Source organism: Pinus tabuliformis, chromosome 7 (assembly GCF_031772625.1).
Source record: "Pinus tabuliformis cultivar Carrire ecotype Pingquan chromosome 7, CPIR1, whole genome shotgun sequence".
Taxonomy (NCBI): Eukaryota; Viridiplantae; Streptophyta; class Pinopsida; order Pinales; family Pinaceae; genus Pinus; species Pinus tabuliformis.
Window position 1 is genome coordinate 1,893,323,184 of NC_142293.1, and position 72,089 is coordinate 1,893,395,272.

The following is a 72,089-nucleotide window of genomic DNA, read 5'->3' on the forward strand; positions in this document are numbered from 1 at the left end:
TAGTCACAGAAAGAGGACAGACTGTAGTTTGTTGAGTAGCATTTTCAGGGCCGAAGGTCGCAACAGTGACATGTGGCACTTCGTACAAGTTCGCTCTACTGAACTAGTCTATAATCAAGTCATCATGGGAGATTGGGCATAAATATTTTTTGAAGAATCCAACCTTGAGCAGACCTATGGGGTTGGAAAGAGCACTCAGTGGGCTACTACAGGACGAAATTTCAGACCTTGGAGATTTGAAATTCCATAGATACAACAGATTCAATATTAAGCTCCTAGAAGGCAAGAAAAGTAGGCATTCAAGGATCACTGCAGTAAGGACCACACATCAACAGTCAAGGGTAAGTCTCCTACAGCAAGGTATGCATGATTAGTGTTTACATTTGAATTTTGAGTATCATCTCTGAGATATGTTTTTGCAGGACAACGTAAGTATATACAGCGTCTCGATTATATCTCTATGTCTCTCTATGTCACAATTAGTTTTGCGGATGTCCTATTCTTGATACTACACATTTTATGCTACATATTCTCGATACTACACCAAGTTTGCTAAATCTATATGATGTTGTAAGTTCATGTTACTTGTCTTGTCATAGTTGGTAGAATGGTCTCTGTTGTTGTACTTAGAACATGGTCCATCACAAGTCTAGGGTCTGTCATCAACTTTTATTGTATATATCTTTAGGTCACTTTTGGATATAGTATTGCATAGAGTCCAGGCCTATATCAAGAGTGGGATTCTTTGTCTACTACTAAAAAATGTCAACAACAAAAGTGACAAGCACACTTCAGGTACACATTGTAATTTTAATTTTAATTTGTTCATTTTTATGCACTTACATGTGTTTTGCAGGAAGAGGTAAGTTGAAGGGTATTTTGTTTTGTTTTGGGATTGGTTTTTCCAGGAAAATTTTGTATGCAGGTAGAAGAAGATTCAAGTACAACTTCAAGCAAGAATTCAAGAGCAGAAGTATCAAAGCAAAGGAAGCATTACAGCGGGACATCCTTTGAATACATGACAACCATATGTATATTGTGAAAAAGTGTCAAGGCCAAGGGTCATCTTTGTAAAGTTGTAAAAGATTCATTTGTAAAGGTGTCATCATCGTAAAATTGTAAAAGAGTCATTTGTAAAAGTGTCATCATTGGAAGAGTCATTATTGTAAAAGAGTCAATATGCCTAGAGTCGAAAGGGCATTATTGGGAGGTACAGGAGTCTCTGTTGGGATGATTTCATGGTTGGGTTGCAGGTTATAGTGTGATTGGTGTTTGGTCAAAATCATTGTAAATCATATTGTATCGTGGATCGTTGTCCCTGGTACGAGAATCCATACTCTTGTCTCATTTCGTTCATTATAGGGTGGTAGGGAGGTGCTAGGTTGGTGCATGAAGTTGCCTACAGGTTGGAGCCTGTGAACACTTCAACATGGTAGGTTGGTCTAGGATGTTGGGGAATCCATTCAGTTGACTACTGAAGGAACCATGGCGTTGGGGTGTCCTTCCAGTGGGAGATGCAGAAGAATGCTTTTCTAGAATTCTAGGAAGTTGTTGTTTTCATTTCAGTTGGGGCTAAAGATTAAAGAATTTATTAGAAAAGTGTTCGGTGGTTTTTGAACCGGAGGGGGTTTTCCACCTAAAATTCTTGTGTCTACTATGTTCTTTTATTTACATTAATAATAATTGAATATTAATTTATGCTTTGAAAATATTTAAAAGTGCTAATTGCTAAGGAATACTAATTCACCACCCTCTCAATATTTCCAACAATTTGTATCAGAGCTTGGTTCCTTCAATAATAGTCTAAGAATTGGAAGGATATCATGGAGTATACTGAAAATAGAGCTCCTTTTTTCAATGGAAATAAGTATGCACTTTGGAGTGGAAGAATGCAGGTTCATTTTTTGGTGCAAGGATACGAAGTATGGGAAATCGTTGACAAAGGCATCACACCGACCCAGGATGAACAAGGTAAGAAAAATATGGTATATGATGTAAAGGCTAAAGATCTTATTATCAGTGGGCTTATCGAATCTGTTTATCTTAAGGTATTGAGTTTCAAAATTGATAAAGAGTTATGGGGCAAGCTTGAAAATATATATGTAGGTGACTCAAAGGTGAAATAAGAAAACCTTCAAATTTTCAGGGAAAAAATTGATCAACTCAAAATGAGGGAAGATGAAGATATTTTTGCATACTTTCAGCGTGTTGATGAAACAACAAATACTGGTTTGGGGGAACCTGTTGAAACAAAAATTATTTTCTGAAAGATCCTCAGAACCTTGCAATGGTCGGATTCTTCCTATCTTCTTGGACGAACATCTGGTTTTAACCTATGGCAAAATATGATACGAGATGTAGAATCTTTTCACATTGATGAAACAGAACTCATCATACTTATTAGACGAAAAAGATATCCAGGTGGATTCATTATGTGCGCGAGAATTTCCAATATTCTGACTCATGATCGCATTCACTAAAAAAAAAAGTGACCTTATCCACATACCTAATCGGATTGAAATATTTGTATTTCAATGGATCTGGGAATCAAGATTTAACCCTAAGGTATCTGTCTTGGAAGATAGATCGAATTTGACCAATCTCAGCATAGATGAATTGCATGGAATTCTTATGGCATATGAAATGAGGATTGAAGAAGAGGATGGCACATCTCACTTAGAAACAACATTTTCCACATCCAAGAAGAATAGTAAGGACAAGCAGACTCAGAAAGAAAAAACTTGCAGTTGTAAGGATGAAGAAAAGGAAGAAGAGGAAGAAGAACTCTCAAATAAATAATTCTCCTACTTCACATAGAAAATGAGAACAGGTACGGGAAAATTCAAAGGTAAACTTCCATTAATATGTTTTGATTGTGGTGAGGTTGGGCATTTTGCAGCCAAATGTCCTCACAAAAATGAGGTTGTTATGAATGGAAAGAAAGGTCCTGAGAAGTTCAACAAGCAAGGAAAGAAGAAATGGTTTAAGAAAAGTTTCTTCACCAAAGAAGATAGTTCCTCATCCGAAGAATACAGTGATAACAAAGAAGAATTCAACACAAGAGTATTGTTTATGGCCAAGCACAATAAGCAAGAGACACCTGACGAAGAAGGAGATGAAGAAGAAGAAATGACTGAGGTTGAATTTCAAAACAAAGTGATCGGGGTTATCAAAGAGCTCAAGGCTGAGAAGAAGCATTTCAACACTCTTGAATATGATTTGAATATAGAAAGAGAACAAGTCCTCAACCTTAAAATCAAGGTTGAAGAATACAAGCGAATTGAAGAATCTCTCAAGAAAGAATTAAAGGAAAACAACAAGGAAAGAGAAGCATTGGAAGCTGAAATAGTTGCTCTAAAAAAGGAAGTAAAAATGGAAAAAAAATTGAAATCTACACCAATAGTTCAAAGAATTTGGATGAACTCATTAGAAACCAACAATCATACACCGACAAGACTGTTCTTGGTTACAAAGAAAAGTTCGAAAAGGAGTTGAGTCCTTCTATAACAATTAAAGAAGATGAATATGAAAAATCTACCAAGTAGATAGATCTCTCAGATAAATCAATATATCAAGACTTGCAGGAAGAAACTTGGAAGATAATTCCTCGAAGAAGATTTCCTCCCAGGTACCAACCTATCTTTTATGGTCATTGTTATTCATGTGGAATGTTTGGACATAAAGTTGCAGAATGTCGCATGTATGTTTGGAATGAATATAATTCCAAGAGATCCTTCAGAAATGGATATTCCAGAACTTAGCATAATATCAAAAAAATTGATCATTTGAGAGATGATGTCGAATGTTACAAATGTAACAATTTTGGACATATGGCTAGGGATTGTGAAGTTCGAGACAGGTACAACTATTATCGGCAAAACCCTAGAAGGAAATTTGTAGGATCACAAGATAGACACCAAATAGAATCTTCTATGAATAACATTGAATGTTACAAATGTCATAACTATGGACACATAGCTCATAAATACAGGTGCAAGATGGAATCAACCACGAATGAAAATATTGACGACAAGAATAAGATGGCTTGGAAAGGAAAACAAGCTCAGGATGAACAAGTACAAGATGAGAAAGAAAAGAAAGAAGGCAATAAGGTCCCAACAATTATGCTTTCGCGATTCATAACAGATTGTGAGGAATCAGCAGCTTCTTCGGTTAATGACTCGGGTCAAGAAATTTCGTTAAATGACACAATATTCTGAACAATTCAGCTTATTAACTCCTATAAATTTGAAGATGAGGAGTCTATGCAACATTATATGACACAATTCTAATATAGATAGACAAGTAGTTTGAACAAGAAGGTAGTTTCATTACATGTTTAGGGGGAGAAGAATAGTTGAAGTATTATAGATTCAAGAAGGGAAGTTCTGACAAATATCTATGTGAAAGTGGATTAAGAAAATCTAACGATTATCGAGATATCTCATCATGATAAAGGAATATTCATATTTGAAATCAAGTACATCAAGGAAATGCTCAAGAAATTGAAGATGGAAGATTGCAAGCCTATCCTTACACCCATAGCAATAGGTTACAAGAAGATTCGTCAACGGATTATGGACCAAAGGTTGTATAGATCCATGATTGGTAGTCTCCTATATGTGACAACCTACCAACCTTATGTGATGCAGGCAGTTGGACAAGTAGCAAGATTCCAAACACCACCAAAAGAATCTCATATTATTGTCGTCAAAAGAATTCTTCGATATCTTAAGGGCACAGTGGAATATGGTGTATGGTGTCCCAAAGGAAATGATCTGGTCATCCGAGCTTATATAAATGCAGATTGGGTATAAAGTGTTGATGATCATAAGAGTACCAGTGGAGCAGCATTCTATCTAGGTGGTTGTCTTGTTTCATGGTTAAGTAAAAAGCAGTCTTCAATTTCGTTATTCATAGCAGAAGCAGAATATGTCGCGGAAGCAACTTGTTGTAATCAAGTTCTCTAGATGAAGCAAACTTTGCAAGATCTTCAACTCAAGTTTTATGAGCCTATTCCCATATTTTTGATAACACCAATGCCATCAGTGTCTCCAATTAGAATCCTGTGATGCATTCCAAAATGAATCAAATTCCGATTAAATATCATTTCATTAGAGAGCATGTCGCCAAAAAGAATATCAAGCTTGAATATGTTGGCACAAAGGAAAAAATTGCTGACATCTTTACCAAACTATTACCTTGTGAAGCATTTGAGTATCTTCACCAAAATCTTGGGATTCTCCCAAGTTTTCATTAGAATCTTTCTCTTATATACTCGAGTAGAAAGGGGGAGTGGAGGTGTGTACAAGTCCGTAGGATGACAGTTTTTCAGGGGGAGTTACCCTTTACCATTGATGACAAAGGGGGAAGAAGGCAGTAGGAAGATGTGTCATGATCACATGGGGAGTACTTGTGTTGCCATCAATGCTAAAGGGGGAGATTGTTGATCAGTGGTTGTCATTGATGTCAACCCAAGCAACACCAGGGGCTATCCAATGTTGCAAGGGAATTTTGACTTAACAACTCATATTATTTTGAGTCAAAGATCTTCTTATTGGATTTTACTCGTCGATATGTTTCCATTGATATATCGTACGCCTCCCAGTTCTTCACGGTTTGAGAGTTATTTGCGTTTGAAGTTAGTAACCCCAGTTAGTGGGATAAAACCCTATGGGGTTGTGGCATGACACTAATAAATGGTTGTGGCCATTGAATAATAAATAATTAATAATAATAATAATAACAAAAATCTCCTAAAATCCCTCCAAATTTCACTTGTTTAGGACCCTCCCAACTCAAGACATTCATATAAATAATGACCCTCATATCCTCCTCTTGTAGGGATTTTGTGGCTTCAAACAGGTCATCATGGAATTTTTGCTATAACTTTTTTTCTGTAAAGCGTCAGAAGCTGAAATTAAAACCCATTTGAGCTGAAATTTTGATGATCCTCATGACCGAATTTCAGATCTTGGTTCGCTAAATTTTTGGAGATATTATCTGAGGAAGTTATGGTTTTTGCAGGATCCCAAATTTCATGTCAAACAGGTGACATTGGTAAAATAGTTATAACTTTCTCTCTGAGAATTGGATTCAAATTTCATAAATAGTCACATAAATAGGACGGACTATATTTTGTTGAGTATTATTTTCAGGGCTGAAGGTTGCAACAGTGACATGTGGTACTTCGTACAAGTTCGCTCTGTTGAACCAGTCTATAATTAGGTCATCGTGGGAGATTGGGCATAAATCTTTCTTGAAGAATCCAATCTTGTTTAGACCTGTGGGGTTGGAAAGAGGACTCATAGGGCTACCACAAGACGAAATTTTAGACCCCGAAGATCTGAAATTACATAGATACAATAGATTCAATATCGAGCTCCTAGAAGGCAAGAAAAATCATGCATTCAAGGATCATTGCACTAAGGACCACACATCAACAGTCAAGGGTAAGTCTCCTACAACAAGGCATGTATTATTAGTGTTTACATTTGAATTTTGAGTATCATCTCTGACATATGTTTTTATAGGACACCGTAAGTATATACAGTGTCTCGGTTATATCTCTATGTCTCTATATGTCACAATTAGTTTTACGGATGTCCTATTCTTGATACTACACATTTTATGCTACATATTATTGATGCTACACCAAGTTTTCTAAATATATATGATGCTGTAAGTTCATGTTACTTGTCTTGTCATAGTTAATAGAATGGTCTATGTTCTTGTACTTAGGACTTGGTCCATCACAAGTCTAGGGTCTATCATCAGTTTTTATTGTATATATCTTTACGTCAGTTTTGGAAATAGTCTTGCATAGATTCCAGGCCTATATCAAGAGCGGGAGTCTTTGTCTACTACTGCAACAAGTCAACAACAAAAGTGAAAATCACACTTCAGGTACACATTGTAATTTTAATTTGTATTTGTTCATTATTATGCACTTACATGTGTTTTGCGGGCAGAGGTAAGTTGAAAGGTATTTTGTTTTGTTTTGGGATTGGTTTCGCTTGGAAAATTTTGCATGTAGGTAAAAGAAGATTCAAGTAAAACTTCAAGAAAGAATTCAATAGCATAAGTATCAAATCAAAGGAAGCATTATAGCAAGACATCCTTTGAAGACATGACAACCATATGTATATTGTGAAGAAGTGTCAAGGCCAAGAGTCATCACTGTAAAAGAGTCAATATGCCTAGAGTCGAAAAGGCATTATTGGGAGGTATAGGAGTCTCTATTGAGATGATGTCATGGTTGGGTTGCAGGTCATAGTGTGATTAGGTGTTTGATCAAAGTCATTGTAAATCATATTGTATCGTGGATCGTTGTCCCTGATACGGGAATCCACACTCTTGTCTCATTTCAGTCATTATAGGGTAGCAGGCAGGTGCTAGGTTGGTGCAAGAAGTCGCCTACAAGTTGGAGCCTGTGAACACTTCAAGGTGGTAGGTTGGTCTAGGATGTTGGGGCATCCATTCAATTGACTATTGAAGAAACTAGGGCGTTGGTGCGTCCTTCGAGTGGGAGCCAAAGAAAAATTATTTTTCTATAATTCTAGGATGTTATTGCTTTCATTTCAGTTCGGGCTGAAGATTTAAAAAATTATTAGAAAAGCGTTCGGTGGTTTTTGACCCGGAGGGGGTTTTCCACCTAAAATTCTTGTGTCTACTGTGTTATTTTATTTACTTTTATTACTGCATAAAAATTAATCATAATTGAAGATTAGCTAATGCTCTGAAAATATTTAAAAGTGCTAATTGCTAAGGAATATTGATTCACCTTCCCTCTCAGTATTTCCAATAGAAATGAAGTACTTGGATAATCTGAAAATGTACGAACTTCATGGGATTCTCATTGCATATGAAATGAGAAAAGGAATCCCTAACTCCAAGGAAGCTACATTCAAAGCTTCAATATCATCAAAGAAAGGGAAAAATTATAATTATAGCAGTGATGATTCAGATACTTAATCTTAATTAGCTCATTAATTTATGAAGATTTTCGGAAAAAATCACATTTTCAATATTTAGTCGATGTGTTTCGAACGAGCCAGTGTGGTTCATCTTCAGGACAAGATGAAGAGATAGATCTTAGAAGAAGGTTAAATAGGAAGATAGGTGATCCTAACGACTAGAGGAAAATGACTAGATTTGACCAGGGAGGGAAAATTATATTGTTTATTAATTAATTAATTTAATTTATTTATATATTATTATAATTTAACCAAACAGATACATCTAACTAGGGAAGGGAATTATTTAATTCATTTAAATAGTTAATAATTATTTATTTATTCATTCCCTTATTTAATGATCTGAAAATGAGATCTTAAATCAATATAAATGTATTACAGACTCACGTGCAGGAATGCCTATATTACTTAGTGCAACAGATCGAAAAGATTGAGAATAATATAGACAATGAGCTGTTAGAAAACATAACAGTCACACACATTAACACAGTAAATAATTAAGGAGTTCACTAGACTTCCTGGCTACATCTCCTGGTCCAGATTTCAGTGTCGACCTCTATATTATGTCTTCAAGAGCAGATTATTACAAGTGTGAGCTCAAACCGAGTCTTGACACAACAGTGACAAAACAACAGGGATTTACTTGAAATCCTCAAGTCTACAAGAGTACACAGACTCTCCCTCTTGCTCTCTGTCTTCTGCTTTCTCTCTGTCTCAGCAACTGCCTCCTTTGTCTCTGCCATTGAATGGCTTTTAAGCCTATCGGTGCTTGTCTGTTCGTCTCCCCTTTCGGGCTCTCTGGCTTTCGACTGCTATCCCTTCCTCTCCTTATGGAGTGTTTAACAATCATTTTTAAACTCCCTAAGGTATGGTGGCCACCTATTCGTAATGGAAAGGACCACTGGTGCAAGTGAAATCCCAAAAAGTCATTTCTCTGTTTACACAGAGAAATACACAGAAAACACTGAAAAATCCGACAAAACACTTTCTATCAGACTTCAAATAATATTGAATCCACCCTATAATCCTATCGGGTTCGCCTTTGGTCGCTATCGCAAGCCCACTATTGATCTGCATGATCTCTGATCCAACGACTAATATCCATTTTAGGCAGTTTATGTGCACGGAGATTACCCGCTCGAAAAGACAGTTTTCTCTCTCCTGCACCAAGCCACGTGTTGGCCAGTGGATGGGTTTGGGCAGAGCCTATCCAATACCACTTACCGCCTGAGGCCCACCCGAAATCCCGCTTACCACAGAGCTCAAATAATATAAAGCTGCATTTACAAACCTTCGGGTACGGTTTTATTGCTTAGGGCGCATTTCCTTTGTATTTCGATTTTTTAATGAAAATACATAAATACATAGAAAAACCTGACAAATCCCTTTTTATCGGAACTCAAAATTTATCAAGTCGCATTTATAAATCCCGTTGGGTTCGGTTATCGCAAGTCGCATGTTTGTATCAACCCCACTCCTTTGTATTGCTACGATGCGATATATCGCAATCGCATATCGCATGGTCTTCGAGCCTCCGATAAGTCTTCGCTTGTGTTTTAGCGATGCAATATTGCGAGTTAATCTGAGCCATTGATCTGCACAATCGATCAATGGTCCTCGTAAAATAGCGCTGATCGCGATTTCCATAGGGATGCCTCCGATGTACTCCACTGACTTCTCCCGATTGCGATATTCCGATTAGATCTAGACCATTGATCGGTCTGATCTAACGGCTCCTGTGCAGTGTTGCTTCCACCTTTGCTTAGCTCTATTTTTCACCATTATTTCAATGTTTTCCCTTCCGATAGTGTTTCCGATATTTAATCTATATGAAGACTTAGAGGTTTTTGGATCCATTTTGGATCACACCTTCCCACTAAAAATATTTTGGACCACCACAAGTTGGTTTTTAGGCATCGATCAAGTGAGGATACAACTCCTTCACTTGTTTAACTTCTATCCATCGTGCTTTGCTTGGATTTGAACCTTTGAGCCCTATTCTCAGGTACTCAACATCCCCTCCATGCATAGTTCTCACCTTCCTGTCCAGAACTGTATCTTCCTATAACTCATTGAGATATTCAGGCAACAAATCCTCAATAGAAGGCAACTGACTTTTCTCTTCAAGATCTTCAATCAATGAAGGTTCATACAATCTCAAGTTTTCTGCATTAACGACTGAATAGATCTGCATATAAGCTGGAAAATCAAGGCAAAAAGCATTTTCACCAATTTTATCAAGTATCTTGAAAGGTCCATACCTTATTGGTTTTAGCTTCTTACCTTCACCTTGCATTCTGTCTTTTTTGATGTATAGCCAAATTTCATCACCAACTTGGAAACTATGCCCAACCCGATGCTTGTCATGTCTTGCCTTATACTTGGCTTGACTTCTTTCCAGCTGTTCCTATACTGCCTAGTGAATTTCCTGGATTTTTTCAATGAACTTGGTTTCTTTGTCCACATCAATGTGCCCATCAACTACTATGTCTTTACCAAAGACAAAATCCAAGGGAGACTTTGGTATAAAACCAAAACATGTCTCAAAAGGAGATCTCTGAGTAGAAGAGTGCTTTTCACGGTTGTAAGCATGCTGCACATAACACAAATGCTCATCCCAAAGCTTGGGATGCTTGCTACAATAGCCTCTGAGCAAGTGGATCACTGTCCTGTTGACCACCTCTATTTGACCATCTGTTTGTGGATGAAATGTTGTGCTCTTCTTTAACCTAGTGTCCATCAACTCCCATAGATTTGACCAAAACTTCCCAACAAATTGAGAATCTCAATCAGATACAATAGAAGTGGGTAAACCAAAATGAACCCATAAATTTTGAAAGAACAACTTGGCTGTTTGTTCAGCTGTAACCTGTTTGTTACATGGTATTAAAATACACATTTTACTGAACCTATCCACAACAACAAACAAATAATCATGAACCTTCCTATATTTTGGCAGTCCCCCAACAAAGTCCATGGAAACATTTTCCCAAGGACGAGAAGGAATTGGAAGTGGAGTGTACAAGCCTAATTTTCTATTACTTGGCTTGCTTGTAGCACACATAGTACACCCTTTGATATATCTATAAATTGTCTCATGCATTCTTGGCCAATAACAGAACCTTTGCAATTGTGCAACTGTTTTACTTACACCAAAATGACTTGATATTAGAGAAGTATGTGCTTCTCGAATCACGCTAACTCTTTCAGTTTGTGGAATGCATAACTTTCCCAAATGATATAAGAGTTGGTCCTTTACATAATAATTCAATTCTTCTACCTATTTTCCATGACTTAAAGTTGCATATACATCTTTAAAATCTACATATTGAGCATATTGTTCAATGTAACTTTCATGCATTACTGAATTGTGCGTAAGTATAGTAGATGCATTTATGATTGGTCTTGATAACACGTCTGCAACCTTATTGTGTATGCCCTTCTTATATCTGATGACAAGATGAAATTGCTGTAGAAAACCCATCTACCTATAATGTCTTGATTGTTGCAATTTAGTTTGTGAGTGAAAATATTGAAGTGGTTGATGATCTGTGTGTATGATTGTTTCCTTACCCATTAGGTAATGTTTCCACTTTTTCACACTTTGTACTAGTGCATAGAATTCTTTATCATATGTGGGATAATTAACTACTGCAGAAGTAAATGTCTCATAATGATAACATATGGGTTTACCGTGTTGCATCAACACTGCTCCCATGGCATAGTCACTGGCATCTATCTCAATCTCAAATTGAAGTTGAAGATCTGGTAGTGCTAGTACTGGTGTTGTACTAATTTTTCTTTTAAGGTGTCGAAGGCTTTTTGTTGTTTGAATCCCCACTTAAACACTTGTTTCAATCCTGTTAAAGCATGTAATGGAGTTGCAATCAATGAGAAGTTAGCAATAAACTTTCTCCAGTATTGTGTTGCCCCTAGAAAACTCCTAACCTCTGTAGTAGATTTGGGTTTAGGCCAGTTCACAATGAATTCAACCTTAGAGGGATCTATCTTCAATTCACCACCCCCTACAATATGACCCAAATAATTTAAAGATATTTTTCCAAATTCACATTTTGATAGTTTTACATAGAGATTTTCTCTTTTTAAAACATCTAAAGTCTGATTTACATGATTTACATGGTCTTCCCATGTCTTACTAAAAACAAGAATTTCATCTAAATAAACAATTACAAAATCATCAATAAAAGGTCTTAGTACATCATTCATAACTCTCATAAACATAGCAAGAGCATTAGTTAAGGCAAAAGGCATAACCAACCATTCATATAGTCCTTGCTTTGTCTTGAAAGCAGTCTTCCATGTATCTTGTTCTGCAATTCTGACCTGATGATAGCCACTTCTCAAGTCTAACTTAGAAAAGTAAACTGCTTCTTTCAATTGATCTAATAGATCATCAATACGAGGAAGAGGATAACGATTCTTGATCGTTATTTTATTCAATTCTCTATAATCAACGCACATTCTCCACGAACCATCTTTCTTTCTCACCAACACGATTGGAGATCCACATGGTGATGCGTTTGGTCTTATAAACCCTTTATCGAGCAACTCCTGTACCTGCTTATTTATCTCCGCATTCTCTAAAGTTGATAACCTGTACATTCCAATGTTAGGTAATGGAGCATCTTGCTGCAAACAAATATCATGTACTATTTCTTGCTTGGGGGGCATACCTTTTGGTTCTTGAAATAGAACATCATAATCTAAAACAACTTTAACTAAATCATCTTTCTGTTTAGCATCACAGCCTTCAAATGCATTGGATTTTTCAGGATCCTTTGCCTTTACAACCATAAGTAAAAACTGCTTACTTGAATTCACAATTCTTTTCATCTTTCCTAAGTTTATGAGATAATAGTTATTTTTGAGTTTATGAGCTCTCACAATATATTATATTCCATCTTTAGTGATTTGATACTTATTTTCAGCTCTATAGAAGATAGCTTTCCTATCATACAAGTATGGACTTCCCAAAACAATACCACATATATCCAAGGGGACTATGTCTAACTCAACCTCATCTACAAATGTTGATCCAATAGCAAACCTAAGTTTACATTGTCTCGTTACTTGTAGCTTTGTTTTATCACATACCCAACCTAATGGATATGGTTAATCATTAGGTTTTGTTTGTAATCCCAACTTCTTTACAATTGTTTCAGAAATCAAATTTACTTGTGATCCAATATCAAACAAAGTATCAACCTTATTATGCTTGGAAATTACTCTAATACGTAAAAGCTCATTTCTTTTTCTCTCATTACTTTCATTATTAACAGATTGTACAGAATTACTAGTGGATGATTCAGAATCTTTACCTTTAATACTCGTGGCTGTAAATGTTGTTTCATCACCTGAATCTGACCCCAAGTATTTCTGAATAGTAACAACATTCTTCTTCTCCTTACCAGCGAACTTCTTGGGTTTCAGTTCTGGATGCAAAGACCAGCAGTGTGCCTCATCGTGTCCTTCTTTCTTGCAATGAGTGCATGAAGGTTTATCCTTCTTTATAGTGTTTTCTTTCCTCTCCTTCCATTTCAGTTTCTTCTTTTCTTTGCTCTTGCTTACAGAATATTTAGATGTTCCCCCAATCTCTGGGTTTACATTCTTACCTCTAGCTTCTAGATGTGTGGCTTGAATTGATACATCATCTAAGCTAGTGGTATTAAACATGAGTATAGTATGCTTTAAATAACCATGCAGACCACCTATATACTTCAATAAAGTCTCAGGTGAGTCCAAGGATATACCTAGAGTTAAAACTTTTTTCCCGAATTCCTGAGTATAACTTTTTACACTCTAATCCTTCGACTGGCAAAGAGTTTGCCAACTCATCATTGCCTGCTGCATGTAAGCTAAAGGATAGAATTTCTTTTTGATAGAAGAAACAAAGTCTTTCCAAGTAGAAAGGATTTTACCATGTTTTTTCAAATTAGCTTGTGTCTTGCCTTCCCACCATACTAGTGCAGTTCCTCCAAGTCGAAGGCTAGCCAGCTGAATCTTTCTCCTTTTTTAATCAATGTTCTGCACCCTGCAATATACATCAATCTGTCTTATCCAATTATCTAGATTTTTTGCATTTATTTCTCCATCATAAATTGGCAAATCAAACTTCACATCTAATTTAATCAAAGAAGTTTTCTTCTTTTTCTTATAAGAGCTAGCTTTATGCGAAGAAGATGATGAGGTAGGTGATGATGGAGGAGTTGGTGGAGAAGGAATTTCTTCTTTTCCTTTGCCTTCTGGATGGGCAACTAGAAAAGGTTCCTCTATTGCTTTGTCTGGTTTAGGTGTTGAGGTGCTTTCACCTCGACCCTTCTTAAACTCCAGATACAACTCTTCCACCATGGCTTGCATGGCCTTAAGACCTTCCATAAATTGAGATTCGGATCCCAATGGAGTTTCTTCTGCCATTCTCCTCTGAGAATAGACTCTTCCAATCTCTGGATTAGCCTCAACAAGTTATCCTTCTCCTAATCTGAGCTTTAATCAAGTTAGCATTCAAAATCCAACACAAGCTTGTCTAACCTTAGCAAAACCCTAAGCTCTGATACCACTTGATCTAAAAATGAGATCTTAAATGAATATAAAGGTATTACAGACTCATGTGCAGGAATGCCTATATTACTTAGTTCAATGGATACCCTTCTTAAACTCTAGATACATCTCTTCCACCATGGCTTGCATGGCCTTAAGACCTTCCATAAATTGAGATTCTGATCCCAATGGAGTTTCTTCTACCATTCTCCTCTGAGAATAGACTCTTCCAATCTCTGGATTAGCCTCAACAAGTTCTCCTTCTCCTAATCCGAGCTTTAATCAAGTTAGCATTCAAAATCCAGCACAAGCTTGTCTAACCTTAGCAAAACCCTAAGCTCTGATACCACTTGATCTAAAAATGAGATCTTAAATCAATATAAAGGTATTACAGACTCATGTGCAGGAATGCCTATATTACTTAGTTCAATGGATCGAAAATATTGCGAATAATATAGACAATGAGCAGTTAGAAAACATAACAGTCACACACATTAACACAGCAAATAATCAAGGAGTTCACCAGACTTCCTGGCTACGTCTCTTGGTCCAGCTTTCAGTGTCAACTGCTATATTATGTCTTCAAGAGTAGATTATTACAAGCGTGAGCTCAAACTGAGTCTTGACACAACAGTGACAAAACAACAGGGATTTACTTGAAATCCTCAAGTCTACAAGAGTACACAGACTCTCCCTCTTGCTCTTTGTCTTCTACTTTCTCTCTATCTCAGCAACTGCCTCCTCTGTCTCTGCCATTGAATGGCTTTTAAGCCTATCGATGCTTGTTTGTTCATCTCCCCTTTCGGGCTCTCTGGCTTCTGGCCACTGTCCCTTCCTCTCCTTCTGGAGCGTTTAACAATCATTGCTAAACTCCCTAAGGTATGGTGGCCACCTGTTCGTAACGGAAAGGACCATTGGCACGGGTGAAATCCCAAAAAGTCGTTTCTCTGTTTACATAGAGAAATACACAAAAAACACTGAAAAATCCGACAAAACACTTTCTATCGGACTTCAAATAATATTGAATCCACCCTATAATCCTATTGGGTCCGCCTTTGGTCGCTATCGCAAGCCCACCATTGATTTGTGTGATCTTTGATCCAACGGCTAATATCCATTTCCGGCGGCTTATGTGCACAGAGATTACCTGCTCGAAAAGGTGGTTTTCTCTCTCCTACACCAAGCCACATGTCGGCCAGTGGATGGGTTCGGGCGGAGCCTGTCCAATACCACTTACCGCCTGAGGCCCGCCTGAAATCCCACTTACCATGGAACTAAAATAATATAAAGCTACATTTACAAACCTTTCGAGTTTGGTTTTATTGCTTCGGGCACATTTCCTTTGTATTTCAGTTTTTTAACGGAAATACGTAAATACATAGAAAAACCTGACAAATCCCTTTTTATCAAAACTCAAAATTTATCAAGCCACATTATCGCAAGTTGCATGTTTGTATCGGCCCCGCTCCTTTGTATCACTGCGATGCGATATTGTGATGCGATATATCGCAATCACATGTCGCATGGTCTTTGGGCCTCTAGTGAGTCTTCCCTTGTGTTTTAGCGATGCGATATTGCGAGTTAGCCTGGGTCGTTGATCTGCGCGCTCGATCAACGGTCCTCGTTAAATCACGTTGATCGCAATCGCAATTTCCATAGGGATGCCTCCGATGTACTCCACTGACTTCTCCCGATTGCGATATTCCGATTAGATCTGGACCGTTGATCGGTCCGATCCGACGGCTCCTGTGCAGCGTCGCTTCCACCTTTGCTTAGCTCTGTTTTCCGCCATTCTTTCACTATTTTCCCTTCCGATAGTGTTTCCGATAGTTAATATATATGAAGACTTAGAGGTTTTTGGATCATTTAATTACTTATTATTCTTATTTAATTATTTATTTGGTATTTGATTTGGAAAAAATAATAAGGATTAAAAATTGTTAAAAAATATATATAATAAATTAAAAAAAAATGATAAGGAATAAATAAATAATAATACTAATAAAAATGAAATGGTGAAGGTACAAAATAAATAAATATTAAGAGTGAACCAAAAAAAAAATTAACAAGGGAATAAAAATAAAAAGAGAAGGTGTTCTTCTTAAAAAATATAATAATAATAATAATAATAATAATAATAATGCTAGCGATAAATAAACAAATACTAATAATGAATACATAAATAATATTACTAATAAAAATTAATAAATAAATAAACAGAGAGGCTAATCCTCTCTAATTAATAAAAGGAAGAATAAAAAAGGGGGAATAGAACATAAAAATGAAAAAGCCCAGACAAAGAGGAGAAAAACTAGGAGGAGAGGGCGGGAATCCAACAGCTACTAATTTTCCAGTCGTCATCCCTATTAATATTATTAAAGACCTCTCAATTTCAATGGCTTCCCTAAACTTACGGTGATGAAAATGAGAGATCTTTGCGATGAACTTAGCCTCCTCAATGCATATATGATGCTTGGTCTTCGCTGCATGTTCTGCCAAAGCAGAAGATTTGGTCCTCCCATGCTTGATATCAACAACGTGTTCCTTAATCCTTTGGTTAATAGACCAACCTATTTCGCCAATGTATGAGGTCCCACATGAACACGGGATAACATAAACACCTTTCAAATCCATAGGGTTCACTTGGTCTTTAACAGACCTTAGGGAGCTCTTAATGGTGTTGAGGGGTCTAAAGGTTGAGGGAACATTATGCTTCTTCAGGATTCTCGCAATCTTGTCAGTCGTCCCTTGGATGAAGGGGAGGTGAACTCCTGCATGATGATTAGTAGTGTCAGTCTTAACCTTAGGACCCTTACTAGCTTTGAGGAAAGCTTTAACACCTTGCTGCCTATTATAACCATTCTGGACAAAGACATTAAGGAGATGGGACTTTTCATCAGAAAGGTAGTCTTAATTAGCTCAATTCATAAGGAAACTAAGGAAAGGGTCCAAGCTTAAAGGTAAGTATCCTATTATTTGTTTTAAATGTGGAAGAATAGGACATTATGTTGTTAAATTTTCTCGTAAACATGATAGTGGTGATGAAGACGAATATAAAAATAAGATTTTCAAGAAGAAAGGGTTTAACAAGAAGAATTTCTTCTCAAAACAATATGACTCTGATGAAGAAGAATTTGTGATTACTAAGAATAAATCAACTAAAAATACCTTTCTACACAAAAGAGATGATGATGAGTTCGATGAAGAAGATAACTATGCTAGAAGCAGTGAAGTATTATTTATGGCATTTGCAAATGAAGATGATTATGAACAAGAAGAAGAAGGAAATGTGGATGATTTTCTAATGAGTTCCATTGAAGAAAATGATAAATTACGAAAGAAGGCCATTTCTCTCAAAGTGGAAAAAGAGGAAGCAAAAAGGAAGGAAGAATTCTTGAATAAGAAACTAAAAGAAAGAGAAGAAATTTGCAAAAAACATGCAGTTGAAATTGTTTCCCTAAGACAAGAGTTGGATCAAGTTAAAAAGAGATGTCAAATCTATCAAACTCTTGATAACATCATTAGTACTCAAAGACCTCAACATGAAAAGTCTGGAATTAGTTTCAAAGGAGAATCATAAGTTACAAAGGAGAATGTAAATGAAAAAATCTAAAGAAGTTATGTTGACATCCTTTGAATTCATCCAAAAGAAAAGAAGCCATCCCACCAAGAGCAAAGTTCCATCTTTAACAACCCAAGGAATGAAGGAAGGTTACCTCCAAGGAAGAATACTACATCAAGTCAAGGCTATCCTAACAGGTATCAAATAATATTTCTTGATTATTTCTTTCATTGTAAAAACTTTGGTCATCAAGCTAAGCATTGTAAGGCTCCTAAGGATAATATTTCAAGATCTAAGATCAATCATCAAAGTAAGCCACGTAGCCTAAAATAATAAGGACAAATTAAGACTTATAATTCATTTGATCCTTTGGCTAAGTATGATCTTTTTTGCTCAAAATGAAATGATTATGGCGATGATAAACAAAAGTGTCCATTCAAAAGAGAAGAATCGAAGGAGGAACCCACTAATGATAAATGTGGTCTAGCTTTATATGCACATAGTGATGAAAATCAATGGTTTGTGGATAATGGATGTTCAAGAAATATGGCGAGTGACCAAAAGAAGTTTATCTCATTAAACAAGAAGGATGAAAATGTATCTTTTGGAAGTGGATCTGCTAAAATTACTGGAAAAGGGACTATTGCTCTTATTAATGGAAAGGGAAAAGCTCAAAATGCGCTACTCGTGGAAGGGCTCAAACACAATCTCTTAAGTGTTAGCCAGATTTGTTACTAAAGACATAAGGTTGTATTTGGTACTAAATATTGTGAATTGAGGAAATACTCCTTAGGATAACTTTCGGAAAAAGGAGTAAGAACACCAAACAACATATATATTTTGAGTAAAATTCAAGAAGATAAATGCTATATGAGTCGAGCATATGACAGTTGATTATGGCACAAATGATTGGGTCATCTAAACTTTGATAAATTGGTTAATAACAACAAAACAAATGTAGTAAGAGACATTCCAAAAATTGTCAAGCCAGAGCAAGTTGTGTGTGGCCCATTTCAACATGGAAAGAAAACTAGAACCTACTTCAAGACTAAGGAGCTCTCAACATCAAAACCTTTGGAGATAATACATGCAAATTTATGTGGACCAATTGGACCTCCAGCTCTACAAGGTGAAAGGTACTTTGCTCTATTTTTTGATGAATATACTAGAATGAAGTGGGTATTCTTTATAAAGTTTAAATCCAAAGCATTTGAATGTTTTAATAATTTCAAAGTTCTTATGGAAAATGAAAAAGAATAAAAAAAATCAAGTGTCTTAGAATAGATAAAGGAGGATAATTTACTTCAAGGTAATTCAATGATTTCGGTGATCTACATGGAATCAAAAGATAACTTTCCGTAGCTAGAACTCCTAAACAAAATGGAGTAGTGGAAAGAAGAAACAGAATCGTGTAAGAAAATGGCAAGAATAATGTTACTAGCAGCTGATTTACAATCCATGTTTTGGAGAGAAGCAGTTGGGGCGGGAGTGTATACCTTGAATAGAGCCCAGCTAAGGCCAAATAATTACAAGACTCCGTATGAATTATGGAAAGAAAGACCTGCTTCGGTAAAATACTTCAGAATTTTTGGAAGTAAATGATTTATGAAGATCAATGATGACTCACCAGGTAAGTTCGATTCTTGGGTTGATGAAGGAATATTTCTTGGATATTGTACAAGGAGAAAAGCATACAAATGCTACAATAATCGACTACGAACGATAGTAGAAAACATTGATGTGAAGATTGATGAGGCAGTCCGAGAAAAGGAGATTGAAGTTTGTGAAGAAGATTCTATTCTTTAAGATTTTGAATAAGATACAACAAAGGAAGAAAAAGATAAAGAAAATCAAAAGGAGCCATCTCAGACTCCATCAAAATTATAAAAATAAAAAATAAATAAATAAATAATTTCAAAAAAACCATCTGGAAGAATAGATTATTGGGAATATAGATGATGGAATACAAACCTGAAAAAGGATGACTAATACACCAAGAAAAGCTAGTGTTGCCTTACCATCCATGGTAGAACCAGAAATTTTTTCTCAAGCTAGTAAGGACCCTCATTGGGTGGAAGAAATGGAAGAAGAAATGTTCCAAATCAAAAATAATGAAACATTGGAACTTGTACCTCATCCAAAAGATAAAAATATAATTGGAACCAAGTGGGTGTTCAAAAACAAAATCAAAGAAGATGGACAAATCATTAGAAATAAGGCAAGGCTTATTTGTAAAGCTTATTCACAAATTGGAGGAATCTACTTTGAAGAAACCTTTGCACCAGTAGCTCGTATGGAGGCTATAAGGATGTTTTTGGCATTTTCTTGTTCAAAAGGATTCAAATTTTATCAAATAGACATGAAATCAACATTTCTAAATGGTTATCTACAAGAAGACGTTTAGATGGAGCAATCGGAAGGGTTTGACCTATCAGAAGGAAAAGACTCTGTATGCAAGTTGAAAAATATGTTATATGGATTGAAACAAGCTCCTAGAGATTGGTATGCAAGATTGGATCATTATCTACACAACAAGGCTTTAAAAAGGGAGTGGCAGGAAGAAATTTCTACATGAAGATGGACAAAGACAAATTGTTAGTCACTCTTGTATATGTTGATGATCTAATTTTTGCCAGCAATAATGATGAGAAGAGTCAAGAATTTGCTTAAAATATGTCGACAGATTTTGAAATGCCTATAATTGGTGGGCTATCTTACTTCCTTGGTCTACAAGTAACTCAAACCAATGCAGGTATGTTTATATCCCAAGCTAAATATCTTAAAGACATGCTTAAGAGAAATGGGATGGAAGAATGTGCTCCTATGAGCACACCGATGACTACAGATTGCAAATTAAGAAAAGATGATGAATCTCCTTCAGTGGATGCAACACTTTACAGGTCAATAATTGGAGCTCTCCTATACATAACTGCTTCAAGACCTGATATTATGCAAGCAGTATGAATGGTGAAAGATCTCAATCAGCTCCTAAGCAATCCCATTTGTTAGTTGTGAAAAGAATTTTTAGATACTTGAAAGGTACTCCTAATTTTGGTCTATGGTATCCAAAAAGCACAACTCTTACCATGAAATATTACACCGATGTTGACTGGGTTGGAAGCATAGATGATTGAAGAAGTACTAGCGGAAATTCATTCTCCATAGCTGAAGTCGAATATATAGTTGTTGTAGATTGTTGTACACAAATTTTTTGGATGAAGGAAGCATTGAAATGTGTCAACATAAATAATAATCAGCCAATCACCATCTATTGTGACAACACCAGCCTCATCATTCTCTCAAACAATCCGGTAATGCACCAAAGACCAAACATATTCCAACCAAATACCACTTTCTTCGTGGGCAAGTTTCCGAACAGATTATCAAGTTGGAATACGTCAATACAAAGGAGATAATTGTATATATCTTTACAAAACCCCTACCACGAGAAGTATTTGAATATCTTTGCCAAAAAATGGGGGCCATTGCTCTTGTAACACATTAAGAGAACATGTCGACAAGGGTAGAAGAACCATGACAGTGGGAGCGGAATGGCAAGAAGAAACTTGATAGGGGGAGAGAATGTTGGAAGAAAGAAGATTTCCATCAATGACAAAGGGGGAGATTGTTGGTCAATAATTGTCATTGATGAAAATGCAAGCACTCTTGAAGGTTACACTCATGGAGACAATATGATGACATGGTTGGAGACTGTATGGTGACATGGAGAACCATATGTTGACATGGAGACAATATGATGGAATGGTTGAAGAAATTTCATACTTGTATGATGGTTGGAGACCATTCTATCCCAAATACCTTATACATAGAGAAAATTCAGAACAGTCACAAAGGAAATCATTTCTTGCCACCTTGGAGGCATCCTATCACATTGGCACCTTCACCATATTGAAGAGGGCTCTTTCCTCTTTCCAAATATCCCTCACTCAGCTCCTAACTCCAAATACTCTAAGAGAAATCAATTTTTGAAGGTCACATATCCAATTTTTGAAGTCTAGCAGACCTATGCTCTGTCTCTCAAGTCGACCTCCCTCCATTAGTCACTCCCCCTCAATTTCAAAGTAAAAACCATATAAATAAGAAATCAGACTTCATTTCACCATCATCCAATTTGATGAAGACATCTCAGAGAACAAAACAAATAGGATTTCGCACCTCGTGAACTGATGAAGGTCGAGGAAAGATAAAGGATAAATCTTGGAGAATTATGTTTTTGGTTTAATCACTGTGACTATCTATGTACATTCGGACCTGTGATATTTGAATACCGCTATATCTCTCGGACCTGTATACCTCTATATGCATCTTAGATGAGACTTCAAGACTCCATTCATCATAAAAAAATAGGATCATCTACATGAAGGCTACTACAGGACTTTCTTACATCTGAAACTTGTCATCAAACCTTTGCAGTTGTACCCATAAGATCAGACAGGTGACAAGTTAAGGGCAGAACAGGAGAAGGATAAGGCTCGAAACAATGTTAAGGGGTTGGATTTCTTGCAGTCAGACCCTCGAACCTTGGCAAAAGAGCTTCAGTTTGGTCACAGAATCTCAAGTTTAGAGGACAGACCTTTGGTCCAAACCATTGTCTCCACCAAAGGGCCTCAAATTAGTAGTATACCCTCATATCTAATGTAGTACAGTGACCTGATTGGATATAGCTCATATCTGTGGAGAGCTCAGATAAAGAACCAACTTGTGGAGGAGGTCTAAAGGGTATGTCATGTAGCTATATATATAAGAGGAGATAGCTACAACACCAAGAACAACATCTTAGATACATTCCAGCACCTTGAGGATTCATTGTTGTAATAACAATGGTAGCATCATAAGGGCATATGCAGCTAAGGGTGAAGGCCTAAATATTAAAGAACATTGGATAGTCAAGCACTAATTTTTTTTTGAGCTATTGGACATATGAAGCATTGAACAATTCAGAATCTTGTGAAGATATTCAAGTAAGTAAATCATTCACTTTTATTAATAAAACTGAAGGGTTGGTGCCCAAGGGATTAGATCCTCTAAAAATCAGGTTAGATCCTTGAGAAGAATAGGGATGGAGCCTCACAAAAGTCCAAGTTGGTTCTTGGAAATAGGTTGGAGCCTAGAAGATTAAAGGGTTGGTGCCCTTAAACATCATTGTACTCAATTTTTGTAAAAGAGGATTGGTGTCCTCACTTGTTTATAATAAAATCCTTATTATTTATTTTCCTAATTATAATTGTGAAGAATCTTAACTAGTTAACATAAAAATCGAAAAGAAATATTGATTCACCCCCCTCTCATTATTTCCATCAATATCTCTAGAACCATACTTTATGGTCTGACACCTCTCTCTCTGACCAACGACATATCTGATATCAAGCCAAACGTTATATTATACTCAGCGACACTCTTTATCACCACAAATTGATATGGTTTTTCGAAGGTGCCTCACCCATGAGGAGGCTGAGAAATTCTTAAATGAATGCCATTCTGGGGCATGTGGTGGTCATTTGTCTGGATATGCCACCACACAGAAGATCCTACATGCTGGTTACTTTTGGCGTACCATATTTCATGACTGTATCCTCGTTGTCCAAAAGTGTCATGCATGCCAAATATATGATCGTAATATTTGTGCTATGCTTGTTCTTTTGCATCCTATTATCGTTGTTGATCCTTTTGCGAAATGGTGCACTAATTTAATGGCATGTAACCCTCACTCGGGCAGGGGGCATGGCTATAGCATTGTAGTGGTTGACTATTTTACCAAGTGGGCCCAGGTGATGCCTACATATAATAATATTGTCGAAACAACTGCTTTATTTCTCTTCAACCATGTCATTGTGTGGTTTGGTTTTTTGCAGGCTATAGTCACAGACCATGGAAAACATTTTTTCAATCACATAATGTCTGAATTGACTTCCAACCTAAGAATTTCCCATGAAAGTTCCACTCCTTACTACTCTTAGGAAAATGGGCAACTTGAGCCAATCAATAAAGTTCTCAAAATGATGCTTCAACATATGATAGGGTTCCATAAATCAGACTGACACGTTATTCTTTATGTGGCCTTGTGGGCATACCGAAACTCTGTTAGGACTGCTACTGGTTTCACACCATTCCATTTATTTTATGGCCTGGAAGCAATCCTTTTAATTGAATTTTAAATTCCATCCCTCAAACTTGTTGTCAAACTCCTCCCTGCCACTTCTACGAAATAAGAACGTCTCTTACGTCTAACACGCTTAGATGAAACCCAACGTGATGTCGCAATGGATAATGAAGCCTATAAGAAACATATCAAGGCACAATATGACAAAGTGTCAATTCTTGTGTCTTATCAGAAGGATAACTTGTTTTGTTATATGATTAAGAGTCTGATAAATTAGAATCAGGGAAGTTTGAGCCAATGTGGTAGGGTCCATATATTTTCAAACGTGTTCTTGCTAAAGGGGCCTATGATCTAGTTGATTTTGACAGAGTTCCCTTGGTGTAGCCTAGAAATGGACTGTACCTTAAGAAATATTATGGTTAAGTTTTTGAGTAGTGCATTGTGTACATATTGTATATAGGTGTGATTATGTGTGTTTGTAGTGTGTTCCCTTCAAAATTTCCTAGGTTTCTGTTAATCCTATTTACATTTTCTTTGCAGATGTCGGTATCCCTCAAACCATATGTTGGTTATGCTGATGGTTATAGTTGTAGTACTTGGAACCTCTTATTCGTATCTTGGGCTATATATGCTCCAAATGGTGAGTTAGTGAGTTTACAAGGTATTTGTATCAGACGCTCTACAAATAACATCACTTAGTATAATGTAGTGATCAAATTGTCATTTGATGTTATTTCCCATGGTATTCACAGTATAGTTATCTAACTCTACTAACAACTTGTAGTACTACAATTGAATAATGTCTATTTGGTTAGAAGTCTAAGTATGTTTCGCATGTTCATGAGCTTTCGCCTTCTCGAAAGATATTTTGATTTCATCTAGTATAAACATATTTCTAGAAATCTAAATACATTGACAAATGCACTAACTAATCATGTTTTAGATAGAAATTTGTGACACATGTAAATTAATTCAATACACATCACATAATATTGAAAGGAATAATGTTGCAGAAGGATGGCATGTTCCTTGAAGAACCCTAGCTCTGTTGCCGCCGCTGCCATGCCCTTGGCCGCCATCGGCTCTTGGCTCGCCCCCGCTGCAGATGGAATCGAGCATCGCAGGCTCAGATCAAGAGATTCTGCCCTCAATGAAGACACACGGGATGCTCATTTCATAATTGTTGCTGCCGCAAACAAGAATACTCGCGAGGATATCATTACAGAAAGCCCTGGGATTGCACGGCCTCAGATCCCCGCTTTCAAAAAGAGTTCAGGGAGCCATCCTCAGACTGAAGACGCAGTAGCCAAGGGCGATCCAACAGAACCCCACGCAGCGTATCCACGGATATGGGCTATTGAGAAGGAAAGGCCTGCTTCAATGGGCTGTATGCCTCTTCTGCAAAAGAGACAAATCCAGAATACGAAAACCAATCATCATGCATGTGGTCTCTCTGCGCAGATCTGCAATGGAAAGAGGCATCCAGACCTTTCTGCATCATTCCAGATACAAATCAAGCTCATTACAGGCAAAACTATGCTACAATGGGTTAACCAGATGGATCTAGTGCAGAATCTCAAGCATGCACTGAGCATCAAGTTGGGAATCCCCTCTGCAGCTCAACGGCTTCTCCACGAAGGTAAACAACTTGAGGATCCCTATCCTATTTCTTTTTTCGGCATTAAGAAAGATGCTTCCATTATTTTAACCCTTCGCCTGAGGGGAGGAGCTGTTGGAGAGTCCTCCTCAGCTAAGGCATTTTCATATAAAGATGCAGTCCATGCAAATAAGCCTCAAAAGACATATCCGCTAGTTCAGGCTCCACCCAAGCCTTTTCTGGTTGACAAATCGGAAGAGGTCCCCTCTGTTCAGATCTCTTACCCTGACCTAGCAGATGACACCCAGAAATTCGCTGAAAGGGCTATCATCTGCAGATTCAATGGACTCTGGCCTCGCTCCAAGGATCTTTATGACTGGATCAAAGACAACTGGACTCACCGATGCAAGATTTATTTCTGTGCTAAAGGATATTTTATAGTGTTGTTCGACAATCTCGAGAACTACACAGATGCCTTAGAAGAGGGCCCTTGGTTCATGGGTTCGGCAGGCCTCTTCTTAACTCCATGGTTCCCAGACTTTGATCCAGCATCTGCAGTTATCACAAAAGCCCCTGTCTGGATCAGACTTCCTAATCTCCCAATTCACCTGTGGCGCACAGGGGTATACAGGCAAATAGGCAACACTTTGGGCAGCTTCTTAATGGGAGACTACGAGAGGGAAATACAAGGTCTTTACACATATGCCAGAATTTGTGTGGAGCTAGATTTAAGCAAGGGATTGCCAGAGCAAATCAATCTCAAGATCAAAGACTCTGTATGGACTCAGCGTCTAGACTATGAAAACACGGCCTTTCGATGTCGCCATTTTCACCTTACAGGGCACCTGCAGAACTCCTGCCCATCGCTGACAGCAAGATCGAAAAAGGGATTCAACGCAAAATCCAAGCCCAAGCGTTGGGCTCCCTGCCCTCCACCAACTAGGAGCCCCAGCTCCCCAGGTCCAAAGGATGGGGAAAGCGACTCAGAACCTGATCAGGAGCCTCAGTCGATGGATCCCCCCATGGATACAATGGGCCATCCCCAGGACATAGCAATCGCCCAGAAACGCAGTCATGAGACCTCCTCTGAATCAGAAAAGGAATTTCCGAGTACAGAGTTTCCCAGTCTTCAAGTTGTCTTAGCTCATCCTCCCCAGGATGGCTGGATAAAAGTCAACAAGAAGAAAGGGAAAAAACAATGTGTTGTAGCTTCTACCCCTACGGGGTAAAGGTCAGTTAGTATGTCTGTGATTACAAGTTATCCGCTGGTGGCCTTAGTTTGATTCTTTCACCGGAACCGAGGTTGATGGACACATCATTTCCGGTTGCCGGTCTCTTGCTTCTCCTGATTGTACCATATTTTCTACTTAATAGATTTAGTCTTTACCGAGAAAAAAAAAATATTGAAAGGAATAATAGAACCATAAGAAACACTGAAGATATATTTATATATATATACATCAATGATCCGGATTTAAATAGGAACGCAACAAATTACAGAGATAACCATATACACAAAGATGCAGCGGAAATAATACTTCATTTCATTAATGGAAAATACTGAAATATGCTTACAACCAGAAATGGAAATAAACCAGCTAGGGCGATGATAGCTTATCTCTGAGAAGAGATGTGATGGCTACATGCCTCTGAACTATGTTACAATGAGGCTCGAAGGCCTATTTATTGTTGAGAAACAATGGAAAACCCTTAACATTCCAAAACCTAACCCTAGGAGATGAAACGCCAAACTGTGGGCCCCGTTTGGGTAAATTGGTACATCAATTTCCCGGGGTCGTAACTTTGGCATACGATCTCCGTTTGACGCGCATGATAGCTCGTTAGAAAGATCTATCCGAGTACTACCACTTTGGGAGGCAACATCGGTCTACGACCCATGTTGCCCCAGAATCCCAAAAAAACGTCGTTTAGGGCCTCAAAACGGCTCCGGAAGTTCGGGACCCGAAAAAACTGCTAAAAATAGTAAACTGTGCTACAATTTAGGAAATTGAAAAGACTGAAAGAGACAGTTGTGGGGGTACAAATGGGTTGGTGGGTGGCCACCAACATCCACCTGGATCAATCAAAGTTTTGGTTTTACAAAATTTGTGCCTGAGACACATGTGGTGATTTGATTTAGAATATTATTTTGCAGTGCTAAGATCTTCCTCAAATTATAAACAAAATTATTTAATTGTGCTTAAGGATTCATGAATTTTTTTTGCAAGTGAAATGAAGAGTTTTTATGTTAATTTTATGAGCAATTTAACATAAATCAGAAACTGAACAGTAGCATAAACATGTACAGAACATCATCAAAACACATTACAACAAACACATGATAAAGCATTTCACCCCTCCTAGGCTACGTCTCCTTCGTCTAGCTTCCAATGGCTTGGGCCTCTCCATTATGCTCAAAAGTGTAAAAATTTGTGTTTACAATGCTCAAATGCTTCTGAAACCTACTCCAATCAGTTCAAAATGTATAAAAATAGTTATCTAGCCTCTTTTTGCATCCAATTTGGTGAAAAACTGAAGAAGTTATGAATTCTCCTTGTTTTCCCACTATTCGTTCCACAAATTGCTCCAAACCTAACATGATCCTACAAATTAGCTCCAAAAATCCACTAACTGGGCGAAAATTTCGCTACGCGGCGGCCCATAATCTGTCGGGACCGACTCTCTTATCACAAATCACAATCAGGGAGGACCAGAGATCTTAAGGTTTGTGTACATGGTGTGAGATTGTCCGATTGCGACATGGCGGACCCAACGACACTATAAACTGGAACCGATAAACATCTTGCATCTAGGAACTAATCGCAAATCACAATATGGCAGTGAATTGACGGGTAATCATAATGTGAGACTCTGTTTACCTATGTTGTGCGATTGCGGTCTGCGATCAATCGCATCGAAACTCTAGGTATGTTGGGGCCGATTTTCGATAATGCCTTCCCTTTTCTGATGTGTGATTACGATCCATCACATCGTGCCTCCAGTTGGTTCTTGAAAGCCTTCCCGCCTACCTTATCGCATCACACCTTGGTTGTTATGGGGCCAAATTTTAACGCCAACCCACCTGCAATTGCGATTTGCGACATGTGGGGGCCAATGGCAGCTTGCCACTTAGCGCCTCCTCATTCATTGAAGGACCTTGCCACATCCAATCCTGCCATGTGTCCAAGTCAGACCTGAAATTTTACTTGCTATAACTTCTACATATGAGCTCAGATTTGAGTGTTGTTCACACTGTTGGAATCAGAATGATGAGCTCTTCGATCTGAAGCTAATTTTATCAAGATTTTGACACTTTTATTTTTGAGCACCTGATCACTCCTCCCCATTGGAAGTCTTTTGGACCCTAAAATTTCACTTTCAATTAACTAGCAGTTGAGGATACAATTCCCTTACCTTTCCAATCTCTATCCATTGGTCACTGAATTGGAACTTGTGATCTCCACAATTCTTGTCATGCCTTTCTATGTACTTGCCTTTGACCTTTTCAAGTTGTTCTTGCACTGTTTGATGTACCATTTGGATTGGTTCAATGAAATATTTGACCTTGTCCATGTTACCATCAGTAGCAACATCCTTCTTACCAAGGTTATACAATACATTATGATGCAAATGGTAACAAATTTCTCCACTTGATTACTTTGACTCAAGCTTGAATATACATCTTGAAAGTATGTATTTTTCTGAACATAACTTTCGTGTAAAACAAAATGATGCTAGAGGAAAATAGTTATACAAACTATAGGCCTAAAAAGCACATCAACAAACTTGTCGCTTATACCTTTCTTATACCTTTTGACCCAGTGGAATAGAAGAAAACCCATCCAATGGAAATGCCTTTGTCGATGCAACTTAAACACTTTATCATTGAAAATTTCTGAATGAAAAGAAATGGGCTTACCACATTACAAAAAGACTGCACCCATGGCATAGTCACATACATCAAATTGAAACTTAAATGACCATCTCAAGTATAGAAAAGCAAGTACTGGAGTTGTACTGATCTTTTGTTTTAAAGCATCAAATGCATCCCATTGTTCGCCTCCCCACTGGAAGACCTTTTGCACAACTGCTAACGAATGCAAATCAACTACAATAGAAGAAAAATTAACAAAATCTCTCCTCCCACATTGGGTTGCTCCCAAAAAACCTCTTATCCATATGACTATCTTGAGTCGCCTGCAGAAATTGCGAGCAGAGCAACGGGTTTGTAGCTTCACGGGGATGTATAACTCCTTCACCTGTGTCTGCAGGAATGGAGTCAATATCACCACAAACTGTTACGGCTTCAATATTGGAGAGGTCTAACTTCAGCTTACCTTCTCCACATCCCACGCAAACTACCAAAAAGCCCTTGGGAGCCTAAGCACACTTGGAAGAACCAATTTCACAGCTCAAGTACATCAAAGAAGTTTTATCCAACATATTTTTTGACATCTTTAGAAACAAATGTTGTTGACATACAACATCAAGTATTTTTTTCTCACATATAATATGTTCATAATGAAATTTTCTGAAAATGAAAATGTCATCCAAATAGACTATTCTGTCTAGAAATGGTTTCAACACCTCTTTCTTCATATGTGTAAAAGTAGTAGGAGCATGGAAAAGACTGAAAAGCATAACAAGCCATTCAAACAAACCTTGCCTGGTTTTGAATGTCGTCTTCCCTATATCTCCTTCAACAACTCTACTTTGATGAAAACCACTTCTTAAATTGTTACATAGCATTTTATCACTATCCTTGTACTCCCCATTCCTCGATCCTGGAGAACCTCTACAGTGAACCTCACATGCTTTCTGATCATGAAGAGCATACCTTTACATCCCTCTTCATCTACAGAACATTTCCCTCTTACATCATTTCCCAAGAATCTTCCTTCAAACTTAGTTTTCAAGACCGGTATTAGTGCTCAGTTCCTTCCCTGCGCTGATTTGCAAAGTTTAAAACCAAGCCTAGCGCCATACGGCTCAAGTGAGCCATTCTTCACCTGTGCCGACCCTATTTTGGCAAGTTTTTAAAAATGGAGTCGAAGCTTCCAGGTCTATAAGCTTCGTGAAGAGAAGTTTGGTAAATGGTTGGGATGGATAGAGCCGAGAGAGTCTGTTTGGGCTCATTTCCACAATTAAAATGGAACAAACCAAAGAGATAAGGCCTCTCCCATCTTAAGAGGATCCATACCCCCTCTCTCAAATCTATATAAACTCCTCCTTTTCCAAGCTGAACTAGTCTTTTTGGAGCTTGAATAATAAGCAAGATATCATAGCTTTAGCCTTCTAGTTTATGTTTGTGAAGGGAGAATAGGTGTATAGTGTGTTTGGTTTGGAACTAAGGGAAGAAGCCTTAAAATTCCATTGTTAAGTAAAAATCATGAGATGCTAGTAGTGGTGCTGGAACCTGGACACGTCGAAGGAGACCTGCAATGTCAAGGCTTCAGTTGTTTTTCCTTTTGAAGTTTATATTAATACAACTAATGGTTTATTTCCTATATTGGGTGTAATATTACATCTGATGGCTTAAGAATCCTTGACCTTTTAAGTAGATTGAATTCGATTTTATGCTATCACGTTTCATGTTGTTTGTTGTGTTTTTGTTTCAGGTATTTGAATGAAAAGAGCAAAAGGAAGCTAGAGTAAATAAGCAAGATCATCATCAAGTGGATTAACGTTATAAGAGGTAGGCCCTCTTATTCAATTCTAATCTAAGTTTACATTATATTGTCATGTTTGTGGCTAGACCCACTCTCTTGGGCTAGAGGGATTGTCTTTGTCCGCATTGAGAATTTACCTACTCCACAAATTGGCAACTCCACTGGGGATCCATCCCTCTCTTTTGACTATTTTTCATTTCATGATTTGTGTGGAATTTTGTTGTATCACTCTTTCTCTTTTGTTTTCTATACTTTTCCTAGTCTACTGTTGTGATTCTGGAATTTATAGTGATAGGTTTGGTTTTGGTCTGAGAAGATTTTTATTCTTTCTTTGAAATCCTCGATCAACATTATTTATTTTCTGACAGTCATGCCGACCAATGTGATTTACTATTGAAAAGTCGTGTCATACACCCTTATGGCTCTTGTTGTTAGTTAGAGAGTCGAGTTGATTCCTATAGGTGAAAATCGAGGTTTCCCCTGAATCATTTCCAAAGTGTCTTGTCCTCATAGGTTTTGTTTCTTGGCTTGTTTTCCTTTGTTCTCCCTGCCTAGAAAACTTCGTTAGCTTGGTTTGTTTGCTTGTTTGGTTTGAAATTCCATTACTTGATTTTTTTAGTTTTTGGATGGTTTGTGAACCTAGGGCATCTAATTCATTTTCCGTTCAGTTGTTTGTCTGCTCATCAATTCAAGTTGTTGGTTAGCTTCTCCATGTGTTTCATCTTTAGTCCTTATATTGCTTTGTTTTCAATTAAGCAAGTGAAAAAGTTTCATTTGCTCTTCTCTTGATTGAACGTCTCTTTTTGAGCATAGATTACATTGCTCGTCTTGTTTTGATTGAGTCTTTGCATGCTTGGTTTGAAGGGAGTTCTCTTTCTCGTGCTTTGCGTATGATTGATATTGATTGTTTGAAAATAAAATCATTGAAATGTTTATGTGAAAGATTCATTTTATCATTCCATTGAAAAATACATCATTCTAGTTTGTTAAATTGATATGTTGCATTAAGTAGCATCATTGAAAGCCAGAATCGCATCATCATGAACATTTGAAATGAAATGAACTTCTTTCATTGTTGAAAGGACTAGTTGAAGTTCTTTTGATAGGAAGAATAGGAAGTGGAAAGAATTTTCATTATTTTGTTTTGAAAAATGAAATAGTGAAGAGTCATCTAGCTTTCAGTTGCTTGTTTATTGCATTAATTGTTTCCTCTACTCTCAATTAGTGTAAACATTCATCAAATTGAAAGTGTTTTGTCTCATATAGTTGCATATAGGAGTTTTTCAAGTGACATCGATAGGGCTTGAAAACTGAGACTTAATTTCAAGATAAAACTTTAAAATGTATTCAATTAACCTAAGGAGCATTTGAAACTAAACGCTCACATTTAGAGGTCTAGGCTAGAGACGTGTTTCGACATCTTTAAACCTAGCAGTTGTCATTCGCTTCAACATTAGACAACGCTAGTACGGACTTCTGCTCCCCGTACCATCACGTAGAGATCCCACTAGGTTTGCAATCCTTTATCCGTAGGAAGCCAAGTATGTTGCCTTGTAAACGTGATACACCAAACACAACATTTGGGGAGATTGTCTGCCCGTACTTCTCAGTTCACCGGGAGGTATTCTTCAATTCACAGTTACCTGGTAATCTTTTTCCTAGATTATCTTGAGCAATCATTTTGGTCTTTTTGACTCTTTAAATTTAAAAGATCATCGACCACTTGTCCTTTTGAGCTCGTTCAAACCGAAAGTGACTAGAGTCATCTTTGCCTTTTTCTCGACTCTTAAAACAAGAAAAGGCATCAGTCTGTTTCAGCATCTTAAATTTATTTTTTCCCACGATCACATCACATTCTTGATAGTCTTTTTCTAGACCACATCGTGAGTATACCTTTAATATATTTTAAAGAATCCCTGAAATTAATCTCTCTTCTCTTGTTGTTTGAGACAAAGTCATCATGGATGAACCATTAGGTTCGCTTAGTTCCTCTTCCTTTCCTTTATCTAAAAGGTCATCTGAGGAGCCTGTCCCTAAACTCCCGCAGTCACTCAAGGATCAAGGTGTTGAACTTGGAATTGTTCTGATTATTCAAACTTTTTCATCTCGTCCTCCTCCACCAGATACTGGGTCACCTTACGAATCTGGCCCGGAATCTCCGGATAATCCTATCCAGACTCCCAAGAGTCCACTGACTCCTGAAGCTCAGCTAGGATTGGTTTTTTATCCTCTAAATCCTTTGTTTGATCCTGTTGTGATATCACCGTAGTGTCCGTACAGTCCATATGATCAACCTAGTATTCCTTTGGAATTATCTCCTCGAACATCTTTGGTTGTCCGTCGTTGTTTGTTTCCACCCATGGAATCAGAAGGCGAGATCCCAGACTCCTCTCCAGTCCACTCGGAGGTTTCTTCTACACACTCTCCTCACGTGGTTGATGAACAGGGATATCCATTCCCTCCAGAAGGTTTCCCTTACACGAGAAGCATTCCAACTAGCATTTACCCTTACTATAGCGAGCCTTTATTATCACATGGTTATACCTATCTAGATTAGTTGGTTTCGGGCACTCCCGATGCCTCGTCGTTATATCACAACCTTATCATGCCATCGGATGATATGCCTACCTCAGGTCTGTTCATTCAGAACCTGACATCTCAATCGATTATGCATACTGCAGTCACTTCAGTTTCGATGCAACCTACCATTATGAATTCGCTCATTTTGTGATTTCAAGTCTCGGGAAGTTCTTCGACCCCTCCAGTAAGTGGACAGACTGTGCCACCGCCTGGGGGGAAAGATCTTAATATTTCCATGATGTCTGGAACAAACAATGTGAGTGGCTCACAAACTCACATGGTTGGAATGAACCAACCCTCTTAGGGTGTTATTTCAAACCTTGTTGGTCCATCTGGATCGAGTAATGTCCAATACCAGCAGCCGAACCCTACTGGTTCATCTGGATCAACTAACGTCCAGTACTAGCAGCCTCCTTATGTTCCATATGGTTCACAAGCAATGGTAAATCCGCCCTACATCCCTCAAGGTGGGCCTTATGTTCAGCCTGGTCTATCCGTTGTGCCTGGTGGATATGGCCAGATCTAATTCAGGAACTTTCAGTACCCACAGGGTGTCACCCCCGAAACTATCCAAGTACCCTTGCAGCAACAAGGACAGAAAGTGCAACAACAATGACAACTGCAACAACCGCAATGGCAACCCTTGCAACAGTCGCAAGAAACTTTGCAACAACAGATGCAGTTTGTTCACCAATCCTCTCAACCTATGTCCTCGGAAGTTCAACCTCTGCAGCCATAGGGACAACCTTTATAGCAGCAAAGCCAACCTTTGTAGCAACAAGGTCAACCTGGGCAGCAACAACCCTTGTATTCATATCAGCAAGGTCAACCTTTGCAAGGTCAAGGTCAAGTCCTACAGCAGCACGCTCAAAATCCTCAAGTGCTGCAGCAGCAGGTCCAGAATCCTTATGTCTAGGGTCAGCAAGTTCAACAGCCTTACAACCCGTATGTTGCTTATCAGCAGCCTATGGCTGGGCTATACCAAACCTACCCCAGACAAAATCCTCCTTATGGGCAAGGTAAACCTCAGTGGGGAAGAATCAAATTCCATATGGAAAGAATCCACCACTGTGGTGGAAAAACCCTGACATACAAGGATGGACTCTGCAATATGGGCCTCCCCAAAGGCCCTACATGTCTTTCAATACGCAGTTGCCTTTGTTGGTCACATTGGAGATGTCAGATGTTTCTAGACTTACGAATGATCCCATTATTCATTTTCCATATGTTGAAAGGTCTCAAATTTCTACTGTCCCAACATGGGGGATAACCACCCGATCCAGACCTTAAGACAACTCCTTTTCTGTTTAAAGTGGTGGCTTCGACTGGGGATAATGGGACCAGTTTCCCAGTGTGGGTTTTAAGATGAGAGTGGGTGGTTCATGGGTGTTTTCAATAGAATAATGATAATATAAATGACCTATTCTATTATGCAAATCTTCTAACTAACTTATTCTAATATAAACCCAGGTATTTCTATGTGGTATGTGATCTACATATATATATGCTTAACATGTGATAATAAAGATTAATCACGCATAAATAAAGATGATAACATATAAGATAATTTCTTTGACTAAATAGTTAGTCAAAGAAATTTATAAAATATATCGCATATATGATGAATTATATATATGAAAATTAACAATTTCAGTTAGGCATCATACAATAGTGCAATTAACGCTTAACAGAAAGAATAAATCTCACATACAATTCATGAAAGTAAAGTGTTGTCACTGATTAAAAGAAAACATAATTAATCATACAAGATAATAGTACCATATGTGTGAAGTTTTGCTCATTTAACTAATGACATGGATCAACTCCTTTCTTCAAATCAAATTATCTCCCAAGAACACAATAGTGCATCAACAAAGGAAAGTAGTCTGATATCTAAAAGAAATGATCATGTTCCATAATTTCACCAAAGCATTCACAAACTTACAAAAGTGCATTCTTTGCAAATGTTTTTGATAAAATTCTGGACCCTTCTCTAAATGCATGAGAAGGGTATAAATACTATTCTAACTAATGTGCAAAAATAGATTATACAAAAATTTGAGGAGGTTTCAAACAACCTTCCTCCTAACTAGTTAACTAACTCTAAAAATAAACAGTGGCCTGATGAGCAGAACTAAGATGATGATTTGTTGTCTTCCATCTTGTCCTTCAAATCACATATATTGATCATTGGTTTGAGTTGAGGAGGTGCCCCAAAATGTGTCTTGAGTTGTCCTGCGAAAATCGCATCGGTGAGAGGTGGCAGCATCCGCTGAGTCAAATGAAGTGAGCAGTTAAGGGTCATGATATAGCTGTGCGGACTTATGAGGTATTGTCAATATGAATCCTAGTCGATCTTGGTCAATTTTTCACTTTCCTCCCTTTGAGTCGCTGCCTTGTCTTGCTAGCTTTTATGCAAAGCACCTAAATCAGAGATTTCTTTTAGACTGCCTTCCTTTAGTAGGTTGGTGACAAACAGAGTGTGGTTCATCACCTTGATTATATTCTTCGATACCCCAACTGCCCTTGCCACTGCTAGCTCAGCTTGCTTGATTCTCGCGTCCCAATCTATGAAAAGAATGTCTTTGTGTGTCTCCTCGATTTCAGGCAGATTGGCCTTCCTTTTGTCTTTTGTTTCCTACCATTCGATGAACTCTAAGATTCTAGTGTTGAGATCAGTAAACTCGGTTCTCTGGTCGATCACCTTATCTATTAGTTGGTTGCTACTGATTAGATAAGGAGTAATGTGTGACATCTTTTGGCAGAAATTCTCCTGTTGTTTCATTAGGAGGGAATTTAGTTCTAGAGCCTCTTTAACGAACTTCTCGGTAGTAGTAACATCTCTATATATTTACATGGCTTGTTGCAATTATGGGAGTTGCATGTTTTTAGTTGATATATCGACTTCGTGGCTTATTTTTAGGACCTCCATGCTCTGTTGCAATTAAGAAAGCTGCTCAGCTACTTGCCTATTCACATTTTCTTTCTCTGCTTTGAGCTGCTACTCAAGCTTTGCAATCCTCTCCTCCTTTTCTCTCAACAAAGTAGAGACTTCAGTGGCTTTGTCCATGGTGGTCATTGCATATTCTCTCGTGAACCATGAAAATCTAGTCAAGTTCTCAGCTGGGTTAAAAGGAATGTCCCTCCAAATTATGTCCATTGGCTCGTTTCCAGGTGGGAGCTCGGGTGTTTCTATCCTTTTCCTTTTTCTCTGTCTTCTTACGACGCCTTGTGGAGTGGGTTGTAGAAAACATCAAGTGGAGGGATTTCAGTCACTTTCAAGATGATCTCTAATGTGGGAAGAGCAGGGATAATCTCATTCTGTTGGGATGTTGTCGCCTGCTCATCCATAGGCTTGGACTGCTCATCCATAGGCTTGGACTGCTCATCCATAGGCTTGGACTGCTCATCCATGGGTTTGGACTACTCGTCCATAGACTTGGACTCTGTATTATCTTGAATATGTAGAGGAGTTTGACACTCCATTGTCTCTTGGGTATCTATCGTTTTGGGAGTGTCTTGCAGTTTCTTAATAAACTGATCCCACCCCTGCTCCAAACTGCTGCCTTTGACCTCTGAACTGATTTATTTAGGTGGGGTGCTTAGAACCTGTTTCTCAGCTGACTTCCTACAGGATTTTGCTATATTATCTCTCTCTTGGGCCTTCCCTGTATCTTGTGTTCTCTCAGTATTCACCTGAGACATTGTGCAAGAACTAGGTCCTTCACTGTTAACAGTCACACTTGGTGTAGGCTTATCTTCGATCTTATACAAGTGCATTGGGATTACTTCGAGCCTTTCATTTCTGAATTCCCAAAATATTTCAAAATTTTCAAGACTCGGGTTCACTTTAGCCCATTTGAACGCTTGTTCAAAGGACTTGTCCAACTGTAACGGGTCTTCAAAATCATTATCCTCATGGTTGTATGGCTTGATCTTTACCGCGGTAGTGATGTTATGTGCTACCTTGTTTGGATCGAATTGCCTTTTCGGCAATGTATGAAGCTTGATGGCTTCCATGTTTACTGACTCCTTAATGGCATGATTAAAATTTGCTAAAGCAAATGAACCGTACTTGAAAGGAAAAGAGGGCCATAATAACTTCATGTTTTCTTTGAGGACTTTAATTAGGCCTTTTCCCAAAGTCTGGTGGATGATTTCCCTTGCTAACAATTTATCAGAAACATACAAAGAAAGGACATGTGGGTTGAATGTGCTACCGAAAACCCTAATGTAGGTGAACCATTCTTTAATAAAATATTTGTTGATAGCTAGAAGGTCTGTTGCGGCTTCTTGGGAAAACCTGAGGGCTTTCTTATTGAAAATTATTTGATGCAAGGGAAAAATAACATAATGACATATCTTATATAAATGGGGTATATAATGGGATTCCCATATTTGCTTATGACTGAGGTGGATAGGGTAGGGGTCCTGTAAGGTCCATTTCCAACCCATGGTCAGAAATGTAGTGCAGAAACAAATGGTGTCCATAATGTAGGCACTAAAATAGAAGGGGGGAAGGTTCTCTGGAGAGGAGGCTCTCTTCTGTTGATATTCGGTAATGATGGTGGCTAGGTTATCAGATAGGATGGTGGCCCAATTCATGATGTGGGAATTAACACAGGCATCAATTAGAGGAATCCATTCTATGGAAAACTTAGAATTATTGGGCAACCCATATAGTCTACATAACATAGCATCTGCATAGTTATAGGGGTTTGCCAAAGAGGCTATAGCATACATACCCAATTTTTCAAATTTGAATTTGTTGTCCAATACTCTCCAGCCCTGAATCAGCTTGAAGGGGTCTGGGTTCTTCTTTGTGAAGCTGGCCATGTATGTCTTATCATATATCCTGAGGATTAGGTGTATGATACATTTTCTTCATGTCCTTTGCTCTAAATTATCCCATGAGTTCATTTCTTGAATTTTTATATTGCCTATCTTCAATGGTGAGGTTTTCGACCACCCACCTGATCATATCCGTGTATGGGAGGATTTTAGCCCTTGCTCCTATCATATGCAGGAAAGAACATGCATCATCCATGAATTGAAGCCCCGAAGGTCTTATTGAGTCATTTATTGCTTTTGTAACAGTAATCTTGGGACACTCATCCTCAAGCCTATTGTAAATGACCTCCCAAGTTGTTGCTTCTCCATCAAAGCTGCAGACTATATTGGAGAATATGGGAGCCATCTCTACAAGCTCGGATTCAAAAATGCTCTGCTTTTTCTATTTTTGCATCACCTTCCTTAATGACATGTCTTTTGTAGCTTACCTGAAATGGACAAGATATATCAACACAGACAATATCGGGCAATTAATATTGAAAGCATTTCTTAAATGACCTTGGATCGTGAGAAAGGTTTAATGAGATACTCAACGTTAACTAACCATAACTTGGAAAATTATTAGCTCTCCTCGGGCCGCTAAATATTTATTAACCTGTCAATTCATTCGTTTTTGTATTTAAAACGCAATTATTTCACACGCTTACCACTCTTATTTGCACATCACAATCTTCAAACCGATACAGTACAACGTTGTGCTTTCTATAAGGCGAAATGTGATTGTAATTATCAAAATATCGCATTTCGCAAATCATTAATGGGCGTTGTAGTGGCATAGTTTAATTACTTGCGAAGTTTGCGAAGTGTGATTTGCAAAATGACAAGGTGCTTATAATCAGGATATCGCAGCGGGAGGTTTGATCGCACATTGTAAATTTTTAAAGGTGTTTTATGATAGTCACATGGAAAAGTGCGATTTGCGATTTGCGATAAGGATCTCATCCTTGGGTTGTTTTGCAAGATTTTTCAAGGCAATTTCTTAGAGTTAGGTTTTATTATCCTAAGACTAAAAATTTAAAAAGGGTCCCCATTTATATCTCTAACCTAGCTATTGTTATTCATAAATGGGGGGGTTGTTACATAGTACAACAATTGGCGATTCACTTGGGAGAACCAGCTATCTCTGAGTAGTTTTCTAAAATTTCTAAAACTTTCAAAGTAATTAGAGTTATAGGAATAATAATAACATGAGTTATAGGAATAACAATAACATGAGTTATAAAGTAAACAACATTTCTCTAGAATCATCATCACTTACACAATCTATTTATTCAACTACTTTACTCTTGTAATGATATAAATACAAATGTTTGCATCAGTCAATAATAAGAGTTAAAGTGATATAGCAGGTGTTTTCTACATATTATTTTTTGATGTTTACTCATTTATCACAGATAGAGCCTCTGCTGCTAGCAAGCGTTCATAGCCTCAACAGGGTTATCTTTTTAGCCAACAATGATTCATTATCCCATTTGAAGCAATTTTCAAATTTCGAAATGATATTCACTTGCTTTGAATCTCACTTGGATCTTGTTCCTTTTTCCTTTTTAATATAATCTTTTCTTTTAGGTTTATTAAAAGACATCGTCTAGGCTTGGTAACCTAATAATGACAATGCCATTCACTGGTTGCAACTAAACTGAACAAGTTGGCTCTTGATGAGACCCCTTGCCTTCTGATCGATGAGATCATCGGCTATTACCCTGTTTTGATATGTAGTATTGGTAATATCAATTTAATTATTTCCCTATGACCATGGTAAACAACCTCGTAATGAGACTTTTTATCTTCTAAGTTTTGCATATTTTAGAATTACACTCTGAAAAATAAATTTTTTATCAAATGGGGTGAATCATTGACTCTTTTGAGAGTTTTGGATGATAATGATAGAGTTTTGAGATACTGATATGCAGAAAGTCCTTACTAGGTTAAATATTATTTTCTTGACTGATAACAAAACATTCATACTCTAAAAATATAAGAGTTTATTCATAGAATAAATGTTTTTTAGCAAGATCAAGTTTTTCAAATAAATGAGCTCTTCTTTGGTACTCGAATGTCCTAATTATTTTTTTAAACTTTTACTTACTTATAGAAGCGAAAAAACAGAAATATTATCAAAGATTTTATTTTGAAAAGCCAAAAGTAAATACTACTTAAACTTTATTTTCCTAAGAATTTTAAAGGCGACATGATAGAAAATTAGAAGAGGATGTCTTAAAGTATTTTTTCAATATTTTCCCATTAACGGGCAAAGAATCCTTCTTACCTGATAAGTCTTGTAAAAGAAACGTTGATTGTCCAATTTTCTCAATAATTTGAAAAGGGCCAAACCATAGTCTTTGAAATTTGGTATTTTTACCTTTTTCCTCATGTGCTTTGTCCCATTTCAAAACCAAATCCCTTACTTCAAAAGTTTTTTGACTGGAAGAGGTTGTATCAAAAGATGCTTTGACTAATTGTTGATGATGGAAGTGGGTTGCTTTGGCCTTTTCTCGTTCTTCTTCAAGCTTAAGAATCTAAAACTGTCTAGCTTAGAGAGAAGAAGAAGGGATTTCATCGATGAATTTCAGTAGGGAAAGAGATGGGATTGCTATGTTTGTGGGAAAAACAGCTTATTTTCCATAAACCAAAGTAAAAGGGGAAGAACCAATAGATTCCTTATGTGTAATTATGTCTTCCCATAGAGCAAACATCAATGCTTTGTGCCAATTCCTATGATTTTGGTCAATAGTCCTTTTGATAATTCTGATGAGGTTTTTGTTTGTTGATTTTTCTAATCCATTACCTTGTGGATAATATTTGGCTGAATATTTTAGCTTAAAACCTCGCTTTAGAGCAAATTCTACCATTGCATTTCCAGAAAAGTAAGATGCATTGTCAAACATTAAAGTTGAGGGTAAGCCAAACCTGGTAATTATGTACTAATCAATGAAGTCCGTAATGCTTTCTGTATTGGCTATCCTTAAGGGGATAGCTTCTACCCATTTTGTAAAATAATCAGTAGTTGTAAGGATGAATCTATGCAGTTTGGAAGAGTTAGGAACAATCTCACCAATTATGTCTAATCCCCATTGTTCAAATGGTTGTTGGATGTTTACTGGTTGCAAAGGGAATGTTGGCTTCCTTTCTCTTCTAGCTGTAGTTTGACAAGTTTTACACTTTCTTGCATATTCATGTGCATCCTTAAATATTGTTAGCCAATAATATCATGCATGCAGGATTTTTCAAGTTGTGTTATTTCCTCTGAAATGTCCTCCAGCTGGTCCATCATGTAATTCATAAATGATCTTTTCAGCTTCGGGTTTCTCCAAGCATCTTAGTAATATTGAATCGCAATTTTTTCTAAACAATACATCATTGACTAATTCATACTGATTTGATTTCAACCTTAAAGCACACTTTGTTTTATAATTAAGGTGCATAGGAGCATATCCGTTCTTTAAATAAAATTTCAAATCAGCATATTGTGATTGTGTATCATTGAGGATTACCTTTGATATTTGTACTTCATTACCTTTATCTTCTTCTGGTGATAACTGGGAAGCTCCTGTTAACATCCTGTAAAAACCTTGACCCCTAACAATTTTAGCTGGTCAGATTTCGACATCATATTCTTGAAGTGCAATAACCCAATTGGATCTTTTATCCCCTACTTCCCTTTGGATTAATAATTGTCTTACTGCGGAGTAGGGTACTTCTGTCTTTGTATGGGCTTTAACAAGAAAATGTCTAAAATGTTTCAAGGTTTAAAAAACAACAAATGCTTGTTTCTCGACAGCTGAATAATTTAACTTGGCACCTTGCAAGTTAGAACTGAAAAAGGAGATGGGTGCCTCGATATTTTCATCATTTAGCTGTGTTAGAACTGCTGCATATGATGTATCAGATGAAAAAGTATATAATACAAAAGGTTTGAGAAAGTCAGGAGTTGTCAGCGAAGGAGCATTAATAATGGCTTTTTTAATCAACTCAAATGACTCCCTTTCATGTTTGCCCCATTTGAAAACTGTGTTTTTTCATATCATTGTTTGAAGGGGTAGGAAAATCTGTGAAAAGTCTCGAACAAATCTTTTTACAAAATTAATTTGGCCTAGGAACGATTACATGGTCTTTTTGTTATGTGGGAGAGGAATCTTTTCGATCTCTTGGACTCTATCAGGATCAATGTAAATCCCTTTCTTGGATACTATAAACCCAAGGAGTTTGCCTTCCAATAAAGCAAAATAAGATTTTTTGGATTTAAGGAAATGCCATATTTCCTGCATCTTTCAAAAATATGCTTCAGGTCACTTAAATGATTGTTCCTATCCTTAGAAAAGATTGTGATGTCATCTAAGTAAATAACAATTGATTTATTAATCAAACCTTTAAAAGCAATATCCATAGCACATTGAAATGTAGCACCTGCGTTAATGAGTCCAAAAGGCATCTTATGATAGGCGTATGTTCCCCACTTGGTCCTGAATGTTGTCTTTAATATGTCATCTGGATGCACAAGAATTTGATTATATCCTGAGAATCCATCTAGAAAAGACATTAATTCAGAACCTGTAACTAATTACAATATCTTTTCCATGGTAGGCAAAGGAAAGTTATCTTTTTGACAAGCTTTATTCAGGTTTCTAAAATCGATACAAATCCTAATATCACCATTATTTTTCCTTATGGGCACCATGTTCGATACCCAATTAGAGTGTCTAACAGGGAAGATTATTTTGGCTTTCAGAAGCTTGTTTAATTCAGATTTGATTTGACTTTCAAGGTTTGGGTGAATTTTGTGAAGCTTCTGTTGAACTGGCTTTTCGTTCGAAGTCATAGGTATGGTATGTTGAATCACAGAGGTATCATAGGTTTTGAGATCTGTGTAATCCCAAGAAAATACACCTTTGTATGTTTTTAAAAACCTAATGAATGATATTCTTTCTTCTGATGATAGGCCAAAACCTAGGTTGACATTTTGAGGTTTTTTCAGTTGACCCTAAGTTTACTACTTCAAATATCAAAGTAGAACTTTGAGTTTTGGAGTTTGTAACTTTCTTGAATCTATCCTTTAGATCATAAAGATATTCCATCTTAACTACAGACTTCGGGATTGTGTTTTGATTCTAATCATTTTTAATTTGGAGATCATGCTCTTGTTCATCTATGATCTGTTCCTCATAGGACCCTTCTAATGTAAGGAAATTAACTATATCTGTGTCGTTATTGAATACTCTCCAATTTGTTACATTATCATGAATAGATGGCCTAAAGATTAACTCTATTGAAAATCTGTCTGGATTGAACTCTTCTATGGGTATAAGCTTGGATGCCACATTAGCAAGTAAATTCAGCACTTGCATTTTGCAATCTAGGAACTGAATAAATGTTAAAAACAGAGAAGTGACTCGTGAGAAGTTAGATTTTGGGCTATTGATTTATAATGTTTAAGGTGCCCAGAGACACAATGAATTGTATTTCTTACCTGCTTCACAATTATTTCAGAATCACCATAGACTTGTAGATATTTGACATCAAGTCCAATGGCTTTGTACAGTCCTTGGATCAATTCTTCATATTTAGCGACATTATTGGTGCACTGAAATTCAAGTCTGCAAGCTAACATGGTTTTCTCTCCTTGCAGATTGATCAAAATGCATCATGCGCCTGCACCGTCTTCAGATTTGGAACCATCAAAATAGAGAGTCCAGAACAAAGAATTATTTGAAATTTTATCTACTTTATTTACACACTTGGAAGCATCTGTTTTTGAAAAATTAAATATTTGAGACACTACAACATTATCTGGGAAGGGAGACTTTGGAGCATTGAAGGATCCCAAAAATGACTCAGCTGAGTAATTTCCAATGATGTTATTAGTGAAGGCAATAGGTTCATTGCTTCCCTCAAGGTCAGTGATTGTATATTTCATGAACTTTTCTTGGTCTACCCTGATTTGGTTTGGTTTACCATTATGTGGCAACCACATGTGAGACCAATTAGTTGCGAAGTAACCATGCAACTTTTCAAACCAATCCCCACTTAGGATTAAACCATAAAATTCAGGGATATTAGCCACTAAAATATCAATTATTTGAGAAACTTTTTTATTAGAGAAAAGCCTAATTGAAACTAATGCTATTTCTCCAAGTACCTCTACTTTTGTCCTCTCTAATTGAACTATTTGTACCGCGGATTTTTGAGGTGTAATATTCAATTTGGTGCACACAGCTCTTAGCATAATATTTGAAGAGGCTCTTGAATTAAAAAGACAGTTATATGCATTCCTGTTGAAATTTTCGTAAGTGAGAAGAAATGGAGGAATATGAGAAGTAAATATATCACCGATTATGACTAAATCTGAAGGATTTACTTTGTTGGAAGATGATGGAGGTTTTCCCATATCGTAGGTAGCTTGAGTAACTACAGCAAATGGCAGAGGGGATACAGGAACTGCTTTTAATTCTCTTAATAAAATTTTATGTTGTTGCTTGAGTTTAGTGAGTTCATGCAATGAAATGTTTGCTCTAGTATTTTTCATATCTTCGACTATGTTGTATTCCACTGTATCTGAGATTACCAATGTTTTGGAAGCATTTGGAGAATCTAGTGGAATAGAGTCTGTCTGACTAGTCTTAGACTTTTTTGTTATTGTTTTCTCCTTTACAGGAGTAGCAGTTTTTTGTTTTTGATTTGTGATAGACATGTCAGGAGAGTTTTTTTTCCTCGTAGTTACTGCCATATCTTGTGCCTCTTCTTCATTTGGGAGGACAAAATCCCACATTCCATTTAATTCAACTTCTTATTATGTTTCCGCTTCCTCTTCCGACTAGTGAGTCTTCTTTTGTTTCTTGATCAGACTCAGCATTTGAAATGGTGTTCGGGGATTCTGATGCAGAAGAAGGATTCCTTTTAAACGAGCAAAAAGGTTTCTTGGGAGCAGAGGATTTTGCAACCTTATTCTTGATTTCAACCATTTCATTAGGCATTGTCTTTAATACTTTTTGCAGGCCTTCAAGACTGAAAGGGTCCTTTAAAGCTTTCTTTTTAGAATCATTCTTAAAGGTTACTTGCTTTGACTTCCTCTCGTCTGTTTGTGATCTCTTTTCTAAAGCTATAATCCTTCTTTCTATAGACAGGGCTTCTTTAATGTTTTCTACAAGGGTAGCTTTATTGGCTCTATCTACAAAAATTGCAATATTAGAGGGAAGAGACGATATGTACCATTCTATTTGTACATTTACAACAAGTTTTGAGGTAGCTGGGATTTTATTTAGCAACTTGTTAAATCTGGAGTTGAAGTCTTTGATCCTTTCATCTAAGTTAGCTTTTAAATTAGAAATATCATTGATCAAGGATGCTATGGTCCTATCATCACCAAATTTTGCAAGAAATACTTCTTGAAAAGTATCCCTTGTTCCTAATTAAACCTGCTGGAAGGGAAAAATACCAAGATCTAGCAGATCCTTGGAAGGTATAAGGGAACAGTCTGATTACAACATCTTCATGTGCAACTCCATTAAGATTCATGGCCAACATAAATTTATTTAGAAGTTATTCAGTTGGAAGACCATCGTTGGGATTGTACCTGGGTAGCCATTTTTCTGGGCTTGCTAGGAGTGCATTTGGATTTGCAACTAGGACAGCACCACCGTTTGTCCAAGGTTGAGCGAGTTGATTAGCCATAACTTGAGTTGGAGACTTAGAAGATGGGAAGGTCGGTATAGAAGTAGGTATATATGGCGAAAAACTTATTACTAGGTTAGTACTACTAGTCGCAGTACTAATTGAAGAAGTGGATAGTTGAGAAGTTGTGGATTGAGTAGAAGTGAATGGGGAAGTGAATGGATGGAAAGGTGATGTGATTTCGCTGGTATCCGATTCAGATCCTAGTGAGGTAATTGTCCTACGTCGTGGAGGGTGTTGAGCCTCAGACCTGCACTTCTTTACACATCCTCTCAGCCTCCTTTTCCTATTCATTTCCTTCTTTTGTCACTCATTCCCTCCATCAAATTGCTCAAATCATTGTATTTTAGGACTTTTTACATGGTTTGCTAATTATGCTAATGAATTGTTGTTGGTTTATAATTTTGGTTCAAAGAGCTGCATTTCCGCAGCTCACAGAGGGTTTCCGCAACTCACACAGGGTTTCCATAGCCAACCCCGGATTCCGCAGCTGTTTTCTTAAACGGTATGTTCCAGGTGTCCTCCAGGAAGAAGAGCCACATGGGCAATTTTTTGGAACCTAGGACATGGTTTGTGTCCCTCCAGCTCACCCAAACTGGTCATAAAAACCCGTAGTCAGCGCAGAGGCAAATCCGGTCAACCAGAGGTCATTGGCGGTGGCACGACTCTGCGTGTTCTGTTTTGGAGCACGTGAAGAACAGGTGGCACCTTCCTCAGCCACGAAGACAGTGGGAGACATGAATCCAATAGCGGATTGAATGCCCACAACGACCGTTGCCTAAATCCGAGGACGCAGCCAGATTACGTGTTTTGACACAGCTGCTTGAATAGCTGAAGCTTCGTTAAAGTAGTTTGATTTCCTCTGTATAAATAAAGTGTCTTTGAACGCTGGATAGTTAGTTGTTTTGTACTCGTTTTGAGCTCCCCACTGTATTTTCAAACTTGCAAATTAATACATGAGAAGACTATTCTGTTTCTAAGTGTGTAACTGCTCTTTGGATTGGCTGAAGTGGGCAGAGGGCCCCTATTTACTACAGCCATTGTACAGTAGTTTAATTCCTTGCATTTCGTTTTCTGATTTCATGTATAATAGTTGTATATATGTCTTTTCATTTGCTGCAATGTTATTTCTTTTCAAACATGTATAATAGTTGTACATAAACTTTGAATTCTGTTGATTTACATTTCTGCACTTTTGTCCATGACTGATCAGTGTGTATTGCAGGTTTCTTAGGTGAGCCCGGGATAGTTTTCTTGCTTTTCTTTTTACAACTAGTGGCATGTGTGATCATCTTGTCTAGGCTGCTGATCTTTACTTTTCTGCAGTTTGATTCTCATTAGTTTTATTTCTTTAACTTGCACTTTACTTTCTGCTCAGTAGTTATCAAGTTGTTCATCCATTGATGGTTCTTTTTCTATAATCAACTAACTCTATTGGAGCCAAAATATCATTTAGTGCAGCTTGATTTATTTTTCTTTTAGACTCACATTGCTGACCTGTTCATAACTATTCTCACATCATTAAGAAGAGGTTAAATAGTGTGATTTGTCTCACTTAGATTTCACATTGATTAGATTTTGTAAAGTAGTGTAAAGTAGTTGTTCTTGTTTTAATTGAGTTAATATAGACTTCATTTTCATTTTCATCAACAGCAGAGATACTGGGCCGATGCCATTAGTCCTTTAATTGATTTTGAGCTTTGATTTTATTTCAGTTATTGTTCAAGCTTTCTTTTAGAATACTCTTTAAGTTTCAAGAAATTACTTAGAAATCATCACAATCACACACATTCACTCACTTCATTACATCTCCATCACATTACATTAGGAAAAATACAATAAAAAACAAACTAAAAAGATAAAAACGACAAAAGACTTAGAAAAGGTTATCTAAGTACATATAGTACACCTCACTTCATCAGCTTACGAGCCCCGGGTTGACAATTAAAAGTAGCAATTTAGACAACACTAAATTGACCAAACATTTTGGCGCCGTTGCCGGGGAAGTGAAAATTAGGTAGCCAATTCTTAAAAAAAAAAACAAGAAAAATTTCAAGGAAGGAAAATTAATAACCTCTCAAAGTATGCTCTCCTCTTGCACCTAGAGTGATCTGGAGGATCAGAAAAGAGAAAGTTATTAGTTTAATATCTTCTTGAGTATGCTCTCTTCTTGCACCTAGAGTGACCTGGAAGATCAGAAATAGAATTATTACCCTGACTTGAAGGAAAATAAAAAATGACATGCATAGAGCAAGAGATTCTAGGGAAGGTTTTTAGCTAGAGCCAAGAGTTTTATTTTTACAAGTCCATATACTTAAGGGAATATACAAGAGACACCTCCCTCATCTCCAACTGACACTCCTAGCCCTAGGATTCCTGGAATTCAAGAGGCAAGAATTGACTCTCCCACACCTTCTATTGAATTTGAATCAAAAAGAGATCATTTCCTTCCTTCTACAGAAGGACAAATTGTAATTGAAGAAGTAGAATCATCTGAAGAAGAGGGAGAAATTCCTTCTCATTCACCCTTTGTAGAAGAACCAGAAGACTCTGAAGACTCTAGGGAAACTACTATGACAGAGGAAGGAGCTGGTAGAGGTAGAGGTAGAGGAGGAGGAGGAGGAAACAATGGAGGAGGTAGAGTTAACATTGGAGGAAATAGGGATAGAGATAACTCATTTGGGTTTCCTATAGTCGATGAGGACTCCCGAGCCACCATGAAAAACATCTCACCATATGTCCTCCCAAACTTCCATGGGTTAAGGAATGAGGACCCTGAAACATTTCTATTTGATTTTGAAGTCATATGTCGAACTTATGATTATCTGGATGACTCTCAAAAGCTCAAACTGTTTCCTTCAACATTGAAAGGACAAGCTTTGAAGTGGTTCATGGGATTACTCACTCAATCCATTAGGTCTTGGAATGATATGAAACAAAAAATTTTGGATAGGTACCTGGACTATTGTATGCCCACCAATCACAAGGATGAGGTATTCAAAATGATGCAAAAAGAAGATGAAAATTTGGAGGATTTGCTTGAAAGATTTCAATACAACTTGAAAAGAGCAAAAATGAACAACTTAGATGAGGAGACCTTAAAATCCCTTCTACTAAAAGCCATTAGAGATGAATGGATAGATATTCTGAACATGATGGGGAAGGGAGATATATCTCAACTTTCACTCAATGATATAGCAGAGCTATGTGTCCATCTCTCAAGGGGGAAGTCTAAAACTCAAAAAGGGCCTAGAGATCCTTCTCTCATCAGAGCAAACAAATCTGCAACTGGATCAGTAAGTAGGGCTGAGATTGGCAATATGCTTGATGAATTTAAAACTGATATCTTAGGAAGTCTTAGTGAACAATTAGACACCCTTAAGATTCACAATAAGCAGAAAGCAGAAGCTGAGGCTTTGGCCATCTTTTGCCCAAAGTGTAGAAAGAAACATGCTCTAAGGGAATGTCCCTTGGATGCAAAAGTTGTAGAGACATGTGTAATTTGTTCAGAGAATCATGAGACCAAGGATTGTCCTTCAATTCCTGGGCTCAAAGTTGTCTTTCAAGAAGATCCAAATACACTCGAATCTCTCCGTTTTGTTGCAAGGAGACCTTGGCAAGGGCAACAAAATCAAGGGTTTAACAACTCTATGAATTTTCAACCCCCACCAAATTGGAATCCTTGGCAACAACCTTGGTCGCAACCTCAAAATCCTTTTCAATCTTGGATACAAGGTATGCAAAATCCTTATGGGAGATTTGCTCAATTCTACCAATATCCTCCATCTTTTCAAAACCAACAAGCTCCACAACTTCCAAATCAAAATCCACAACTATCATTGCCATTCCCTCAACAACAACAACCTTCTCATCAGAATCAAAATTCTCAACTCTTGCTTCCATTCCAACAGAAGTCAAATCAACTTCCTTCTCAGCCATTGCCAAACCCCAATAATAAAAACCCTCAAAATGCTTACATGATGGAAGGTCAACCATTCCCTACCTATATGATTGTTCCTCTCAATGAAGTACAACTCAGATTGGGTAGAGTTCTAGATAAACCTTCTATAAATGCTCAACAGCAAAGCATTTTTGAGGAAGAGTCTCTTGAAGCCAATAAGGGTTCTGAAGCATCTCTTCAAAACCCAAACACTCAAAAAGAAAAAGAAAAAGAATCAACCCCCACAACTCCCATAGTTGAGCAACCTACATCTTTATCCACACCTCCTTTTCCTGAAATATTACAAATTGACAAAGGAGTGGAAAAACAAATTTGGTTGCATGACTATAATTTTCTAGATGAATTGAAGAATGTTTGTATCAAGATTCCCTTGTTACAAGCCATTAAAGAAATTCCTATTCTAGCAAAAACAATAAAGGAGTTGAGTCTTAAAAGACCAGGAAGGAAACCAAGAGATACCAGAAGAATCCACCTGGTAGGGAAAATTGCAGATATCATGATGGGAAAAATTACTATGCAGAAATATGTAGATCCCGGTAGTCCAATTGTGAAAACACATATCAATGGGGTAGAAATACCAAATACTTTGATTGATTTAAGGGCTACTATCAACATTATGAGTAGACAGACTATGGAACAGCTAAAACTTCCTAATCTTCTTTTTACACCCACCTTGTTGCAACTTGCATATCGATCCATTATTAAACCAGATGGTGTATTAGAAGACATTCCAGTCTCCTTAGACTCTTGGGAATATCCAGTGGATTTCATGATTTTAACTCCCAAGAGTAATCTAGGAGGACATCCTCTTATTTTAGGAAGACCTTGGCTAGCCACAGCTGATGCTTTCATAAGTTGTAGGTCTGGGAATATGTATATTTCTGATGGTGATTCGACAAAGAAGTTCAATCTGTATCCTCTAGCAAAAGCAATTACAGAAATAGGAGATAATGAGTGGGTTGATGATGAAGATACTATACAACCTGTCTTTACCATTTCTGAGATTAGTGAAGATAGTCAAATTCTGAACACATTAGAAAACTTTGAACCATCTTTAGAATATGACCACACACAATTTCAGTTGGATTCTGACATTGAGTGTCTATCATCTAGACAAATGTCTCTTTTCTCTATGGAAGAGTTTGGTAGTTCTGCCATTGAGATCTTTCCAGGAAAAACATTAAACATCAATAGAAACTTGGAAAAATCACAACAGGGGGAGCTAACCAAAATCTTGCAAAGACATTCTACTGCATTTGCATGGGAGTATACTGATATGAAAGGTATTGACCCTAAGACTTGCATTCATCATATCTACATTGAGGAAAATAGTAGACCAATTAGACAACCTCAAAGAAGGATGAATCCAAACCTTAGGGAGATAGTGAAAGAAGAACTCCAAAAGTTACTTAATAGAATTGTCCTGATGATGGACCCCCATTGGGGTTTGAAACGTCGACAGACTGAACTGGAAACTGTGGATAATCCGGAACATGAAACTTCAATGTAAACTTCATTTACCCCATTTCAGATAGCCGATGGGTTTCTCCTTTGGTTATAGTACCTAAAAAGAATGGTAAATGGAGGGTTTGCATTGATTACAGGGAATTGAACAAAGCAACCTTGAAGGATCACTTTCCCTTGCCCTTTATTGATCAAGTATTAGATACTTTAGCAGGCAAAAAGTATTTCTCATTTTTGGATGGTTTTAGTGGTTACAATCAAATTCAGGTAGCACCCGAAGATCAGGACAAGACCACATTTACCTGTCCATGGGGAACTTTTGCTTACCGAGTACTCCCTTTTGGATTATGTAATGCACCCGCAACCTTTCAAAGGGCAGTACTAGGAATTTTTTCTGATCTAATTCATGATTGTGTAGAGGTCTATATGGATGATTTTACAGTTTATGGTAATTCATTTGAAGATGCATTAGAAAATTTGGAAAAAGTTCTTATAAGATGTAAAGAAACAAATCTTTCATTAGGTCATGAAAAATGTTTTATGATGTTTACTGAATGGATTGTTTTAGGACATCATATTTCAGGAGATGGAATTAAGGTTGATAGATCAAAAGTTGAAGTCATCTCCAAATTACCTATTCCAAATTGTCAAAGGGATGTTAGAAGTTTTCTTGGGTTTACTGGGTATTATAGAAGATTTATTGAAAACTTCACTAAGATAGCATCTCCGCTCTTCAAATTACTTACAAAAGACTGTGAATTCAAATGGGATCCTGAATGCCAATCTGCATTTGAAGCTTTAAAAACAAGGATATCTGAAGCACCCATTCTGAGAGGGCCAAATTGGAAACTTCCTTTCCATATTTCTACAGATGCTTCAGATAAAGCTCTAGGAGCTGTGTTGGGTCAAAAAGATTTAGTTCCTTATGCCATTTATTACACCAGTAAAAATTTGAATCCCACTGAGTTAAATTATACTGTGACTGAAAAAGAGTTCTTAGCCGTTGTTCATGCAATCAACAAGTTTAGACACTATATAACTGGCTATGAAACTTTTGTCCATACTGATCATTCTGCAATTAGATATCTTATGAAAAAACCTGTTACTAATGGCAGAGTTACAAGATGGCTTTTACTTTTACAAGAATTCAATATTACTGTGTTAGATAGACCAGGGAAACAAAACACAGTAGCTGATTTCTTGTCTAGAATCCAAAATACTAACGAAGATTCTCCTGTAGAGGATAAGTTTCCAGATGAATACTTGTTTGCAGTAACTACTAAAACTCCTTGGTATGCAGATATTGCTAACTATTTGGTTACAGGGAAGCTACCTCCACACTTATTTCCTAATGAGAAAAGGAAAATTATTCAGGAGAGTTCACATTATTCATGGATTTCTAATGAATTGTTCAAAACAGGGCTAGATTGTGTGATCAGAAGATGTGTTCGGGAAGATGAAATGCCTGACATCCTTAAGGCATGTCATGATGAACCGTGCGGCGGACACTTTGCTGACAAGAGGACGGCCTATAAAATCCTTTCTTTAGGATATTATTGGCCTTCTCTCTTCAAAGATGCAAAACAATATGTCAAAAGGTGTGACAGCTGCCAAAGAGTTGGGAGACCAACTCCTTCAAATGAAATGCCATTACAGCCACAGGTATGCATCGAACCCTTTGAAAAATGGGCTTTAGATTTCATTGGACCCATTAATCCACCATCTAAGCAAAAGAAGTATATATTGGTTTGTACTGATTATGTTACTAAATGGGTAGAAGCAAAGACATTGCCTTCTGCCACTGAAAATTCAGTTGTTCAATTTCTTTTTGAGGATATTTTTACTCGTTTTGGTGTCCCAAGAGAAATTGTGACAGATCATGGAAGTCAATTTACATCTAACTTGGTGGAGAAGCTGATGGAAGAATACAAAATCAAGCACAGAACATCTACTCCATACCATCCGCAAGCAAATGGTCAAGTGGAATCTACAAACAAAGTTCTTGAGAACATCATCACCAAAACTGTTCATCTCCACAGAAGAGATTGGGCAGAAAAGCTTCCTGAAGCCTTATGGGCCTATAGAACTACATGGAGGAACACAACAGGACACTCTCCCTATGAACTTGTTTATGGGAAAGAAGTCTTGCTCCCCATTGAGTTTCAAATCAAGACCTTCAAGATGGCAGTTCAGTTGGGGATGAGTCTATCAGAAGCCCAAAAGCATAGAATGGAGCAGCTGAATGAGCTAGATGAAATAAGACAAGATGCAATTTTAAGAACCGATCTAGTTCAGCACCAAAGAGCTAAATGGAATGACAGATATATCAAGGAAAGAAAGTTTCAAAAAGGAGATTGGGCACTATTGTTTGATTCCAAGTTTAAGGACTTCAAAGGAAAGTCTTTAGAAATGGAGCAGTTCGAGTAAAGACCATTGATGAGTTTCAGACTCCTCTCATTGTGAATGGCCACCGATTGAAAGTCTACTACAAGCCACTCTCAAAGGAGGAATTTGTTAAAATGTTCCGAGAAGATTTTGCAATGAGGCTGGTGGAGAAGAATTCTTCTCCTCCATCAGCCTAGTCTTTGTTTCTTTTAGTTGGAAAAAAAAAAAAAAAGTCTCGTGTATAAGCCTGAAAACTAATCTTGAATTGGCAGTCTTATGCAGAAAATATAAGGTGAAAATCAAGGGCACCTGACACTTTGTATTTTCCAAAAAAATCTCTCTCTCTCTCTCTTTCCATCTCATTCTCCATTTCAGTTCATCCACTTCACTTCCATCTCCATCTCCATTCCACTTCATTTTCATTCCATTTCATTCATCTCATTTCATTTTCACTAGCAAAGTCCCTCTCAGGACTATTTCATTTAGTTAAGTCTTCTCTAACTACTTTTTGGTATAGATAGAAGGGTGTTGTTTCGGTTTCCGCAGCTGAGAACTGTTTTCGCAGCTCGCACCAAGTTTCCACAGCTTGCACCAATTTCCGCAGCCAGCATCACTCTGTCTCTACAGCAGCAGTACTCTGTTTTCAAAAAAATCACAGTCAGAGGTATCAACATCACCAAGGGCAGCAAGGATGGGAGGCACCTTCAAGATAAGAAAGCAATAAGGGGTCAGCAACCTTAATCAACAAAAGGCAAATCTATGAAGCTATGATCAAAAATTTTTTTCCAACAACAATTTAATGTCATTTTACGTATAGTTATTAAATCATGGAAAGAGCCACTAAATGCAATGATTCGGCAAGATCATCCCACTCCTTCTCCACGATCATGCCTCGTCCACCTCATACCTTTCTAATGGTCCCCTCATCATCATTAATTCAAAACTCGAGTTGGGGCTGCTCCTCCATTACTGGCCGTACCTCTGAGACGTAACCCAATGTACCACGTCTCTCCTTACCGTCATTTCCGCAGCCAATGCTTAAACGTGTGCATAAGCCACCCGACTCTAAAGGATTCGGTCGTTATTCCGTTCACTTATCACTCCATCTCCGCATGCATCAAACTCATTTCTCATGTTTGTCTTCTACTCTCTCGTGCTCACACCACTTCCACTCTCATTTACGCTGCAAACTCCACAGCTATGTTCTCTGTTTCAAACCCCGATTACTATTCTGCAATACACCTTGCATTACGTTACGGCTACTCCACTTACAGCCGTAATCCACCTGTTTTTCCTGTGAGCATCCTCCTTGACCATTCACACGCAGTTAAAGCTTCAGCCGAAGTTGAAAAGCCGAAGATGGGGAAGCTGCTTAGAGCTGAACCTGAGGGTCCGAAGTATTTAGAAGGGTATCCACAGACGAAGGAAGCATTAAAGAAAGCACAATGGCTGAAGTTTATCCAGAAATTCAGAGGGTATAATAAGGAGGTAACGAAGGCATTTGCTCGATCATTCAATGGAAATATCGTGGAAGTGGGGGACCTGAAGTTCACAGTAACAGAGAACACCATAGCCACAGCAACCAGTCTACCTCAAAAAGGAGAAAGATGGTTTAAGAACAGAACGGTGGAAGACCAAGGATGGAAAGACATGCTTAAGAACCCAGGTATGGACACTTCAATATTCACTAAAGGGATTCCTGTACATGTAATTAAGGAAGAATGGACTGCATTGTTATTGCTTGTTCAAAAGTTTATCACATGTGAGGGTAGGTTTGGCACTATGTATATGTACCATGCAAGAATTATGATGAATTTCATGGAAGGCCATGCCCTCAATTTACCCTACTTTCTGTTAGCAAGCCTAAAGAAAATGAGTTTCGCTGTCCAAAAGCATGTAGGACATATTGAATCCCACTTATATCATCACGGGTTCATTAAAATTCTCATAGAAGAGCAGTTAAAGAGTAACAAGGATACATGGGAAAAGTTTCTAACCAGAAACCATTTCCAAGAGGTAACTGAAGCCTCTAGCAGTTCCCCTAGAGTCCCAAAAAGAAGTAGGAGAAGAGAAAGAGGTGTTGCAGCCCAAGATCCTCCTACAGAAGAAACTGAGGAAACTGCTCAAGAAGAAGAGGAAAAGGGAGATAAAACTAAGAAACAGAAAAAGGATAAAGGGAAAACAATTGTTCAAGAATCATATCCATCACCTGAACCTTCAGTAGAAGAAGACTATCAAACCTTGGTTGATAGACTAGTACAACTCCAAGCTACTCCCCTCTTAAAGAAGAAACAAAAAGAAAAACAGAGTAGTTAGCAAAAGAGTACTAGTGTACAAGTGAGAAGAAGCGGTAGACTTAAAGAAAAAATGAGTGTGACTAAAGAAAAACTATCACATTTCATTGATTTGGGAGAAGGCACACCTGAAAAGACTCCAATTCAGCTAGTTATTGAGCCAAGTCCTCCACGAGAGGAAAGTCCCTTTCAGCAAGAAAGAGAAAACAGTCCTCAAGAATTCGAGTTCAGGCCGAGAAGAACACCTGAAACTGACCCTGACCAGCAGGAGGCATACAATTATTTGGAGACCTTGGAGCAATCAGTTGCAGGTCCAAGCACTATATTGCCTCTTGAGGAACAAGTCCAATCTTTAAAATAGGAGGTGTTTGAGCTAGAAGTCCTGAACCGGCATATTAAACAAGAAAACAAAGCATTGAAAGAACAAAGCAAGGTGGACAGGATTGTCCATGACAATACCATGCTTCACTTAGGACTGCGGCAGAAGAAGAATAGAAAGTTGAACAAAAAGTGCAAGAAGCTGAGCAGGGCACTGATCAATTTGAAATTCAGGTGTTTAGTCAAGAAACCGAGGACCATTTTGGCATCAAGGAGAAAGAGAAGAAGGCTGGATGTTTTGGCAGAAGCATCTGAGCACATGGACTGAAAAACAATGACAAAGTTTTGGTTGCATGAGGACATGCAACACCTTCACAGTGGGGGTATGTTGAGCCTCAGACCTGCACTTCTTTACACATCCTCTCAGCCTCCTTTTCCTATTCATTTCCTTCTTTTGTCACTCATTCCCTCCATCAAATTGCTCAAATCATTGTATTTTAGGACTTTTTACATGGTTTGCTAATTATGCTAATGACTTGTTGTTGGTTTAGAATTTTGGTTCAAAGAGCTGCGTTTCCGCAACTCACACAGGGTTTCCACAGCCAACCCCGGATTCCGCAGCTGTTTTCTTAAACGGTATGTTCCAGGTGTCCTCCAGGAAGAAGAGCCACATGGGCAAGTTCGTGGAACCAAGGACATGGTGTGTGTCCCTCCAGCTCACCCAAACTGGTCATAAAAACCCATAGTCAACGCAGAGGCAAATCCGGTCAACCAGAGGTCATTGGCGGTGGCACGGCTCTGCGTGTTCTGTTTTGGAGCACGTGAAGAACAGGTGGCACCTTCCTCAGCCACGAAGACAGTGGGAGACATGAATCCAATAGCGGATTGAATGCCCACAATGATCGTTGCCTAAATCCGAGGACGCAGCCAGATTACATGTTTTGACACAGCTGCTTGAATAGCTGAAGTTTCGTTAAAGTAGTTTGATTTCCTCTGTATAAATAAAGCGTCTTTGAACGCTGGATAGTTAATTGTTTTGTACTCGTTTTGAGCTCCCTACTGTATTTTCAAACTTGCAAATTAATACATGAGAAGATTGTTCTGTTTCTAAGCGTGTAACTACTCTTTGGATTGGCTGAAGTGGGCAGAGGGCCCTTGTTTACTACAGCCTGTTATAGAAATTTTTGTGCCTTGCATCACTGAGCATGAAATGTCAATAATAAAGGGATCCAAAGTCCCTAAACATGTTGTTCCTACCCCTAGAGGAACAAGGCCAAATAACCACAGCAATTCACAAAAGTTCTCCACCTGAAAACACTCAAAAACAAGGCAATTTTGGATCATGTCAACTGCTCCACTGAGCATCTGCGCTGAATGTCAAGTGCTCCACTGTCTACCTGCGTTGAATGTCAACTGCAAAGAAGGCTACCTACGCTGGGCGAGTTTGGACATGTGGCAGAGTCATTCCTCAAGGTGTCAATGCCCAGGAATCTTCCAAAATGACACTTGGATCAGGGAATTCAACTGGTGATGACTAAGAGGTTCCAAATCTCCAAGTGGAAGCAAGAACCTCCAAGTGGACTCAAGAACTGAAGTGGGAGAGGACACTAGTCAGCTTCATAACAGCATCAAGCTGACTCATCCTTTGTCTAAAACTCCTATATATAGATCTCTCTCATAAGGTCTAGGGAGGCTGGAATTTGGTATTTGCAAAGAATTATTGTTGGTTTGTGGCTAGAAACATTGGGTGTGTTATGCTTTGAAAGGAGCTGAAGAAGGAAGTCCATTCTGCTGGGAAGGAGATGCTGGGTTGGAGCCCTATGGGTTGTATCTCTTCCTGAACATTGTTACTTTCAATAAAGCTATCTTGATTCTTCCCTATATGCTGGTGTATTTTGTATGATTGCATTAGTATATTTGATTTACTTCTAATCCTGAATCATTTATGAATATGTATATTTGCCTTTGTATTGTGTCCTTCTCTTGTTGCAAGTAGCTGTTCTCTTGTCACAGGTAGTTGTTCTCTTGTGATCTCGTGGGATTCAAGTAGTTGTTCTCTTGATCAAGCGAGGAGGCAAGTAGATGTGGACACACAAAGAGAAGAGGATCTAGATCGAGGGACAACCGGAAGACAACGGTAAGTCTGCCAATCTTCCCTCTTTCACATTTCATAAAGGAAAGAATCATAATAGATGTATTCGTTTGTTGCTAAGGCGCTGTCACACCTTAGGTGGATAGGATCGTCCTAAATAGGCATTTTTCCCCACAACAAATTGGCGACCATACTGGGGAAGAACTTGTTTATTCATTTCATTTGTGTTTCCGTCATTTGCTTACTTCATAGACTTGACAGCAACTTTGAACTGCAAAGTAAAAAGTTGCTGCTTTGATCCAGTGTGTTGGACTTGTCTATGATCTAAACTAGATCCACAAACGATTTGATTGATCCTTGTGATAGTCTTTAGTACCCTATCAAAGAATCCCTCTGTTTATACCTTGCTTGTGTTTCTGATTTGGCCTGAAACAGTGTATTTTTGAGCATTTTGTGACTCGGAAACCAAGAGAAACGATAGTTTTTCTCTTCATTGCAGGCACTGTGAAGGCAGTCTGCATTTCAACATAGGTCCCGAAGGGGCTACCTGTGCTGAATGTCAAACTGACAGTGTTGTACCTGCGCTGAACCAGTGTGGCCTTGTGCAGCTGGGGTTCTTTGTCCTTTTTGCCCTGTTTTGATCTCTGTTTTTGCAGCCTTTAACCAAGTATAGGTGCTGGTCTGATAACCCTTTTCTTTGCCTGAATTCTGCCCCATTTTTGTACAAAAAGATTGTAAATGTTTTTATGTGTTTGTGGCATCATTTACAGTCTTCCTTTGCATGAGTAAAGTGGTCTTTCTGTAGCTTTTGATTCAGATCTGATTGAGATTGATCTTAGAAGAGAGTTCATTGGCTGTTTGTTCAGATTGATCATAGTTTTACTTTTGCTTATTGGTTTGAGTTTGTTCTTTTCAAAGTATCAAAAACGAGTCTTTATTTCGAAAATCGCAAAGTGATTGTAATCTCTTCTACCCTTGTTGATTTCGAAGAAAGAGAACTTGTTTATTTTTTATCATTGTAAAAGCAAATTCAAAGTTGTGCAAAAAGCTTTCTTTGTAGGCATTTATACTAAGAAAGTGAAAACAAACACCTGCATTGTGCATTTTGCATTTGATAAGTTTTCATGTTGGATTTAGGGAAAGTGCATTAGAGTGTGCTGATTGCTCTTTGAGAAAAGATAGTCGCTCTCTTTTCCCTTAGTAGCTAGGATTTTCAAAGTTGAAAGATTGTAAAGCTTGCTTATCATCTTAGACTGCATTTAGGAATTTGTATCATACATCTCGTGGTGAACCTTGAAAGGCAAACTTTAAAAATATCAAGCTAAAATAAACTGATGAACCTAACAACGCTTTGTAACATAACGCACAACATAGAGGTCTAGGCTAGAGACGTGTTCCGGCGTCGTTAAACATAGTGATTGTCGATCTCGAAGAAGGTGGGTGATTCCTCCTGAGAGTCGGTGGCGCTAATACGGATTTGTGCTCCCACGTACCGTCGCATATATATTGGGAGACCCCTATAGGAATATATCTTTTATCCTTAGGAAGTCGTGTCGGCCGCCCTAATGATCGCAATGCAGTGAACATAGCATTCACGAAGATCGACCACCCGTACCGTAAAACGTATTCTGTGGTTTTGCGAAAAGTTTGGCACACCCTCTGCCTAGATCTCCAGAGCAGTTTCTTTTGGCCTTTTTCAGACTCTATAACAGAAAAATTCCATCCAAGAATTTGTCACTTTGGGCTCGTTAAAACATCGAAGGAGACTAGAGTCATCTTTAGCTTTTTCTCGACTCTTTAAAACTGAAAAAGCAAGTTGTGTCTAAAGCGTCGTTAACAATTTATTTTAAACGGAACAATCACCCTTTATTACTGCGTTGATCTTCGAAGTTAGTCTACCTTCATCACAAAGTTCTTGTAGAATCGCTAGGAAATCTTTTGGATAGACTAAATATGTCTGAACAACCGTCGACATCCAGGACTGTGTCATCCGACACAGCAGCGGCAGAGCCTCCTGCTGCTACTCCAACGATGTTCGATGGTATACCATCTATCCCAGCAAATTGTCAACAACAAGCTGGAGTCCAATCAGAGATTGTTTCGACGACATGGTTAGTTCCTATTTCTTCATCCGGATTATCATATGGTATTTCTTATGTTGAAACTCAACAGCTTGATCCAATATGTCTTCAAAGGCAAATCTACCCTTTAAGAAATGGATTGCCACCATATGGAGGGCAGTATGCCTTTTCATTGTTCCTCCCCGGAGAACAACCATATGGGAGTTTACAACAAAGTTCAGGTCAAACTGGAATTACATCCAGTGGATGGGTACCAATACTGCCTCAGCAACCAAGGGTTGCATATTCAATGCAACCAGTCTACCCTGTGTCGAATGTTGCCACTATACCTAGTATGTTGATTGCGTCGCAAGTAGAAGCGCTACCTGTTGTATGTCAACCCCAAGTTTCTCAGGTTGCTATACAACAGCCTATTGTCTCGACAACTCAATCACAACCTCTGGTTAGTGCCTCCTTATCTGGAGCGACTCAGGCTCAAACAAGTACTATGACTCCTCATCTTGGTCAATCATCCAGTATTGGACAACAGCAAATGGTCCAAAAACCGAAGCTGGTTCAAACTCAACAACCGCAATTCCAGCAATCATATCAAGGACCCGAGCAACAAGTCTTTGTAAGTAATGGGCAACCGTATAATAACGGTTATGCCCATCAAACTTATCAAAGTTTCCAGCATCAAATACATTGTGCTGGTATGCAAAGACCCACTTCTCAGGCGATTCCATCTTATCCTGGGTATGCTCCGCCTAACCTGAATCAACAGTTGCCCTTTGTAGCAACTCTAGAATTACCATATCTAAACTGACTGACGAATGATCCAATTGCTTATGCCCCTTGGTGGCCAGCGATTCCGCATAAAATTCCATCGGACATTCCTAAATTCAATGGAAATCCAGGTGAAGACCCATCGAATCACGTCATGACTTTTCATCTGTGGTGTTCGTCGAACACCCTGAACGATGATTCGATAAGGCTTCACCTTTTTCAGAGGACATTGACGGGTCCAGCGGCTAAATGGTATATTGAATTACCTAGAGCCTCTTTCGACAACTTCAGTTCCCTAGCCACGACTTTCTTAACCCATTTTCAATTACCGATAAGGTATGAAACTGGAACGGAAATCTTAACAAACTTCAAGCAGACGACGGCCACACATATATCCGATCATATACATGAGTGGCGTCGTCGTCGCAGGATGGTAAAGACTTACGTTCCAGATCAGCTGTTAGCTGAATGGTTTATAAAGTCGTTACTTCCTGCCATAACGGAAGATGTGGCCAAAGGGGGAGTCGTTACGGAGGAGCAAGTTATTGCTCGTGCACAATATCTAGACTTAGTATATACTCAGTCTGACACGCTCTATGATAAAATACCTGACGCCCCTAGACCGGAATTTTCAATTCCTCCTCCTCCTAAATCAAATAGTGACTCTCATGCCGGCGATGGTGTGATTGGCGCAACAGACATGAAATCGAAAAAGGCTATATCTAAAAAGGCCCGTATGATTTCCGGTCAAAATGCAAATGAGGAAATTCTTGCCTCGGAAGTAAGTGTCGTGTCGGACGACAAGGGCAAACGACTGAAGCAACCAGGGGGCAAGAAGAAAAAGAAAGGGAGAAAAAGGAAACCCCCTACGGGGTGTCATATATGCGATGAGGATCATTGGACAGCAGATTGTCCATACAAAGCTGAGCTTAAAAGATTCTTTAAGAGTTCGAAAACCTCAGCTGTGTTGATTGATCCGTTTCCAAGCCCGAGAATCGAACTGGTTGCTAATCAAAATGCTTCCCAATCCCAAGTGCTTATGTTGTCTGTATCAAAGCAGCAAAATGATGCTTTGACGAGGAATAAGGATTACAGGAATCCAAAGCTGTCGAGCAACAAGGCTAATGAACAACCTAGTAGTTCGACAACAACTTTGACCGAAGTTGTGCCACCCATCGTCCCTGAGCCAATGATAAAGTCGCAAAAGAGAGCAGTACACAAATCGACATTTAATCCTTGTACGAAAATAGCACAGATAGAAGACCTGGCCCAATCGTCGTTTGTTATGTCGACACTTGAGGTACCGCAAAATTGCTTCTCCCAAGAGTAAGCTTTATTATCAGCAATAGGTGGAATTGACCCAATGGATTCCAATCTTGTGGCCTTTGATCATAAAGGATATGACCCTCAGTTACCAGCTCAACTAGCTTTCCTTATTCAAGTGAAAGCCCTCAACAAAATTGTTCATCGAACAATTATTGATGAAGGGGCATCTACATGCATTATGTCGATGAGTTGCTGGAAAACTTTAGGATCTCCAACCTTATCGAGGTCTACGACGACGTTAAAAGCATTCGACGAAAGGACATATACCCCATATGGTATACTAAATAACTTGAAAGTTGAACTAGAGGGAAAAACGGTAGAAATAGATGTTGAAGTCATCGATGGGAATCTTGATTACAACATCCTACTAGGAAGACCATGGATATATGCCATGGTAGCTGTTGTGTCGACCTATTTTAGGAAGATTTCATTTCCCTTCCAAGGAGGAATTACAATCGTTGACCAACAAACTTTTCTCCCCAACAGTTCACAAGTTACGGGAAGCATTCCAATGATCCATGGAAGGAATCATTCGCTCCAAAATATCGGAGTAGGTCTCCTAAAAGACCCTGCCTTAATGGGTACTTTTGCCCTACCGCCTCCGAGTAATCTGGCGGAAGTGGCCACAGTGGAATATGAAACCTTCTACATCTAATGGATTTGGACGTCGAGGATGGTTCTTATCTTGTGTCAACCTCATTAAAAAATGAAACAAATCCCCTTTCTCAAAGGTAAACCTTCATTCCAACCACCGAGTTGAATACAATGAAGCTTGGGGGGCATGCACCTCGATTTGCGTTATTATGTTGGGGGCATGCAAACTTATCATCCGAGCAGTTTTAGCACATAGTTCATGCTCGTTAAAAAATAAACATAAAATTGAGCAGTGTTTTGGCGCATTCAAGCTCGTTAAAAAATGAACCCATCCCGGTAAATAACCATTAAGAATGTAACCTGATCAACCATAAAAGCCCTGGTCGTGTTTGTGTACCGTCACCTCCACTTTTCATTTGGCCGATCGTTTACCTCCATTTGATTGTTTACCCATTTTGAGGAACAGCTGCGAAGAGTGATTTCACCTAGCCATCCTTGTGACACTGCCGTGATTGGAAAATTCCAACCTGTACCTGGAATCTGCTGCTAACCCTGTTCATCACTCGTTCCTCAAAAGACGAGTCTTCTTTAAGCTTTTTTCAACTGACTCGTAAAATATGAAAAGATTGCCAAGTTTTGGCCTTCCAGCTCGTTAAAACGACCGGAAGTGCTATCCCTCCTCTAGATTTTAATCTTTTTGGACCTGAGGGATTATTGCACAAAAAGATCGAGCGCTTGTTTTGTTCGGCTCGTTAAAACTATCGAAAACTCATCCCTTCTGTATTGTTTTATACTTTTTCGGACTTAAGGGATTAGATGACGAAAAAGGAATTTTGGAGTTAACTTTATGTACCTTTTCAGACTCTCTAAAAATGAAAAGGACCGATTTATCCTTGTCGTTAGACTCGTTAAAATCACTAAATAGCGACAAACTTGTCTTTAGACGAGAACGAGTTTCACTATCGCTAGGCTCGTTAAAACATAGCGATAGGCTTGCCCGAAGGGCAGGTTATAGAACAATCATATGTTATCCTCCTCAAGCTTGACAAAAATAAAGAGGTACTGGTCAGCAATGACTGGGGAAAAATTGGGAAAGATCAAGAAAACTTTGATGGTAGCAGGTCGCTCTTGAACATGACACTTTTCCTCCGTATCACATTCGGGTTGGGTTGTTTCATTCACCGGTCACATCACCATGGTCTTGCCATACCATCCATATTTGGGGTAATGCTACCAATCCATCGCATCAATGTCGCCATATGTTCAAGAGAATTCGTTCAGAAAGAGTCAACCGGGTCCCATCCACTGCCATACATTATCCTTCATCCGTTCATGACCGCCACCCTGAATCATATATCACAGATTGTTTTCACCTCCATTAAAATCATTAGCTCCGTTTCGTGTCACTGATGTGGGATTCATTAAGGCCCTCCTTTGACGGATCGCTCATTGTCGACATCAGCTCATTATCCAAGGAGTTGATCTAGGAACACCCCCTTCAGTACTTTGAAGCTTGCATGCCTCAATGGCAAGTTTCTCACTTCCGGCGACAGGTATATATCAATGACCTTCGACCAGAAGATTTTGCGTGGTGTTCGACGCCAAGTCCTTTATTCACACCACGTGAATTGTACTGCAGTACCTTGAGGGTCATTATCATTATCGGTGATTCCTCTCGCACTTGTTAACGGTTTATATCATTGACCGGTAATCAAGCGATGTCTTTCCATGTTCGACTTCAGCGCAATTCTCACATGGATCGACTTGTACTTAGAGTGAAGATCGAACGAGTTTGAAGACCCCGGATCTAGTTTCATCCATCCGGGCTGCGATATATATTCAGGAAAAATAAAGACATTTGACATGTACATCATTGCAGCAGATGATCATCCTTCTCAAAGGATGATAGTTTCACCAGAACTATCAGTCTACCATCAGACGATCGTTTGTCCTATGTACAAAAATGAATTTATAAAGCTGAGCATGGGAATGCCCGCCTCAGCTAGATCATGAAAGCAGTATGAATCATAATGTATTGTATTATATTTTATTACAGGTCTCCTCCCGGCAGATGGATGAACTTCGGACCCTCCTGGATAAAGCATTTCACTCGATAAACGGCCTCATACTTTAGGGGGCAACTGTTATAGACATTTTTGTTCCTTGCATCACTGAGCATGAAATTTCAATAATCAAGGGATCCAAAGTCCCTAAACATGTTGTTCCTACCCCTAGAGGAACAAGGCCAAATAACCACAGCAATTCACAAAAGTTCTCCACCTGAAAACACTCAAAAACAAGGCAATTCTGGATCATGTCAACTGCTCCACTGAGCATCTACGCTGAATGTCAAGTGCTCCACTGTCTACCTGCGTTGAATGTCAACTGCAAAGAAGGCTACCTGCTTTGGGCGAGTTTGGACATGTGGCAGAGTCATTCCTCAAGGTGTCAATGCCCAGGAAGCTTCCAAAATGACACTTGGATCAGGGAATTCGACTGGTGATGACTAAGAGGTTCCAAATCTCCAAGTGGAAGCAAGAACCTCCAAGTGGACTCAAGAACTGAAGTGGGAGAGGACACTAGTCAGCTTCATAACAGCATCAAGCTGACTCATCCTTTCTCCAAAACTCCTATATATAGATCTCTCTCATAAGGTCTAGGGAGCCTGGAATTTGGTATTTGCAAAGAATTGCTGTTAGTTTGTGGCTAGAAACATTGGGTGTGTTATGCTTTGAAAGGAGCTGAAGAAGGAAGTCCATTCTGCTGGGAAGGAGATGCTGGGTTGGAGCCCTATGGGTTATATCTCTTCCTGAACACTGTTACTTTCAATAAAGATATCTTGATTCTTCCCTATATGCTGGTGTATTTTGTATGATTGCATTAGTATAGATTTACTTCTAATCCTGAATCATTTATGAATATGTATATTTGCCTTTGTATTGTGTCCTTCTCTTGTTGCAAGTAGTTGTTCTCTTGTCACAGGTAGTTGTTCTCTTGTGATCTCGTGGGATTCAAGTAGTTGTTCTCTTGATCAAGCGAGGAGGCAAGTAGCTGTGGACACACAAAGAGAAGAGGATCTAGATCGAGGGACAACCGGAAGACAACGGTAAGTCTGCCAATCTTCCCTCTTTCACATTTCATAGAGGAAAGAATCATAATAGCTGTATTCGTTTGTTGCTAAGGCACTGTCGCACCTTAGGTGGATATGATCGTCCTAAATAGGAATTTTTCCCCACAACACAGCCACTGTACAGTAGTTTAATTCCTTGCATTTCGTTTTCTGATTTCATGTATAATAGCTGTATATATGTCTTTTCATTTGCTGCAACGTTATTTCTTTTCAAACATGTATAATAGCTATACATAAACTTTGAATTCTGTTGATTTACATTTCTACACTTTTGTACATGACTGATCAGTGTATATTGCAGGTTTCTTAGGCGAGCCCGGGATAGTTTTCTTGCTTTTCTTTTTACAACTAGTGGCATGTGTGATCATCTTGTCTAGGCTGCTGATCTTTACTTTTCTGCAGTTTGATTCTCATTAGTTTTATTTCTATAACTTGCACTTTACTTTTTGCTCAGTAGTTATCAAGTTGTTCATCCATTGATGGTTCTTTTTCTATAATCAACTAACTCTATTGGAGCCAAAATGTCATTTAGTGCAGCTTGATTTATTTTGCTTTTAGACTCACATTGTTGACCTGTTCATAACTATTCTCACATCATTAAGAAGAGGTTAAATAGTGTGATTTGTCTCACTTAGATTTCACATTGATTAGATTTTGTAAAGTAGTGTAAAGTAGTTGTTCTTGTTTTAATTGAGTTAATATAGACTTCATTTTCATTTTCATCAATAGCAGAGATACTGGGCCGATGCCATTAGTCCTTTAATTGATTTTGATCTTTGATTTTATTTCAGTTATTGTTCAAGCTTTCTTTTAGAATACTCTTTAAGTTTCAAGAAATTACTTAGAAATCATCACAATCACACACATTCACTCACTTCATTACATATACATCACATTACATTAGGAAAAATACAATCAAAAACAAACTAAAAAGATAAAAACGACAAAAGACTTAGAAAAGGTTATCTAAGTACATATAGTACACCTCACTTCATTATCTTACGAGCCCCGGGTTGACAATTAAAAGTAGCAATTTAGACAACACTAAATTGACCAAACAGAGGGATGGGGAGCTAAAAATGGGTTACTCCAAGCCTTTCACTTTGCAATATAATTAATACACCAGTTTGTTGTAATAAGGAAGTAACACTTTCATTAGAAACTTCGAGCCTTTGTGGCTTCTCGGCAGAAATGGATATCTGTTCCAATTTTTGTATCAAATAATGAACTTTGGGAGACTCGGGAGTGTAATCTGGGGAAGGTGGTTGTCTTACTACTTCAGGAGACGAGGGAGATGTTTCTATAACTTCATATTTCTGATCAGGAGATTTTGAACGAGATCTAGAAGGTGTAGAAGTTGTGGAGGGGTTTTGACTCTTATGAATGTTTTTCGATTGATCTTTAGGTTTATATGCCATTCATAGTCGAATGGCCCTCCTTCTAGCACCAAAATGTTGAAAGGCCTCAGATTTATGTTGCCCCAACATGGGGGATAACCACCTGATTCGGACCTTAAGACATCTCCTTTTCCATTTAAAGTGGTGGCTCCGATTGGGGATAATGGGACCAGTTTCCCAGTGTGGGTTTTAAGATGAGAGTGGGTGGTTCATGAGTGTTTTCAATAGAATAATGATAATATAAATGACCTATTCTATCATGAAAATCTTCTAACTAACTTATTCTAATATAAACCTGGGTATTTCTATGTGGTATGCGATCTACATAGATATATGCTTAACATGTGATAATAAAGATTAATCACGCATAAACATAGATGATAACGTATAAGATAATTTCTTTGACTAAATAGTTAGTTAAAGAAATTTATAGATATATTGCATATATGATGAATTATATATATGAAAATTAACAATTTCAGTTAGGCATCATACAATAGTGCAATTAACGCTTAACAAAAAAAAAATCTCACATACAATTCATGAAAGAAAAGTGTTGTCACTGATTAAAAGAAAATGGAATCAATCATACAAGATAATAGTACCATATGTGCGAATTTATGCTCATTTAACTAATGACATGGATCAACTCCTTTCTTCAAATCAAATTATCTCCCAAGAACACAATAGTGCATCAACAAAGGAAAGCAGTCTAATATCTAAAAGAAATGAGCATGTTCCATAATTTCACCAAAGCATTTACAAACATACAAAAGTGCATTCTTTGCAAATGTTTTTGATAAAATTCTAGACCTTTCTTTAAATGCATGAGAAGGGTATAAATACTACTTTAACTAATGTGCAAAAATATATTATACAAAAATTTGAGGAGGTTTCAAACAACCTTCCTCCTAACTAGTTAACTAACTCTAAAAATAAACAGTGGCCTGATGAGAAGAACTAAGATGATGATTTTTTGTTTGCCAGTTTGTCTTTCAAATCGCATATATCGGTCATTGGTTTGAGTTGAGGAGGTGCCCCAAAATGTGTCCTGAGTTGTCCTACGAAAATCGCATCGGTGAGAGGTGGCAGCATCTGCTGAGTCGAATGAAGTGAGCAGTTAAGGGTCATGATCTGGCTGTGTGGCTTTACAAGGTATTGCCAATATGACTCCCATCTGGTCTTGGTCAATTTTATGATTGCCTCCCTTTGAGTCTCTGCCTTTTCCTACCAGTTTTTATGCAAAGCACCTAATTCAGGCATTTCTTTTAGACTGCCTTCCTTTAGTAGGTTGGTGACAAATAGAGTATGGTTCACCGCCTTGATTATATTCTTTGAACCCCAACTTCCCTTGCCACTACTAACTCATATTTCTTGATTCTCGCATCCCAGTATGTGAAAAGAATGTCTTCGTGTGTCTCCTCGATTTCAGGCAGATTGGCCTCCCTTCTGTCTTTTGTTTACTGCCATTTGATGAACTTTGAGATTCTGATGTTGAGATCAGTAAACTCGGTTCTCTTGTCAATCACCTTATCTGTTAGCTGGTTGCTAGTGATCAAATAAGGAGTAATGTGTGACATCTTTTGGAAGAAATGTTCTTGCTATTTCATTAGGGGGAATTTAGTTCCAGAACCTCTTTAACGAACTCCTTGGTAGTAGGAACATCTTTATATCTTTCCATGGCTTTCTGCAATTCTTGGAGTTGCATGTTTTTAGGTGATATATCAGCTTTGTGGCTTATTTTCAGGACCTCCATGCTCTGTTTCAATTGGGCAAGCTGCTCAATTGCTTTCTTGTTCACATTTTCTTTCTCTATTTCGAGCTACTGCTCGAGCTATGCAATCCTCTCCTCCTTTTCTCTCAACAAAGTAGAGACTTCAGTGGCTTTTTCCATGGTGGCCATTGCATATGCTCCCATGAACTATGAAAATCTAGTCAAGTTCTCAGCTAGGTTGAAAGGAATGTCCCTCCAAACTATGTCCATTAGCTCGTTTCTAGGTGGGAGCTCGGGTGTTTCTACCCTTTTCCTTTTTCTCTGTCTTCTTACTATCACCTTGTGGAGTGGGTTGTAGAACACATCAAGTGGAGGGATTTCGGTCACTTTCAAGATGATCTCTAATGTGGGCAGAGCAGGGATAATCTCAGTTTGTTGGGATGTTGTCACATGTTCATCCATAGGCTTGGACTGCTCATCCATGGGTTTGGACTACTTGTCCATAGACTTGGACTTTGTATTCTCCTGAATATGTAGAGGAGTTTGACACTCCATTGTCTCTTAGGTATCTGTCATTTTGGGAGTGTCTTGCAGTTTCTGATTAAACTGATCTCACTCCTACTCCAAACTGTTACCTTTGACCTCTAAACTGATTTCTTTAGGTGGGGTGCTAAGAACCTGTTTCTCAACTAACTTCCTGTTGGACTCTACTGTATTATCTATCTCTTGGGCCTTCCCCATATCTGGTGTTTTCTCAGTATTCACCTGAGACGTTGTGTGAGAACTAGGTCCTTCACTGTTAACAGTCACACTTGGTGTAGGCTTATCTTTGATCTTCAACAAGTGCATTGGGATTACTTCGAGCCTTTCATTTCTGAATTCCTGAAATCTTTCAAAAATTTTAGGACTCAGGTTTGCTTTAGCCCATTCGAACGCTTGTTCAAAGGACTTGGACGACCGTAACAAGTCATAAAAATCATTATCCTCATGGTTGTATGGCTTGAGATTTACTGCAGTAGTGATGTTATGTGCTACCTTGTCTGGATCAAATTGCCTTTTTAGCAATGTATGAAGCTTGACAGCTTCCATGTTTACTGATTCCTTAATGGCATGATTAAAATTTTCTAAAGAAAAAGAACCGCACTTTACAGGAAAAGAGGGCCATAATAACTTCTTGTTTTCTTTGAGGACTTTAGTTAGGTCTTTTCCCACGGTCTAGTGGGCGATTTCCCTTGCTAAAAATTTATCAGAAACATACAAAGGAAGGACATGTGGGTCAGTTTTGCTACCAAAAACCCTAATGTAGGTGAACCATTCTTCAATAAAATATTTGTCGACAGCTACAAGGTATGTTGCGGCTTCTTGGGAAGACCTAGGGGATTTCTTATTAAAAATTATTTGATGCAGGGGAAGATAATAGAATGACATATATTATAGAAATGGGGTATATAATGGGATTCCCATATTTTCTTATGACTGAGGTGGATAGGATAGGGGTCCTGTAAGGTCTATTTCCAACCCATGTTCAGAAATTCAATGCAGAAACAAATGGCGTCCATAATGTAGGCACTAAAATAGAAGTGGGGAAGGTTCTCTGGAGAGGAGGCTCTCTTCTATCGATATTCGGTAATGATGGTGGCTAGGTTATCAGATAGGATGGTGGCCCAATTCATGATGTGGGAATTAAAACAAGCATCAATCAGAGGAATCCATTCTATCGAAAACTTAGAATTATTGGGCAACCCATATAGTCTACATAACATACCAGCTGCATAGTTATAAGGGTTTGCCAAAGAGGCTATAGCATACATACCCAATTTTTCAATTTTGAATTTGTTGTCCAATACTCTCCAACCCTGAATTAGCTTGAAGGGGTCTGGGTTATTCTTTGTTAAGCTGGCCATGTATGTCTTATCATGTATATCCTGAGTATCAGATATATGATACATTTTCTTCATGTCCTCTACTCGGAATGATCCCATGAGT